The sequence below is a fragment of the Schistosoma mansoni genome, chromosome 6, assembly GCF_000237925.1.
Source record: "Schistosoma mansoni strain Puerto Rico chromosome 6, complete genome".
In the NCBI taxonomy this organism is placed as follows: Eukaryota; Metazoa; Platyhelminthes; class Trematoda; order Strigeidida; family Schistosomatidae; genus Schistosoma; species Schistosoma mansoni.
Window position 1 is genome coordinate 7,115,269 of NC_031500.1, and position 72,089 is coordinate 7,187,357.

Sequence of the window (72,089 nt, forward strand, 5' to 3'; positions counted from 1 at the left end):
GGCATGTAAGGGTTTTCGTGTATTGCTACACATTTTGCTAAAGCTTCTATACAATAAACCAGACATATTTCAAGAACAGATAATTATTACAATAAATTATATGAGTGGTAATTGTTAAGTTGTACTGTTAATTAATCATCAGTTCCATATTCGAAACAACTGTTCTCATAATATCGGTATACAGTAATGTGAATGGAATTTCAAAAACGGATCATAGGAAATATATAAATGTGACTGATTTGACAAGTGCAGATTTATGAACTTGACTTACAGTACCATATTTATGTGTCGACTAGTAAAAATCACTGGTTACCTGAACCGAATAAGGTGCAGTAAGTTTCAAATCTGGAACTTAACAGTTTTGAGTCGAATACTGCAATAGAACTCTCAAACTCCCATTTTATACTAGTAAGCTATCTTGACAGCCAAAAAAATCCGACTATTTACATGTCTTAATTGTATTGAAAAAATCTAATGAATAATATCAAACTCTAACGCAAATCACTAACTTAAAACAGATAATATGTAATACTGAATATCCGATACATTTGACGTCCGATTGATTGGACATACGACTATGTGAAATACTTTGTAGTCAATAATTTACTTCTTATTCGACTTCTACTTCTTTATTTCAATGACAATTTTTCATGACACAGACCACCATTTGAATCACCGGATACAATGCGTACATATGGAATTATATTAAAAGGAATAGATGCTGTTAATTTTCCAACAAGAATGTCAAAAAATGCTCAATCTTTAGTTAAAAAACTTTGTCGGTAAGCTCATTTATTCATTTTTAATAATTCCTCGGTATTATTAGTTCTTCATACGTGCAAATAAACAATGTAAAGACATTCAGTAAATTCTGAATTAAAGCGTTTTTTAGAAAGATACTTCTTATTGTTTAGTTTTGACATGGTATCGCCAATAAAATACCTACCACTTGAAGCTTATTACACAATCTGCTTTTTAACCATTAAACATCATTTTAATTTTTGATTACACACGCTTTCGAGTGCTGATGTTTAATTTATGGAAAACCTTTCATTGAACCTATGAGTAAACGTATGTTTTAAAAACGTTTCTGAGGAAATGTTTGGGAAATCTTAGGGAAAACATTTTCTTTCACCTAACTTGATTATGTACATATATATTGGTTTGTAGATTCAGTTACGGATTTCATAGGCTAATCATAGTGCATAACGATATCATACACGCTAATGAGATAATTATTTTACTGCTTATGTGATCCTTTCTACAAATGACACAAATTATTCAATCCTAATTGGATATGTTTGCTTACTTTCAGCTGTTAGGTATTCGACTCCTCTTCCTGTCGGTCGTCTCTAAAATCCAATAACTGATGTGCTGTTCTAATAAAAACATAATGTTTTGCTAACATGAGTTGTTACTGAATGGCTATTATGCGTTTGAACAACACGTAATCTCTCCAACAAGGTTTCTTTTTGATTTCTAGTTAGAATCATAGTAGCACAAAAAATTCTGTAAAAAGTATTAGTTCTAATAGTGAAAGGAATAGTATAGACAAAAATCACATTTTAGGCTGTTAGACAATTAGACATAATTTTTTTCTACGACAGATTTTGATTCATAGTATTGATACTGAGGTGTGCTTAGTGACTTCATTCATGTAACGTTTTTACACTCAACTTTACCTGGGTCAAAAAAAGTATGAAGGAATGAGTTTTGTTCTTAGGTCAAAGGTCCTAATTATGTGTGCTACTTCTATTCACAAGAATTTTTCTACTCAATTAGTAATTCATATAAGTTCATTTTTAATGTCATCATAAACAATATTATTCATCTCATTTGTTTGCCGTTCTCTTTAATTTTCATAGTGAAAATCCGACCGAACGATATGGTATAGGAAAAGAAGGACTACGTGAAATCGAAAGGCATGTATGGTTCGAAGGGTTCGATTGGGTTGGATTACGTAAACGAGTATTAAAAGCACCATATGAAAGACAAGTAATTCAATATACTTTTTCATTAGTAGAACCAGTTCTTAATATATTTAAATGCCAACTCAAACAATGCACATCTGAATTATGTTTCAAAATATATTTCAATTGGCACTTTGTTCACTATGAACAGCTGACGTGATTTGTAAAGACTTTAAAAACATTTATCTGCTCAATGTTATTGTTAAATCTCATTTCTAACAACTGAAAGCCGGAATATGAGTGTTGACTTGATCCTTTATCCAGTTGTAAGATAATATTTGTGTGTGTAACACTCTTGTACCACTAGCTCCAGAAACTTTGAGTGATCCCCTCCAATCCTCATTATGAGCGGATCTGAACAATAAATTTGGATATTTTGGTACCAAAGTTTTAGGGAAATAAATAACAAACAAATAACATGACGTTATTTGTTGTTCATTAACCAAGTGGCATGAAAACGACACTCCTACAGGATGTCAGACGCAGCCTTAAAAGATAATTATAAAGTTACCAAACGCAACATGAGCGAAGTGGGTTCAATTTACATGGGTAGTATTTTTTTTCTCTCTAAACTGCATACACATACCTTGTCCATGAGTTTTGAGCAGCACGAGACCAAGGTCTAGATTAAGATCTGTTCCAAAATTGAGGATATTATTTCAGTTTTAAACGGTATCGCCTGGAAACCTATCAAAAAACCAAATAGCATGGAAAATTTGGTTTGTTCTGGATTGAAGTTTGTCAGAAATATTCAAATACGTCCACATCTATGAATAAATCTAGAAACTTCAGTACACGCTTGGATTAGAGTACTTAATCGGAATCAATTAGTTAGAGTCTATAGCTGATTTGATCGAAAGATCGGCACCATCTAAACAATCTTGTTTAGACCTGTTTAACCTAACATTACGTTAAGACTTTGCCCATTACTCTACTTTTTTCTCTTCTATAAAAAAGGTAACATCACAAAGTGATCTCAGACACTTCGATGAATATCCAGAAGAAACAGAAGAGCCAGAAGATGAAATATCGGGATGGGACGAATCGTTTTAATAAAAGCATGGGGAATAAACAGTGGATGAATGAAATTGAAATGGATATTGTTGTTCTTGGTACTTATACCATCTATCTAACTAAACTCAATTTATGCAAGAAATACTTTGAAATATATCTGCTAACGTAATTTGGCAAAATGCGAGATGTCAAACTCCTTGAAAAATCAATAAAAAGTCAGTTATCATAACTAAGTAACTAATTGGTCATTCAAGGGAATAACAAAACAGAAAAATTCATTTTCTCTCCCTTCCCAGTTTTGGATTTATTGTATATGTGATGATGACGTTGTGTAGAACTCGACTATCGAGAGCAGGACAATAATTTACGAGTGAACCAGTTATGAAACTTTTAAAACTACTTAGAGTGTCTAGAAGCCCACTGCATATCTAATAACCGTATGGGTGAGGAAATTTCTGTTCATCCTACTACGTCAGTCGTACCAGATGGCAGTGGCTTGTAAGGGAATATTTTACCTCGTAGGAAGGCCAATATCCTCTCTTTTGATAAATGAAAACTATTGCTAAATGATCATTTTTATGTTTCATTCCTCCAAGAAAGTGGGAGTTCAAGGTTCAGCAACTCAATATATGCCACAAATCAGAAAATTTGTATTAGTTTCAATAGTTAGTACAACTGTGTAACTAGGAGTCTTTGATTGGAATCTGTATTAGGAAAAACTACTTCACATCACAATTCCTTTACTCTTCTCTCCAATATGATGATCTCAAACGGTCATGATATAATAGTGACTTCCAATGAGTTTCGCTGCCAACCAAGTTCCACCCACTTTATATAAACCTGTAATATTAGTTATATCGAAATGATCGACAAGATTTAGTGGTGTCAGTCGTTGATGATTCAAACGAATGAGAAACCACCTGGGAGACCTAGAGCATTACACCAGAGTTAATAAAGTATGTGTGAACCTTCATGTCGAAGCTCTGAGTCTCTCATTAAAGGATAATGTTTCTTCTTCCCTTGGCTTATCAATAAGCTTTCAGGAAATATGGTTAACCAGTAGTAATCTGTGTGAATGTGTGAAACTGTGCTAGAAATTTTCTGAGTGGATTCCACGCCATTAAAAATGGACTGAAGTGGCGAGACTATAATTTATGGGCGAACCAATCAGATTTAGAATAATAGGTCTTGAATTTAGGCGCGCAATTCACTCACCCCTTTGGCCAAACAGCGTTATGGCATATTAAATATTATGCTAAAATCCACGATATCACTGTTCTTTCTTAATATGAATTATGCAGCCTCCTCGTATTATTATTATTAACGGCTTTACTCAATGTTATATTTTGGTACAATATAGAATTCTCAGCACGAGGTAGTTTAACAAGTTTTCTACCAAAAAACAGAAAAAGAAATGAGGAAAGAAAGGTTAAAAAATTCTGAGGTTGTACAATTTATCAAGTTTGAGACTTGCTTAAGAATACAGGCTATTGACTAGGTTAATTCTAACAACCTGTTCGTCACAGAGCATATTTGCTAGGTAAGGTATTACAAAACTTACATAGATTCGCTTGCGTACATGGATATCAATGTATTTACGTCTCGTTCTACCAGAAGATATACAAAAACAAAGATATGAATGAAGTGGATGGTTAGTATCTGATAAGATAACACCTGACAGGAGTTTGCAAGACTTAAGATATTGTGGTGATCGATATTCGATATTATCCTTAAACTTCATTTTTTATCGGTCCTGATTACTGTTACTCGATAACACCCCAAATGGTGTATAAATCAGAGGGCGAATACGAACTGTTGATTGCGTTTATTATTGAACTACGCACAGGAACAGTAAGCAAGCATGAAAGTAGTAGTGCCGTAAAGCAAGCGAATCAACCAGTCAATGAACAGGATTAAGATGTACATATATATATACACATGGAAATGAATGAATCATCGAATCAATTAAGCAATTAATAGTCAGGCTAGCAAAGTGAATATATGCATAGGCAGTAAGCAACACTCAAGCGTGCATAATAAAGGTACAATAGTATACATAGGTTGTTATTGTACGAATGACTGTCCGTTAAATAAGTTAACAAAAGTGTCTAGCCAAATTAGATATGAACAAACACAATTGCACGTGATCTGCTATGATGTACATCCACAACCATAATAATAGTGACCTCAAAAGATTCACCACATACATTGCTAACTGCCTTCAGCACTCTCCGCAGTACAGAGAAGTCTTTTCTTAAAACCCGGAAAGTATAAGGAAGAGGGGTAAAGAACAATAAGAAATATGCAGGAATTGACAAATTGTCAGGGTAAATGGCTAGTAATCCCAGAGGCATGCAGCCCCTTTATGTAGTAATTCAAACGGTAGACAACAGGAAAACATGAGAACACCGAGCGATGTCAGAGGAACTAGTAACACCAAGATAATTGACCTTCGACACTGTGTGTATCAAGGAGTCTTCACTGGCACAAGCATTATGGGGTCCCAAAATAGTTTATTGGTGCTGTCCATGTCATAGACTAAAGTTAACAGCTTGATATTTAGATGGATTAATTAAGAGACTATTATCAACAGACAACCACTCAATACAAGACAAAACCTCGTTCATTTCTATGAGATGTAAGACGGCAGATCATGCAGAAGAAAAGAGAGTTTCCACATAGTTGGAGAGTTTTTGCAAGATAGGAGTTTCTGAGTAAACGTGGAATTGAGACGTCTAATCCTCAGGTTTATTTGACCATTTAGCTTACTAACTTCAATAGTGTTTTCCTCCTTGTATATTCTTTCTTTTACCCTCCGCAGTCGTTTTAGCTGCGAAGATGTAAGTCGATCAAAACTTTAAAAATGGTTTCAGTGGGACAACAAATATCGAAACAGAATTTAAGATAACAAGTAACAACATCACTGAAGTTTTCTAGTTAGTGATCTGTAAATAATTCCAAGTTAGTGGTACGAAACATGCTTTTCAGATTTCGTATATTTTCTTCTGACTAATTCCTATATATAACCTTTTTGGTCTAGTGTAAGGATGTATTCTTTCCATGTTTTCTACATACTTGAGGTAGAACACGAATTATGCAGTGATCCGAGATAAACAATTGAGCGCATTTACGAGTCACATATGTAGACACATCATTAATGAAAACGAAGTCTAGATGAGCATCCAAAGGAGTCGGAAAATCTACTACGTTTTGGTGACCTAGTGATGTAGGGAAGCTACAATCACATGAATTGAAATCACCACATACAATTGAAAGTGAACCGCTGGAGGCAGTAACAGCGAATTCAGTAAATTCCTTAGCGGAATTAGATAGTGCAGATGGTGTTGAAGATACCACAAGTATTGTTGTTTGACAACACTTTACCAGTAACACCTAGATTGGAAGATATATTTGATAGATTATCAATATATCAATAAGTGACCGATCTAATCTGGCTAGTGATCTCAGAAGGCTCTGAGCACGTCGTTCCAACTCGTGATCTGGTGAGGAAACATGATCGAGCACCTTCAGCTACGTGAGTCCATTAAAACTAATGTGGCCAGAATCCAACGTCGAAAACTTACAGAGTTACTGATTTTGGGCATCTATTTGCCTTTACACATCTTATGTTGACAGATATTAGAAGTATGTCGCATCAATCAGAAATCTAATTCACCACAGCTGAAGATTGTGAAGATCGAAGTGAAGAGAACAGAAATGGAAACAGAGAGTGATAACAACAGAACTGAAAGAATCATGCGGCACGTTATGGACAACTGAGGAAAGATGTTCAAAAAGTGCATTTAATGTATAGTTTTAACATTTTACGAAGGCACTCTTTATTTATGCATTAAATACTAAACTGGCGTTCCCCCACCTAGGTTCCTCGTTCACTACAGTAACCATGACTTGGCATTGAGAAACAGATGCAATGCCGAAGTCCAAAGCGGCAGTAGATGTATTCAGCCAACCTAACGACAAAAATGCGAGCTAAGCCCGAATATCAGTACAGATTCATAACCAAAATAAGACACGAAAATCAGGAGAACTGTACTCCTGGGAGAGCCAAATGGCAAAAATCTCACTAAATTAGAGATGGTAGAGGTCTTCACTGTCAACCTCACGGACCGACTAAACCAGGTGTCTAAAAGGACGGAACACTTTCAAACTTTCGTGTCAGTTGTGGGTATGGAAAATATCCAATTAACACTCGGTTTAACATTAATAAAACTAAAATCCTTGCTTCTACGAAAGTCACTACGATGTCACAACAGCCAACCTGTAATCCTGAAACAGTGTGCAGAAGCCATCACATCACCAGTGTGCTGCCTATTTAGGCACTAATTACAGTCGCAACAGCTGTCAAGAGAAGGAAGCATGCCACTCTCGCTCTAGTCTCCGAAACGGGAGATGCAAAAGGCCAAGTCTTTTACAGGTCAGTCGCATCACTCCCAATACTGTTGAAGGTGATTCAAGGACTAGTGAGCGAATAGATAAGGGAATTCGTGCAACATCCTACATGAAGCACAACACAGGTTTAGGAAAAATAGGTTCCGTGTAACAAATCTACCTAGAACACAGGACAACTGGAAGACCTTCTGACCATAAGATGGCGAACCATATAATCTCACTCAGCTACGCAACGCCTTCCACACAAAACTGCATGAACTTCTCACAGAGAACCTTGCAAAGATTGGCTTACTGACTGACTTCCATCTTGGCTTAGGAACTGCCTGAAGAATATAATGTTTCGTACCGAAGTTAACAGAGTGCACGTGACCTGGGTCTCAAAATCTGAGGTTTCATCATCCTTATTAATAACCTATAAGATCGACTTACCTCAACAACAGTGATCTACTCAGACGACAAAAATATATGGAGGTCCATAAAAGGAAAAAAATGATGAACTTGATTTTTAAAAAGAAATTACAAACATAGAAAAACGAGCAGTAGTCAACGGGTTAAAATTTATCCTGTTGAAATGCCATGTGATGAACATTCTGTCTCATAGACGGGCAATGAAGTGGGTGATAAGGCTAAAACATAAGTCTTTCGAGATCAGATTCTAAAACCTGAAACGCCTCCCGCTGAACCATAGAAAAATAAGAGACGATATGATGATGACATAGAAAATATTAGCTACACCAAGCCACACCAACACGAACATCCTCAGAACGCTCCTCCAAGAAACCTTCGAAATATTCCACATCGAAGTGCGAACACCCGGATACGCTCTGACACTTCCTACTATGAATTTTATCCTGTTTGTAACGCTCTCACAAACGAAGTCACCACAGCCCCTCTATGGATAGCTTTAACAGACTTGACAAACATGTACTCACATATGGATTACCATCTACTTCCCTGACCAGCTGTTTCTGATGCATGACTCATAATTTACGCATTGTTATCATTACCACACACCAGTGACCACTTCATACCTCTCTGACCATCATCTCCGCAACCCTCTTGTTCTCTCAATTGAGTTTTTTTACGCTGTTTGCATTACCAACTAGTTATTCTGTTTATTTATTTCTTGAAGCAATATCTCTATGATGGTTAGAGGTATTCGAATGTACGTGCTAAGAATAGTGCAACCGTCACAGTTTTACTCTTGTGATTTGTTGCATGCTTAACAATACTGGAAAATGTTGATTCACAGGAATCTGCGCCGTTTACCCTCATCCAAGTGGTTCGATTTGTTGAATCTTTAATATGACTATGAGCGCTACCACCATGTGCATACTCATGCGCAGCATATAGTTAGCAATCCTAAAGCGAAAAATTCAGTTAATGATCCATATATCACAACAATACTAAATGTTGGTTTAATTGCCCACATGGACGCTGGTAAAACAATTTCTACAGAACCCGTGCTTTATTATGCTCGACGTATACATCATCTCGGCGTGGTAGATCGTGGAGATACTGTGACTGACTACTTATCAGAAGAACGTGAACGTGGTATAAGCATTGTTACTGCATCGGTTTCTTTGTCTTGGCGAAGCCATGTTATTCACTTATTTGATACGACGGAACATGTAGACTTCACAGCTGAATTCAAGTCAGGTAGAACTAGATGAGCACAAATGAATGCATTACATTAGGATCTCGTGGCCAGAGGGCGATCATGTACAAGGGAATAATTAGTTCGTACAAGCACTACAACCTTCTAGCACACAAATTGTCACATTGCAACCAATCAACCTCCGGTCTGGTAATGTGATAGCTATTGGTACCTAGAAATCTTACTGATTTAAGACGAACACATTCACTGAACTACGATGTAGAAAAATTCACAATGATCTACCAAACAGACTAGAATAAGTGCATTCAAGTGGCGAGTCTACCACCCATCGGACATTCCCAAATACCTGGAACGGTACCGAAACAACAAGAAGCGAGTGCGAAGAAATCAATTGATTTACGCGGGCTCGTGACGAAGACGATGTATTTATAAGCTTCGCCCATTCTTTTGAAAACATTTGAACCATTCAGAAGCTATGGGACATAGTGTAGTTAAGTCAAGAAGTTGCGTTACAGTAGTCATTAAAATTGTTTGTAAACATCAGCTGAGAGCCCAACAAATCCCTTTTGGATCATTTTTATTGTCATATAATGTGTAAAAGATTTCCAAAACGTACATGTTATATAGATACTGTATCACATGACATAGCCAGTTGGTTCGAAGCTGTGCCATATATATATATATATATATATATTCGTTCAGATATACTGTGTTTTCTAAATATTTTCCAAAGGGGTATCGTGTCCACTTTCCATACCAGATCCAATCTCGACAATAGCTGTATTGAATTTTGATCGTGCTAAGTGTTTACGTAATGCAGCTTTTTAAGTTTATAGTTGTTACAAAGTGGACTTGTGGAGCGCCCGGTGCGGACTGTGACCTCGGGAAAGCGCGTACGTTGAGCTTGTTACAAATGTCAGAAGTTACCCTCAGAGCAAGATTCTAAAGAGAAAAATCTAATCAAAGTTTTCGAAAAACCATTTATAAAATCCATAAGACCACACAATATGGAAAATCCAAAACTTCTAAGGACAAATTATCCCTACTATTTTTAAAATAACATTAACGTTAACGGAATACAGTACTTAGTTATTTATTTTAACACATAAATATTGATGAGAACAGACACCAGGTACGTATGAACCACACAATAACAATGAGAATGTAAGGTGCGTATAAGAAAAAGGGTAACAATGATGAACAAAATTTAGTGTATGATAGTGAAATAATAATAGTGGGGGAAGCAGTTCAGTTAACAAAGGTACAACCAAGAGGAATTCTTTCAGTCAAAGAAGTTAAGTCTATTTTTCATGAAGAAAGTAAAGTTACGGCAGGATGGCCACTGGTTTCTATTCTGAGCCACGCCCCTAGCCACTGTGTTGTACTATCCCCAGGACCCCAGACAGGGAGTCGTGAAGGACCAACAGAAGCCAGCCCTTTACAGCTTTCTTTCACACCACGACACCATGTCATACACTGACCTCCTCTCCGCTTTTTCCAACCAGTCCCAGAGTCGGCAAATAATGCACGACGTGGAAGTCTCTGGGACGACATTCGTAGAACATGTCCAAGCCACCGAAATCAGTGTTCCAAGATGAAGACACCAATTGAATTATCGTCTCTGCTCCCGAACACACGATGCTGGACCTCTACATTACTAACATGGTGTTGCCCTGGATGTCAGTAATCCTTCGGAGACAACGATGATCAAACACAGAGAGTCGTCTAACATCCTCAACTCGGAGAGGCCAGATTTCACAAGCATAGAGCAAAACTGCTCTTATTGATGCGTTGTAGATCCGACCTTTTACAGTCAGACTAACATCACGAAGGCATCAAAGATGGTCCAGATTAGCATCAACTGTTCTGGCTTTTATTACACGTGGACTGATCTGATCTCTCACGCCACCACCAGAACTTGTGCGGCTATCTAAATAAACGAACTTCTCGACTACTTCTATCCGCTCACCACCCAGGGTGAGTACAGGATTAGAATCCTGACAGTCTTGTGGGAGTACTTTGCACTTCGGAGGTGCAAAGCATATACCATACCTACGGACACTGATTGCCAACTGATTAAGTGAGGGTTGCATGGCTTGGGTATCATCACACAAAAAGACAATATCATCCGCATACTCAAGGTTGAGAGGTCTTTCTTCAGCCAACAGATCCACACCGCCGTTACTTACATCCATCAGATCTGTTTCCAGAATGTCATCGATGGCAAAGCTCAAGAGGAATGGAGAGATTGAGCAATCTTGTCCAACCCAACTGCTTGAATGGAACAATGGAGAGAGGCGATCGTATACCCCCACGCTGTCTGAGGTGCTTGTATATAGAGCTTTTAGAATGTCATTAAACTTTTCAGGCACACCCTTCTTCAAAGGACAACCCCAGAGAATGGCCCTATCAAACGAATCGAAGGCAGCCTTGATATCAAGAAACACTACGATTGTTGGCTTATGCTAAGTCTGACGGTGTTCTAACATTTGGTGGAGGGTGAGGAGATAATCAGTACCTCCCTGACGAGAATGAAAACCAGCCTTCTCCTCACGAGTCAATTATTTCTCGGGTTTTGAACAATCCACGAAGGATGTCGAAAGCCGATAGTTTGGACGTGATCGGGAATAGACTTACCTCACGATAGTTGTGGCAGAAAAAATGTGAACCCTTTTTTAAAAAGAGGAACGATAATCGACCAATTCCATGATGTCAAAGCATCCTCCAACTACCAGGCCATTGTAAACAACTCAGTCAGTTTCTTAACCAGAGGGTCACCACCATTTATAAAAAACGTCCTACGTAAGTCTTCTGGGCCTGCTGATTTGTTTTACTTCAGGAGCTGGAGTTCCTTGAGCACTTGCACCTCGTTTGGTGGATCAGTAGTCACAGACTTACATTTTTTTACTATCATTCCATAAGGTAACTCTTACTCCATAAAATTAGTTAACTCCTATTCCCAAAATTTGGCCTAAATTGCTCCACGGTCTAGAATAATTTGCCAACAATTTTATGGACTTTGAGAAACAAGTTTGATGGGCAACTTCTGTGTCACACCAGCTCTCCCATATCGCTAGACGCTTTCTGAGACATGAGTATCCGTTCTTAAAACTGCCGTAGTTTGTAAATATACTCAGGTTATTGTCCAGATAACTGAAGCGTTCTTTATATAAAGGTTTTTGAACTTATAACAAGCCTACTATCTAGGCTAATGAGAAGATAATTTTCAAAGGAATCGAAAACCCCTTTATAGATAAAATTTTACTTTCCATGTTGTTCGATAACTTTCTGTGGGTCAGTGACTAAATTTATCACCTGCTTTGCATTGAGTAATATCATTGGACAATTAATATTATATTCCGCTCTATTTGATTATTGACCTTATGTTCGGTTTTTTACATAACTTGAGAAGACAAATCGGTAAGTTTTTGAGCGATGTTGGCTTTTTAATGTGTAAATCTTGGCAGAATAAATAAATACCTTCAGTTATGTTTGTGTCGTCCACCATTAACACTGATGAAGGAGCTTTTCTTATTCATTATAAAGATATCACAACTTTTCATAGTTCTTTGTCCATCATATAAAACACTTTGGGATCTGTGGATCCACGTACAACTCTTTTGATATGCTGTCAATATGCTAGGTTCAATATACCTATGATTGTGCTAATTAGATCTAGCATTATCGACATCCTGTAACTTGTGGTACAAGTGGGGTGTCCGTTTACCAACCATGGTATATGTTTGCAGCTCAGCAACCCGCTCTGTAATAGTATATCGCTACAGGACTTTAAGCACAGGTGTCTTCAAAGCATTGATCACTTATCATGGAGCAGCAGAGTAAGGAGTCTTGGGGTTAGATACAGGGTCAGTCAGTCAGTCACAACGCAGAACTTCGTACGTACGTACGTACATCAGTTCGAGTTGCCATACCACATTAGCACACAGATGAAGTTGTCGATTCAAATCCCATAGTGGTAGAAGTAGTAAGAGTATAAGCATTATGTCAAAGATTAGGGTTTGAAGAAGTTATTGAAGGAGAATAATACAGTGAATTTGGAAAGAGAAAAAGATAGAGACATGAAGAATTCAGATTAGAAGTTGGTAGAACACAAAGAGTGGATGCACCTTCGCCATTGCAAACGATTTTGAGCCATGTCATTCAAGGTCTCTAACCATCGATTGCTATCATCTCGCGGGGTACTAAGCAGACAAGGCGAACCAGTTGATGAGGCTGTGTCTTCACAAACTGGAGTAGTTGGGAGATATCATTCATAACCAACCACCACGGAACTCGACGGTCAATGTCGGTTGGAGTAGTGGTAAGTTGGAATAAAGCCAAGAGCTGTCGAATCAACTGTGGCACTTTTCCGCGAAGTCACTAACTGTTGGTTGACTCATATCGAAAGTGCAGACTAACCAGTTGGCATCCGCTCGATAATTGTGACTCGTAATTGCAGATGGGTCACGGCGCATAATGAGTTACAGTGCCTTCAGATGTATTCACTCTTTGTCTTACTCAAAAACTTCAGTATTTTCTTATACATATCTTCTGCAATCTTCTCGAACCTTACCAGAGTGGCTATCAACATAGTCCATAATATATTATTCTCCTTGAGCAAAGAAGAACTAGCTTCGTCACTAATTTGTTGCTAACTTGCCATTTTATGATTGTCAATCATATTAACTACCAAGAAGGTAATGTACCAAAGATCAAATGAGTTGCAGCAGTTATACTTAAGTAGAAACAAAAGATTTTGTACGTACAAAGATAATTTTTGTTCAGATGCACTCTGTATCATTCAAAGGGGCTATAGATTTCACGTAATTTTTTTAGGATTTTACTCTCTTATTCCATGAAACGGGCAAAGCAAGAAAGAGAACTAACAGATGAAGAGCGTAATGTCGTAATATCAGTACGTCATTGTGCACGAGAATTGGACGATATCTTACAGGGTGCACGTCGAAAAGCCCAGTCGAATCCCAAAGTATTTGCGGAGACAGGAATTAGTGTCATGTTTAGAGGTGTTGACTCTTATGCGGATATGTATGAAAAGTTGGGTGTAAAGTCAAGAGATGGATTAGAAAGATTATTTACTAAATTTTCCGACTGCGAAGAAATTCAAGATACTCAAGATGCAATTGAAGAAACTGAAGGAAACTGGAGAAATTTTCTAGTTAATCTTGATAAGGAGGTTACGCGTGATGAGCATGAAAGTAATGGAGTTAACTCAATATCTAGACCTGAGAACCTTTCTGATTTGGGATGTGATTACTTATTCTTACCATCATTACCACTTATTGACTGGCAAACCAATCGCGAGGTTAACTTACAAGATTATGTCCAAAAATACATGTGCCTTGTAGTCATCTGTCAACCTGCATACTGGCCAGATACTGCTGTTCGTTGGCGTTATTCAGAGGTATCAAAAGCCCAGGTAAATTTACCACTTCAAAATTAATGGTTTTACGAATAACAATATTTTTAGAGTAACGCCACAGAAAACGTTTCGCTGTCAGATTTACCATTAGTGTATTTCAGTAGCCACATACACTTACTACTACCTATGTACATATGTGCCAGGTCTTACATTTCGTATCACTGACTGATTGACTAGGAACTCCGTTTTTCTTATAACATTTGTATCCATAGTGATCTGGATCACATTGTCGATTTAATAGTGTATTAATAAAACGGACGTCAAGTTAGGCCATTAGGTTTTTATTACGTAGAGGCTACATGTTTTTGACATTACTTGATCTTACGATTGGTGGTTTATTATGTATCACCTATTACCTTAGTTAGCCATTTCTTGTTTTTGAACATTCGAGGGGTTTATCTGTGTTTCATAGAGTGCTAAAAACAACTAGTTTAGTGAGTAGTAAATCTTTTAAGTTCATTATGAATATGGTTGTCGATCAACATTCAAAATTCTGTCATATATATATATATATATATATAGTCTAAATAAAATAAAGTGATTTTGTTTGAACGTTGTATTAAGAATTGTACCAAACATACAACTGAACAAAGCGATTATTATTATCGTTAATACGACGCGTTGAGCTATTGTCCATAGTCACGAGAATTGGTTACGGCAAACTGACATCCTTTTGAGTAATAATATAATATTTAGTTTGACCATTGTCTTCATTTCTTACCGATATCAGACTTAGAACTACTGAAAATCAGACAGTCAATCGATTTGAGACGTAGTATTAACATACATAGACCCAAGTTACCACGATCCACATCAGTAACCGATTTTCACCTATTACCTGAATTTTTAACATTGGTTACGATCATCACACTGAATCCAAACAGGAAATATGAACGTGATTATATGACTACAACTAGCAATCAATAGCCCCAAATGCTCTGGTACGGCTGAGGGTGAGGAGAGTCCGCTTTCCCTCTCGAAATGCACTCACGTGGCCACACGTATACAACTACTGTCAGGAAAGTCCTACTCACTACCTTCTCGTGGCGGGGCTGATTTTTGCAAAATCGAGAGGACGATAAGCGAATGTCCGGCACATTAGTCGGGTTAGTGGATATGAAGGATCCACCTAGGGGAGTTGAAAAACCCTGATTTCAAACCAATTGTGCACATGGGCTCCAGGATCTTGAGGGAACAAATGGCATATGAATCAATCGTTGGTCACCGGTTACCATGAGACTTCATCTCCTCACGATGCTCCACTGTCTTGTGGATCAGGCCTCTATGTCAAAGGCTCCGGGTTTGGCCCCCTAAGAAAACCACCTGCTTCAGTTTGGACACCTGGGCAGTATCACAGCCCCCACACAAATCGAATGAAATTTGTGTGGCGCATATATATCTGTTTCCTCCTTGTACCAATATTTATGTGTTTAAATAAATAAAACTCCACGACAGTTTTGCTTTCAGTAGCGTTTATCCTCTACTATTGGTTTTAGTACTTCAGGGAATATGATTTCACAAAATATAAACCTCGCACTACGTAGTTTTCAAGAGTCTGTCTGTCAGGCAGATGTTCTACTGCTCATTACTTTTTCAGTGGAATTCGAAACGTTCTAATTAGAAATCCTGCTAACTTATATCAACTAATAAAAATACATACTTTCCACTAGTCTTCAATATTTGTATTCGATCTGAAAGGATGTTGATAGTACTAGCTGTCAAAATTTTCAAAGTATGGTAAAATAGTATGTGGTAGACTTGATTCTCAGTTGATCTTCATATGGTACTTCTTTCATTTCGTTGAGTGGTTTGCAGAAATTAGTTGAATTCAATGGTAGTTCAGACTAATATCAGCTGAAAAACCATCGAAAACTTAGGTGGACAGACGTTTTGTTCTAGCTAATGTGTGTACACAAACCCTTCAGAGACCAAACACTTGATGTTCAATCCTTGTAATTAACCTATCACCTTTAGACTACTGAGTTTTAGTCTAATGGTTCATATCTCCAAATTCAGTCGGCTTGCGAGTTTAGCAGTTAACGCTCAGTTATATTGGATGATAGTTGAGTTCTATCCAGATTTGGACCATTTCAAAACGCGAACGATTTCACTGGGACTTAGTGATTAAGTGTTACGGAGCTGATCAAGAGACGTGAGTCGCGGGTTCGATCTATTGTGGGCTCATGCCTGTAGAAAGCCTCCAGATAAAACGAAACGGTCACCCAGTATCTGTTTTCGATTGGTTTCCTAACAAATTTCGGTCCGTGATGAAAACTACTATCAAACTGGTAGAACTTTGTTTATAAGCTTTTCAAATTGGTCAGTCTTAACAAAGCTACCTTAACTGATATCCTATGTAATTAATCGTCTAGGTTAGTTGATTTTACCTCTGTTGAAACTTCGCTTTTCATTGTTTGGAATTCAACTTTCAAAATACATCTTTTTGGTTATACTAATATACTTCGTTCCAAGAAGTTGTGATCTAGTGGTATACTAACATCGACGTCGAAATGAAGGCATCTATGCCTCAGTCGTATCAGTTTAGACGTCATGGTAAGTCTTAACTCCATAATTTTCAGATGTAATGTACTATTTTTCTATTTATTTTAGATAGTTTGTTTAAATTAATTACATTTTGTACTATTTTTTGCTCTTTGTGTAATGAAATTGATTTTATGTGTATGTAAGTAATTTCAAACTTCTTTTTTAAAGTGTGACCTATCACAGTTCAACGTTGGATACGCAGTTGTTACATGGGGCCCAGCAGATGAAGTACGGAGTTGGTGTAAGCAAGTTAATCGAATCACAAAATGGCCAGTTTTATGGGATAAATCAGGCGATTTTCGAGCTAAAATTGGATTTAAATCAGGTTTACAACGCGTTAGTCTACAAAATTCCCTTTTCAGCTTACAATTTTCGTAAAATCAGTTTTCATTGTTGTATTTCAATACAATGTAATATGAAGTGCATTAACTGATTAGTATCATGGTCAAATCCATGTATTTTTCAAAAGCAATAGTTTCATGCTCTTAAAAGATATTATTGTCGATGCGAGTCAAGTTTACGCATTAGCGTGAGCAATCGTACCACATACTCGTAAAACTTGACATTTCTGAGCTGAGGGTGTTTACTGTCTTAATCTGTTCATCGTTGTCTCCCGACGATTGCTAACGTCCTATGATGGCACCATTTCTGTAATGCTGAGATCCGGCAATGTGATTTGGCAAAACCAAACCATGACTGTCACCTTGACGTGGTGCTCAAACTTGGATATTGTGATGACCCGATCGGACTGTATTGGTTGGAATACCCGTTTCCTTAGGTGTTGCCATGTCTGACAAGCTGTTCGAAGAGCAGTAAACTCATGATTCGAAGTTGTACTATCGGCTGTATGGGAGTAGGATGGCAGTAAGGTTCTTTCTTCAGAAACTTAACATCTACAGCGGTACTGCCTCCCCACAACGAAAGGAGGAAGTTAGATAAGGTCGACTTTGAAAACCGTTTACCTCACCTTGCTATATAGATTTCTGCCTTTAGCGACAAGTTCTTAAAAGTACGGAGCTAATTTACCTAAAACTATTCACACAAAAGTAATGTGTAGCCAGCCCTGTGCATTTGTCCTTTTGGTAGTGAGCTTACGCTTTCGGGCTGTCAAAAAGTACTTTTAACTCAGTCTCACTTTTAGGTACCCGATAAAGTATTCTTTCATAGTCTAAACAAAAGAGAAGTGATGGCCGACTTCACCTCTGTGACAGCTTTAGGATAATGAATAACAATTCTATAGGTACTACCATCCTAAAATACTAATATTAATGGCTTGGGTACGTTTTATGTTGTCCTAGCGGCTCCCATACCTCACATTATTTGTTGGTAGCCTCATTGTATAAAAAGCACGAGATAATAGACAATTTTTGACTTTCCAAAAATCCCTACATTGTGAATTAGAACAACATAGGTGAAGAATAATGTTTGTAATTCGAACCTTATCAGACCCTATTCTAATATACAAGAATATTTAATATGCATATATGGAATTATTAAACCAATCAAGGCATTTTATGAGTCACTGATCACAGTGGGATAGATTACATAAATAGACGATAAGTAAAAGGTAAAAATTGATGGTGTGGTGATTTTAAAGTCACATGGGGATCTGATTGCATTTAAGGTATTCAATGAGCTCTTAAAGTTTAATCCCCGTCTTTTAGAAGTGAAAGCTTCGTTGGAAGTTATTGATTATTGCGTACAAACGGGTAGATATTTCAAAGCGTATTAGAAATCTTAACGCCAGAACAAAGTCTATCCTAATTCTAGAACCGTTAATTGATCTGGAAAGAAACCTTTTACAAAGGAAATCTTACTGTCAATAATCTGCCACCGAAAATAAAATCACAATTTATAGATTATGTTGACATTGTAGTAAAAGTAGATCCCAGAAATTAGGGACAAAACTAGTGAAATCACTTGAACGTCAAATATAAGTTCTCTATAAACCCAAGGCGATACGTTCATAAATTTTCATTGTTACGTTGGATTTAGTGTAGTTAAGAGGCTTTATTGCTTGGCCTAAACCTCAAGAAGGTTATTGATAAGCTTGACTTTTGTTGCCGTTACATTAATTATACTTTTATTATCTTCGCGGTTAGGAAGGGGTTTGATTAAAACAATACACAGCCAAGTTTTATAACACTTGACGGATAGTGTTTATGTATTAGTAGGTAACAGATCATTAAAGTGATCTATGGTATGCCTACTAGTCTTCCTTATGCGGTTCGGTCTCGTCGCTTATATATTGCAGAAGCTATAGGGATTCCAGCTGACAATCCAAGTCTTTGTGTTCATAAGAAATTCGTGACACTCTTATTCCATCCTTGACCGAATTAGTTTTGGTAAACGATTCTGCTTATTATTTTTTCTTTACCTCTTTGCAAATATGCTCTTCACTGTCTAATTATCTGGACACTTCTTACGTAATTTTTGACGAATATTATTCCAAGTCGTTGACCCACTTTTTATGACGAAATATTGATTCAAGCCCTTATTATTATTGTCATAACGAATACATCTGTCATGACGCTATCGATTTTTGCTGTTTATTTATGTAATCTATTCCACTGTTATCACCGACTTCCTTGATTTATATGATAATTTCATATATGCGTATAAATATTATTATATATTAAAGCCTGATAAAGATTTAATTGGGAAAAGTGTTCTAATTTTTGACGCATCATTCTGACATAAAGAATAATTGAATTGAGTTTACATCCACTTTTCACTCATGTACCTTTATGTGATGTATGCCTGTTACCCCTCGTGGAGGAGCATAGGCCGCTTACCAGCATTCTCCATCCAACTCTGTCCTGGGCAATCCTTTCCAGTTGTTATTCATCCTTTTCATATTCGCTTCAATCTCCCGGCGTAATGTGTTCTTTGGCTTTCCTATTTTCCGCTTCCCTTTCGGATTCCAAGTTAGCGATTACCTCCTGATGATGCACCTTTAGATGGTGCACAAAAACATTGCCGGGAAAGACTTGAAATAAAAGTTAGCAGCAATGCTATTATGAATCTATATTGTTTTTCGTAAACCTTAAAATGGCCCTGGGTATTTTTACTCAGTGCTTTGTTTAATACATGTTTTTCGTATGGATTTTCTCTTTTCTCTCTAATCCTGGCATCTTGCTTCGTTTCGCACATTTCTTGGTATCTTATTTTATCAAGCCTTCTCCTTTATAGGTAGTATTTTTACATGAAGACTTCGTAGTTTGGTTGTATGCACTAAACAGACTCACCATTATGATGTACGCCCATACTAAATTTTAGCTTCTATTGTATATTTATTACAAGCTGTCAGGTTTTTGGAAACGTTTACAACCTAGACTATGCGTACATCTGAAGATATCTAAAGAAATTCTGTTCGCTTAACTCAATCATGTTTATACTACTGGGTTTTACAGGATGTTTGTGCATTAGATTTTCATCCCCTAATAACTCCTTGGAGTGTGAGGTAGAAAATTAAGATCGCTAAATTATACAGCAATAATATCACTCCTGTTTCAACAGTGACATTAGTGTTTTACGATGTAGTGTTCCTCAATTAGGAGTGAGGGTTATTTTCTCTTACTTGCCTTTTCTTTAAAATTTTTATACAAAGCACAAACTTGCTATATAGATTAGATATATCCCTGAAAATGATTACAAACGTATTAGTGATGTATCTTCACACAACCCACTCATAAAAATTATGTCGTAGAACAATACTTTTAAACAGATGGCACAGGGATAATTTATATCGAACTGTTCTCATAGGAAAATCTTAGCCTTGATGTTTTTTGCATATACTTTACTGTATTAATGAGACCAAAATGTATGTCACCAAATCATTTCACCTTATTACGTAAATTTACCAAAGCATTAATTAAATCTTATCGTTTCGTTACTTAATGGATATAGGTATGGGCCGCTGAAAATCTGGATTTTCTTGGTTGTCAACGTTCAATGCATCATCGTTCCATAAATCCACCGCCAACTAATCTCAACTGGTCAGAATGGAAGCAAATCGGTGGCGAATTAGTTTTAGCTCAGCCTGTCTTATGGAATCCACAAAAGACAATGAAATCTAACATATATGTAACAACGCAAACAGGTGTAAAACATAAGCACAATACTAATGAAAGTGATGAAGAAGATAGGTCCAATGAAGAAGACTTGCACTCAGAATCACTTAAAGTATCAATTAGAGAGGCCCTTCGTGATAAAGAAGCGATGAGTTCAAAACAGGTCAAAGTTTGTGCATTGCACCTGAGTAGTCGTATTTCGGATCTCATGCCTTCAGGTTCGATATATCAAGCTGCTTTAACTTGTTATGCTCGTACGCACAATACTACAGAAAGCGATGTCATGGATAAAATTAGGAGAGATCGCAGATTTTCTATACCACCTGAGTCAGCTCGATTACAGTACGAAGCAACTACTGGATTATATTATGACCCAGAAACTGCTTTATACTATGACCCACTAAGAGGTTATTTCTATGATTCAACGAATCAAATGTATTATTATTGGTCTCAATCTGAAGGACGATATATCTTGGCCAATGCATTAATCCAAGCTGAACTTGCTGCTGCGCATGTAGCTCAAGCAGTAGCAGCCCAAGCTGCCGCAGACAAAGCTATGGCTGAGCGAGAAGCCGCTAAAAAGGCGGCCATGTGTGTAGCCGCGCAATTGGCGGAGATACGTGCTGGTAAAGACGACTATGCTGCTTATGCGTACGCAACATGTGTATTACCTCAACAAGAACCAAGTGATCCAGATTACAAAGAAATTTCTATGGACAGTGGTAGATTTTGTACCGCTTATCAAAATACAACAGCTGCTGCAAATAATATAGAATCATCACTAAAAGCATGGAATACAAGCAATACTAACAGTGGTACTGAGATTTTGTCGTCTAAACCTCTTGTTCCTTATACAGATGACAATACAGAAACTGATCATTGTAGTTCAACACCACCACCGCCAGGGTTGTAAATAATAATACTGTAGAAATCACGACAAACTCCCATTCCATTGCTTCAGTCACATTTCTCCACTCACTACGTATTTGGCACTTTTGCGTATTATAAGCTGTATATTTGTGCGGTGTATTTAATTTGGTGTTTGTACAGCGATTTCCTGGGTTTAAATAACTTTTGTAATAGTTTACTATTTCTGTAAAGTATAGACTATTCTAGTACAAAAAAGGATGAAGTTGGTGAAACGACATTTGCATGTCATGGTAACTAAAGCGTCCTATGAATAACGGTAGACGATGCTGAATGATTTAATTAGAGTACAACCTATCGAATACCGCCAACGTAGTTATCTGACCAAATATTTTTCGTAAACATTACTGACATGCTATGAAAATGCCACGTCACCTTTTTTACCAACTGAGCTTGGTTCTTTCTTCGGACAGAATCAACTTAAAGCGGTTAGTTGCTCACGGACTTGCTGCTTTCTAGGGATTTTGAAACCAGTTGACGATTCAGGAAGCATTACAATGAAATAGTATTATGTAAGTAAACTTAATTTATAATCTAATAACGAGGAGAATGTGCACACTAGGAAGCATAAATACCTCGTACCACATGCGATAAAAATAAATAACCTATTGGTATGTATTTTTATTTTTCAACTCTTTCTTCGAGACATAAATTGTTGGCATTTCATGAATGACAAAACCAGGTATTGTTAGTATATCAATCAATCTTTTCGTTGAGAATACTTCCACATAATTATTCTGAAGAGTTATTGTTGTTTTGATATCTTTGTTTACTTGTTCAACACCATTTTCTTGGACATTTACATAGAAATAAAACTTGGTAGTAGAATCACAAGATGGACTTGTTTTGGAATGTAACCATGACGAAATTTTTCCAAAAGGAGGTGAACTAGGGGGATAATACGTAATCAGCGTATCTTGCTGTTCAGATGATACATTAAGTACGTGGTCGTTCCATATAGTACATAAACGTGTCAGTTGCTCTTGATCATGTACAACCAGACGTATTGACTTTGAATGGCTATTAATACAAGTTACAACCGAAGCTTCTGGAGACATAAGATTAAATTCTATGCTCCACAAAATGCTTTTAGGTTCATCTTTTTGTATATGGACACGGGTTTTGTTGACTTTTGTACGTGACAACATAAGTGTTGGTGCTAGTCGAAGTGTTACACCATATTCATTGGCTAACTTTACTAGTTGGTTCCTTTTACGTATCCTTCCAGTACTTCGATGAGATAGCTAAGGAAAAATAGTTAAAATAGCTGGGAATGATAGAACTCGTAGTACTGTGTCTATTACTTATAAGAAAACGGAGTACATAAAGGATTTCCGAAATACATCGTAACCACTGAAAATATGTGAAAAGTTTGTGACAAGAAAGATGTTAGCATCTCCAAAAGCCGTCTTTTAGTTTTAGCGATAAGTTAGCATGGCGACATTAGTAGTTCTAATAGTAAGGTTGGCAGTATTTGACGAGATTAACATTTAATTTGTCCTGCTAAGATCACGAATAATATACCAGTAATATATTTCGTAGTATGAGGTTTCGTCCTTAGCCTACTAACCTTGGTACACAACCTCACTCAAAGGATATAGACCACGTAATTTTGTAACGAACATTGTTCGTGAAGAATCTGGATCTATGATACTGATAACGCTTGTAAGTGACCAACAGTAAGAATGGAAATCAAACTAAGTATCTGCATATGTATGTTTAGTGTCACCGGCCAACGTAATAGCGAGTAATTGATAAACCGGATGCAAAAAACAAGAAAATTACGTATATGTTATTATAAGAATGAAATTAACGGACAGAACAATCGTTATGAATATAAAAAATAGAGAAACTCCGGTGTAACTTTAGAGTTTAGAAGACCGGGAGCGAAGTAATAGGCTTCATAAACTTATTTATACAGAAAGTGGGCTCGTTTATGAGTATTCCTATGGTTACCGCAGTACATCAGGAACGAAGTTCTGCAGCACAGTACAAGTCTAACGATATTTCACAGACACTCGACTGTAACTGCTACCTTGACGTGGCAGTCGGGCTTGTCTGTCGTGATGGCTCAACTGAACTGTATTGGCTGGAACACATGTTCCTTTAGGTCTTACTATCCCAGACAGGTCAGTTGGAGGACGGTACGACTGAAAGCAGCAAAGTCCGAACACGAAGTCGTACTGCTGACTGTGGAGGAGTGTGACGACGCTAAGGTGTTCAGCTCGGACATCCAGCATCTGCAGTGTTACTGTCTCACAACTGAAGGAAGGGGTAAAAAAGTCAAAACTAAAAATATCACGACTCACCCCACTGATTTGTCTCCGGTGGTAAGGCCTTTTGAAGTGCGGGGCTAACAAATCAGGACCTTCTTATAAAACGGAAGTGCGTGTCCGGCCTCAAGCTTTTGTTTCTTGGTTTCTGCGGACACGCTCCCAGGTCCCTAAGACCAACGTTAACCAAGCCTCTTGAGAAGTATCGTCCCAAAGTTTGGGCAGCAGGGAGATGACAACCGCTCTTATACCTCTAATAACAGCAACCGAGATCATCTTGTTCACGATCAAATCCCTCCCTCACTTAATAATTCTCATGTCCCAACGACTAACCTTTCTGGCATATCTTTATCACCACACACTAATAATGCTAATGATTTGAGTTCAAGAAATGTTATTCCTAGTCTCTCCAAATTACGTTCTAAACTTTTGTTGTTTGAACTTAGTGTCAGATAGGACAACAGCCTTCTTTAGTTGGGACTTTAGAATCTCGAGTCATCAAAGTATGCTACAGCTCCAAAATGCCCATACAGAAGCCAAGTATAGTCATTCATTTAACTTCACATTGTTAACAAAAAGAACTAGCACTGCCCCCAAATACCCTGGTACGGACGAGAGTGGGGAGAGTCTGCTCTTCCTCTCCAAATGCTCTCATATGGCCACGCGTATATAGCCTCTGCCAGGGAAGTCCTACTCACAGCCTTCTCGTGACATCACTGTTGTTTACGAAATTGAGAGGACGAAAAGTGAATGTCCGGCGCTTTAATCGGGTTGGTGGACACGGAAAGTTCACCTAGGGGAGTTGGAAAACCCTGATTTCAAACCAATTGTGCACATGGGCTCCAGTATCCTGAGGGAACAAATGGCGTATGAACCTATTGTTGGTCACCGGTTACCATGGGGCTGCATCTCCTTACGATGCTCCACTGTCTTGTGGATCAAGCCTCTATGTCAAAGGCTCCGGGTGTGCCCCCCTAAGAAAACCATCTGCTTCAGTTCGGGCACCTGGGAACCCCTTCGTATCAATATTTATGTGTTCAAACAAATAAGCACTGCCACTTGTCATGGTCTAACTGGCTTAGATATACCACCAAATTAAAAGCAGAACAGGCTCTGTCAGACTGGATTCCAACAGACAGTCGCTTGTACGCTGTCTGACTAAGCAGAATAGTCAACTCAGAAAGATAAGAATATATCAAGCTCTCTTCGCTATCTCTGCTCACGATTCCACTAATTGCAGTTCGGATGAAGTAAAAGACGAATTTTGCGGGAAGCTTCCCAAAGTCAGACGATCTGATTTGGTAATAGTGGCGGGTGATTTTATGCCTAAGTAGGTAAACTAGACCAAACCTAAAGGCACTTGGGGCGGATCTTATGATGTCGTGTCTCAGCAAACAGATGATGGCGACCGTATCCTGCCACTATGCAAGCAGCAACATTAAGTACAAGGAAAAGCATCGTCTAACGTGAAAACCCACGAAATCGACTTGAAAATGGACCCGAAAAGATCACATTGCCGTGAACTATCGCTGAGTGGGTTTGATAGAAAACTGTTGATCATTCTGGAGCACATATTTAGACTCAGATTACACTCTAGTTCCAGCGTATTTTTGTCCGCATTTAACTGGATATAGAAGAGCTGTGACAAGAAAACGGGTATTCGAAATTCGGTTGTTAGTGAAAATATCTCAAGAAAAGACATGGCTGTATTTCACTTTCAATCGAAAAGATTGGATCGATGGGTAGAACAATTTAGGGGACAGTTCAACAGGCCTTCAACCGCACTTCAGTTACCTGCCATTTCCAAGCAATTTGAATGGGAAATTGAGTTAAGTTCTCTAACTCTTAGTGAGGTTGAGAGGGTGAGGGGTAGCACCAGGGGCTGGTCGACTGACTCCTGTGGTTTTTGAAGATAGCGATCCAGTTTTAGCAACTAGATCAACCGAGATGTTAGAGAGAATTCAAGGACTTTGTCATAGACACGATTTCAGAGATAACACTTTCGCTATCTGGCTTTTTAGGGTTAATTTCTCTGCCGGGAGATTCACTCGTTGATGTAGAATGCAATGATATAGTTCTGTTTAGTAAAAACGCTGACAAACTAGTCTTTTAGTTACCTTAACTAACGATGAAAGCATGTTTAGGGGGCGGTTATTTCCCTCCAAATGCAAGATGATTATTCAGGATTGGCTTGCATCAACGTCTGAATTAATTATGGGGCGTGAATTAGTTGAACGCATCGACCCCTCCATTTATATTTGGAGTCTCATCAATCCTGATATTTTGGTATCTGATGGAATCTCGATCACAGGTGTCTTCGAAGCGTTGTCCTTGTGTTTTGGGACTACCGAGTGAGCAATGCCTGAGTTAGGAATAGGGTACTGTGTGAGGAAGGCAAATTGACTGAAGTAGCGTATTTTTATCAACTGAGACAGTTGGGACATCTATTACCTACGCCGAACCGCTGTCTACCTCTACGGGTATGTTATCTGGAGTAGGAGTGGATTGAAAGATACAAGTGACTAAACCAAGACAGCATCAGTTCGCTAAGTCATTGACAAATGGAACGAGCTAATGTTAATAGATGTAAACTAACTGGTTTTGGTCCGCATGATCATCATAACCAGTGGTTAGATAACTGGAATGATATGGCCCGAAATCGTCCGCAATGGTGCAGGTGCGTCCAGTCTTAGTTCCCCCCCATTCTAGGCTTCTGAATTCTCCATAACTTGTTTTGTTTTTATTTCACTAGTTTACATTTCCCTAATTTCTTCTATCAACACTCATACTGTCAATAGCTCTACTATTCAGGGACCTGTTTTGACAATTTCATCTTTCTATGCGAATGGGGTGTGGCAACTTCGACGGATACACATGAGTTCCAGATTCTGGGTTGCGACTGACTGAGTGATTCTATTGATAAATTTGACAGCTAGCTTTGCAACGAATCGATGACTGGCATAAATTAGCTTTGAGAGGATAGGACCTTGAAAATGCAATGCCTCCGCAAATAATCACATTAATATACACACCTGATAGATATGTTTTGAACGTATCGACAGAAGTTGCTAATGCTACATGTTGGACAAACCTGGTAATTCACTACTAAGATTGGTATTTTTGGTCCATTTTAATAACGGAATACGTCCAAGTGAACACAAAATAAAGTTAGCAACAGAACTCTGACACCAATCGGAAAAAGATGGGGGGATATGTAAGCTTAATTGAAAATATTAACTAGAAAACGATAAGACATAGAAGTGATTGCTTACCGATAAAAGTTGTTTTTCTCTATAAGCATTTCTTCTGTCTATTTCCTCTAGTAACCTATAGTCTTTCTGAAAAAGAAACGTTGAATAATTCTCTTTCCGACAATAGGTAATAGTATCACAGATGCCCGTACAATCGAACTGTGCTTTATGATCATTACAGCATGAAAGACTACAAGTTTTTACTTCACATTTCGGACACTTGTATTTGAACTCATTTTCTGAGCATATAGCACATAACCGATCGTCACTGACTAAAGCACATTCCACAAATTGTGAATTTTCTACATTCATTACCGTATTAGTTCAGAAAGGCGAAACCTAGATAGTGGTATGAAGAATAGTAATATACAGAGTCTTGAACAGATCAATGCAAAAATTTTAACCAAATCGATAAATGTTAGTAAAGCCCACCGCTCAGGCAAGAATTAAAAAATCACTGAGAAACAGATTCTTAAACAAAAGTATACTAGACTGACAACCATGAGAACTTATCAGTCAAAGTGATTTCGGGAATTAACGTTGGAGTTTTCATCAAGAACCAACAACAGCTATAACGCAAAAATGCTATCTAAGCGTATGTACCGTCCTTACAGAATGTATCGCTTGGAGTAGTTTATGAACTATACTAAATTATACACAATTGTGTGCACTCCTCTCGAAAGTACGTCGAATATGTCGTAAGCGGATTTTAGAACAATCTAGGTGACGTACAAAATACATCACAAACAGCAATTGTCACTTTAATACATAAATATACAATATACTGTATCTAAAATAAACATGTGACATTACGCACAAATTCAACGAACGCGGTCCATAAATATAACATCCATTATCTCCCAATATATTCTCAGAAATAAAAATACTTGTCGTGAATCAACACAAATCTATTGATTTCTTCGCACTCGCTTCTTGTTGTTTCGGTACCGTTCCAGGTATTTGGGAATGTTCGATGGGTAGTAGATTCGCCACTTGAATGCACTTATTCTAGTCTGTTTGGTAGATCATTGTGAATTTTTCTACATCGTAGTTCAGTGAATGTGTTCGTCTTAAATCAGTGAGATTTCTAGGTACCAATAGCTATCACATTACCAGACCGGAGGTTGATTGGTTGCAATGTGAAAATCATAGTGATAATTTGTATGCAAATATTTATTTTCTTCAAGAATAAATGCTGGCTTTACCGATTCGATAATATGTAAGAATACGGAATTGAAATAGTAACAGAGGAATCTCTCGGCCTCGGAAGTTTTCATCAGTTGGAAAGTCATTTATTGATTTGTTCCTCTTGTAAGTGAGTGAGTTTTTCTCGGCACAATAGTGTTTCCTAATTCAGAAGCCAAATATTATGAGACAGAAGATTATTAAGTTGCCATGTGGAGTACAGTAAGAGTAAGATATTAGATCTCAGGAGATCAGGTTTGAGACAATTGCCAAAAAAATAACAGGAAAATCTGTCGATATGTAGGGACAGGAAAATGTCACTGAGCCCTAGCCAAATCATCCGGGGGTTGGGTCACTGAATATCAAACAGATCATCTATCCCTGCAAAATTCAAGGACATTAAATACGCGTTAGTCTATCATACATCATGGACTGGCCCTCGCGGTGGTTGCCTCATTAACAACTTTGTACCTATTCTTACTAATATATTTACGCAATCACGCCCTTTGTGTCACACAGTCTTCAAAGCAGCCATAATACTTTAATACGTCAGAAAGTTAATCCATATTGGATACTGACTGCGAGATATGACTTTAAAGTTAGCTGGTTCGTCACACTGTTCCCGTCTAACTCGAGTAGTTCTCCAATCATTCGACATAGATCATCAACATTGATGATCTACAACTTCAGTATAAAAAAATGTGAACAGGCAAAACATTTAAAACAACGGATGAATGGGGATTGTATGAAACTATATTGCAGCACCGTACAGTCAAATACTTTGTTTTGTTCTAATGTGTCATCACACCGCAATACAGTTTAATGGCACCTACTTCAAATTCGATTTGTTCATTGTATCTTGTCACGTGATATGTAGTAGGGAAAAAGGTTAACTGTATGTGATAATGGTAATGGTAGATAGTTTACAGAACACATTATGTACGAATAATCCGGTTGTCTATGGTAATCCATGGATGAGTGTGTGAATTAAATAGGTCCCCTCTTGAAGCTAACCACTGAAATTTTGTGTTAACCTCAGCTGGAACGTCATTCCAGCTAGGGGTAACGCTTGATGATCAGTCTACTTCAGTCACACTTTTCGAACCCATCAAACATTAAATTAAAAAAAGGAAACTGATATTCAAGCTTACTTTTCAGTCGCTTTAGACATTTAGACTGAATTATTACTTCGTGGCGATAAAAAGTCCGTATGTATGATTTATCATGAGAATGAGTGCTATCGTCTATTGGCCATTTACTAAGTATAGACCAAAGTGAATTTGGAGTGAAACATCATTACAAGTTAAATACACCCCTCAATGACGACTTCAAGCGGCACCAATAACTGTAAAGATCCTCATGTCTTCTAAGATATCAACGATTATGATCGATTTCCTTTTCAAAACCTTGCGAATATATGCTGTTCAAAGACAACCAGGCGATGAGATAAATCATCAGGTGACTTTAGAGCGGTGTATGGAAACTACGTGGTTAGATTAGGAGAGATCAGGAATATTGACTTTGAGTTGAATCTTAAAATCATAGTTCTAACTGAAATGTGGCTTGCCCCTGACATCGCGAACTACGACGTAAACATCCTAGGCATGATACTTTTTTGATGTCGTAAAACGTACAACACAGAAAGAATGGAGATACATCTAACACCCACTTCAGAGATACAGTCCCGAACCAACCGAGGCGGTATATTCGTACTGATGCAGCTCCGACACAAATGGTACTAGATACTTGGTTGGAAGAATATACCCGCCCCACATGTGCTTACCTTTATAAAGTTTAGACAACCCAGGTTATGTTACAACTACCATATCTGAGGTTTCATCTGATGCTACTAGCCGAAAACTTCAATACTCCGTCTCCCAGTCGCAGTATGCATGATATAAACCTTACAGGATTGTTCTATAAGCAGTGTCTTGCAAATATCTGAAGTTTAAAACTAAAAGAACATTTGAGTGACTCTAGGAGATAGGATGAGGAGAGGAAATCCTGAAAACAAATAACTAGCCTCCATGCAGAGAGCGATGGTGGACAGTAGTGTCGTCCTGAACGCGCGTTTTGTTCTCTGCGATGAAGATATATCCAGCTTAGGACCCAGTGGCAGTATAAGGATAATTTACGTAAGATACACATATGCACAAAGAGACTTGACGTTTGCCAACCTTAACATCAGTAGAAAGATTCAAACAGTCAATATATATGACCTACTTGTAGTTCAAGGATTCCATATGCAGAAACCAACAGGGATCATAGCACAATCACAGTTAACATGATCACAAACGAATTAGCCAGCAGAAGTGACTACAGCCTCTACAGGAGTAGCATCAATGGGAGGCTCGTTGTACTCACGCATACACTGTCACTTCCGGCTTGGACTAGATAAGCTGTGTGCATGTCTCATAACTTAACCACATTTATCATTATCATGTATCACAACTTACTCTTATCTCGCCTACAGTCATCTTTTTTTCTATTCTATTCGTGCACCTTCTAGTCTGCTGAATAATCAACTCACCTTGTGACTTGTTGAGTTTTCTCAAAAAACCGTTTCCTTCAGCATAAGACTGATTATTTTATTGTTATTCGAGTTGTCCCAAACCAACCAACCGATCCTGTGCTTGAAGATGTATCATCGGCTGGTTCCAGAGACTCCACTGTCCTAAAACAAACTAATTCACTCATATTACGGGATATTAACACATGCAAATGACTATCAAACTGACTAGAACTAGTGCAGTAAGTGGTTAGACTACTTACTATTGAACAGTGTGGGTAAATAAACCCCCAGGGGGAGTGGTTCTGCAAGTCTCCGATAATGATTATGATCGTAATAATTTTATTTGACACACCCTATCTGAAAGTGCTCGTTCACCCGTCTGCATCAAAATACGACTGAGTACACCACTCTGCGTATCCCTCACAACAACTAGCCAGCTTAGAACACATGCTTCTCGACACATCGACTGTCATCCAAATATATATTTGAAGTCCTTCATTATCGACTTCTAGTTTGATGGGGTTTAGGATCCTCCGTTATGAAGGTGTTAAGTGATTTAAGCGTTGTCAAGCCTCGGATATCCGTCACATGTTTAGGACATCGCAAGGATTGGGAACTTTGGTGAAATAACAAATAGAAAAAGTGCATGTAAAAGAAATGTTTCATACGTTCGCTCCTTCTCTGAGTCTAACGTGTCCTCGTTTATCTTGCACCAAGAACGGTAGATACCCACTTTTCCACCACTATACTGTAGTATTCGACTTACCCAGTAGGTGGTAGTGGGGATGAAGCCCACGAACACGATATGCAGGGGTTGCGTTGACCACCACGCAACATATGCATTCATATCACTAGGATAATTAGTGTGCCTAGGATAACTCTTCCGTCACACCTCATGATGGTTAGGTCTCCATATCTGAAGGCTGTGAACATTAGACAGGACTAAACTGAGACCCTGCTATAGCTATAAAAAATATCTCTTCAGTAACATCAAATATTGTGAAAGTCGATCGAGATCAGCAGGATAACAACAAAAAGCTTAAAAAACGCATCTCCTTGTTGGTCAGAACTGGTCAACACAATTTAAACAACAACCTGATTGAAAACCAGAAGACAGATGTTACCTTAGAAGTGTAGCAGATTGTGAAACAAACCATCAGGTGCTTTTGTGACAATGTAAGAGGATTAAGAGGTAAAACAGGGAAAACCAGAATTATGGGCATTCAGGTAAAGCTGATGAAAATACTTCTCACCATAACATGGTGATTGCCCGACATCACGGTTGTAGAAGTTAGCTTGCATGATATGATACTTCATGGTACGATAAGGCATACAAAAAGAGGCGATTTACATTCACAGTCATTTCAAAGCCGTAATACCACACAGTAGAGAATTATTCGAGGTGAAAAAAATCATGCTGGAATTGAGTAATTGCGAACGAAACAAATTGCTTGATTGAAGGAATATACTCACGAGAGTGGTGAAGGCTAACAGTGGACAACTGCAGAATGTTAATGAGGTCCATCATTCAGAACGCTATCCAACATAATGTACCTCACAGTAGGCATACACCCAGAAGGCGGAGATGCTGGTTTAATAGAGACACCGGACGCTTTCTACAGACCAAACGGTGACCCTGACCTACAAGAACGGTCTCCTCGAAGGAATCTGTTCGTAGTGGGGTGTACGCTACTCGTGTTGACAAATATAAGTAGTATGTAAAATCAAGCATGCTTGACAGCAGAAGAACGGTTGTGAGAATATCCAATATCTGATACCATAACATCAGAAATGTGACTAGGATCTCACTAATTCGAAATTAAGGCTAAATAAAACTAAGTAAACACTAACAAGCGTACTGCAGTTGGAATTCAAAATCAGGCAGACATCAAGTAAAAAGGAATCATTAGTTCACACAAACACCACAAGTGTTTACTGCTTATGTTGACAGATATTAGAAGTATGTCACATCAATCAGAAATCGAATTCACGACAGCTGAAGTTTGTGAAAATCGAATTAAAGAGAACAGAAATGGAAACAGAGCAGCGGGGGATGTATTTCAGCTAAGCTAATGGCCAAAATACGAGCTTGTTGTGATACTGTTGTGTAACCACATTCTCTTCGAAGATGAGCAAATAATTTACCAGTAGATGCATTTTCAATATGTCACGATAAAGGCAAGTGAACAATGGTGAACGCGAGAAGACTCATTCACTAAATGTGATGGCGTGACTCAGCCTTGCTGTCATGGTCACTTTTGCGTAATTTATCGCTTTTATTCATATCAAATATATTGATTTATCTCCAGCCTAAATGTGTCCTTTAGAAACTCCCAACATTAGATTGCCCACTGTAATGAGACAAGTCAGAGTAGATAATGATGTGACGTCCACGTAAGTTATCTTCGATTAGGTAGCTATATCGTGGCAAATCTGCAATTTTAAGATTAGCTTTATTGTTCAAATAGTACTAGACCATAACTCTTTGCGCTCTGACACTTCCTACTATGAATTTTATCCTGTTTGTAACGCTCTCACAAACGAAGTCACCACAGCCCCTCTATGGATAGCTTTAACAGACTTGACAAACATGTACTCACATATGGATTACCATCTACTTCCCTGACCAGCTGTTTCTGATGCATGACTCATAATTTACGCATTGTTATCATTACCACACACCAGTGACCACTTCATACCTCTCTGACCATCATCTCCGCAACCCTCTTGTTCTCTCAATTGAGTTTTTTTACGCTGTTTGCATTACCAACTAGTTATTCTGTTTATTTATTTCTTGAAGCAATATCTCTATGATGGTTAGAGGTATTCGAATGTACGTGCTAAGAATAGTGCAACCGTCACAGTTTTACTCTTGTGATTTGTTGCATGCTTAACAATACTGGAAAATGTTGATTCACAGGAATCTGCGCCGTTTACCCTCATCCAAGTGGTTCGATTTGTTGAATCTTTAATATGACTATGAGCGCTACCACCATGTGCATACTCATGCGCAGCATATAGTTAGCAATCTTAAAGCGAAAAATTCAGTTAATGATCCATATATCACAACAATACTAAATGTTGGTTTAATTGCCCACATGGACGCTGGTAAAACAATTTCTACAGAACCCGTGCTTTATTATGCTCGACGTATACATCATCTCGGCGTGGTAGATCGTGGAGATACTGTGACTGACTACTTATCAGAAGAACGTGAACGTGGTATAAGCATTGTTACTGCATCGGTTTCTTTGTCTTGGCGAAGCCATGTTATTCACTTATTTGATACGACGGAACATGTAGACTTCACAGCTGAATTCAAGTCAGGTAGAACTAGATGAGCACAAATGAATGCATTACATTAGGATCTCGTGGCCAGAGGGCGATCATGTACAAGGGAATAATTAGTTCGTACAAGCACTACAACCTTCTAGCACACAAATTGTCACATTGCAACCAATCAACCTCCGGTCTGGTAATGTGATAGCTATTGGTACCTAGAAATCTCACTGATTTAAGACGAACACATTCACTGAACTACGATGTAGAAAAATTCACAATGATCTACCAAACAGACTAGAATAAGTGCATTCAAGTGGCGAATCTACTACCCATCGGACATTCCCAAATACCTGGAACGGTACCGAAACAACAAGAAGCGAGTGCGAAGAAATCAATAGTTTTAATGCAAGGTAGAGACGGAATTATTGGACACTGGAGTGGTCTGAGTGAACTCAAAAATAATTTTCGTTAGTGTTTTTTATTATCTAATAATTCATAAGTTTTGATTTGTGATTTCGTTATTCCTGTAACTAAAACGAATATTGAGTGGTGAGTGAACGTGTTTTAATGTATAAATAACTTAGTGAATGTCGCGCATGTAGTTAAGTCGGTATGTTATACTTCATGTCCTTTTTTCAATTCTGTGTTGTTTTCATGTTGCATACTACTCGGTTTTCGGCTCGGATCTTAATGCTGTAATCATTCGGATCAAAATCTGCATGCAATAAGAGTTGATGCATAAAGATCGTGAAAGAGCTTGTGTCTTTGCTTGCAACCAAGGAAGTGTTATTATCACGATAATAAGACGTATCATGAAAAAGTTATCTTTTAGTGAGGTTGTCAGTTATAGATGATTATGAACGTAAAATCCATCTGGTAGTATTTTCTATTATACATCGCATAAATACTTAGATTTGAATAAATATGTGCTATTTACTAATATATACATATATTTCAAGTTTATTTATGTATGATAATCGGTATTGGTTTCACTGAATGTACAGTTTCAAAAATGATGCGACCATTTACAACATACACAATTATGACCTTTCCTTTTTTTCCAAAATTTATTTCATCAACTATTGTCTTAACTATTCACGCATTTAGAGCTGCTCCCTTTATTTTCAGACACTTAGTCAGTCAACAATTTCCATGAGTTGATGCATACACTCTTGCCTCTTTTAACATATTTAAATCCATGATCTTCAGAGAACGGTTAGTCTATAGACTACTGACCCGGAATCCAATAGAACATATGTTTAATTTCAATCAATTCGCTTTATTATGTGACCATCGTTTATTGCCTGCTGGTAACGGATGCGCTGTACTGAGGATTCCCGCATTAGAACGAAAAACTCGTCCTTTGCTTCTTGGTTTTAAAGGGTAATATAGCTGAGATTAATCCGTGGTCTAAGCTATGAAAATTTAACAATATCCGTCAAACCTTTATGCTAATCTAGTGTCCATATACAGTAAATAAATTCCACATCCATCTGTAAAATACATGAGTTGACCATTTTTAGATGAGACCTTTTCACAATTTTGGGGGAAAAATCTCTCAGACACGCAAAACGATCAAATAAGCAGCTATCTAAAGTATAAAGAAAGCCTTCATGTCGACTTTTATAGCGAACAACAGTCAAACAGCTAATGAAAACCAATAGATTGTAAATTTGTTTTATAGAAAATTACATTTATTTTACTGCTATTAATAATTATGTTTGGCAATCCAGAAGTTATCATGAATGACCTAAACAACGTTGACTACTTGTCAAGGATTCTAGATAACTGGTCTGTTTCGTCTGGAAATCTATGTCCGTCAAAAAATGACGGGAGTAACACTCTGCGAGAAATTTGTTATCCCGTCACTTTGGGTGATATGACAAACGTAAGTATGCTGATGTTCAATTAAACGTTGGTTAAAACAAAGTTTTAAATATTATTTATACCTAGAAATTACGGAATAGTACTCGAAAAACAAAAGTAATGGTCAAATAATGATCTTCTTCAGTATTGTTTGATATTTTATGAGTATATCATTTAGAGAGGTTAATTGTTCATAAACACACATAAGGTTCAAAAGTTTTGCTTTCTACGAGTTTTGAAGCCATAATACAAAAGTGTTTTAAAGTTTTTAGTTCTCAGTACTCTTTGAAATGATCCGAGTTCATAGGAATTGTCCATTTGACATATGTGCTTTCACATCAAAATTTTAATTGTTAAGTTTTTCTACCGAATATTTTGATGTTATAAAATTTAATAACATAATTTAAATGTTAATCGCTTTCTTAACGTAATTTCACTATTCACCTGGCGTGTTTGAACCTTAGAATGTTTTGATTGAACATCTTAAGATGTATTAGATCGAAGCTAAAGATTGATGTAGTTGAACTGTTGAAACAATAAGATGAAGAATATAAATGAGGGTTTGTTAGAATATCATGTGATTTTATTTGGACGCGAATTGAAACCCGGAGGAAGCATAAAAATTTACTCAAAGCAAACATGCACACTTTAAACTAGCCACCAAGTGTCCTGTAATCACCAAGTGACCACAATTTTAAATTTATCCGGTATTTCTAGATGTCACAAAAGTGTAGTGCAAACTTTTTTCACTTAACTGTGTACACAACTGAGTGGTGGTGATCATATTATTGGTATGAAACTTTATATCGAAAGCGGAAAGCGTGATATAAGACCTTGGGGAAAACAGTGACTCCATCAACATCAAAAGCTTTTTTCCAAAATGTATTGAAGAGCATGGACAATAGTTATAGAACTTATTACTGACCGTTATAAAATATTAAAAGTTGAATGACGTGTAACTTAGTTTACTGTGTTCCAGAATCCAATATATTTTTACAACTAAAAGTAAAAGTTTATTCGGCAAAACACCAGACTCTTTGCACCTTATTTTTTGTAAAGTTTGATAAGAAGGCAGCTTTTTCTCAGAACACTAGACTTTCAGCTGTCAGAGTAGTGTATTATCATCAACAGTCTTGGCATAATAAAGACCGGCTGAAATCTGAGCACTAAAATTTGTATCTGGTCACAGAATTGTGCTAACAAATCAATTATGAATGACAGTTCTAGCAATAAGCTTTTGAGTCGATTTCAGGTATTACTTATTTTTATTTCCAAGAATTTTCACCACTTTACAAATATACTTCGACTTCAATTTATTGAAGATGTTATTTAACAAACCGTAGGACAAATTATAGAAAACTGATAAAATGGTTTTATACGGGAATTATTAGTTCTGTCTAAAAAGTATTTTCTTGCTTTTAAATAAATTTGACGTACTCAGATTTCGTTGTTTCCTTCGTATTTTGGTTTGTACACAACATTTGAATACCATTAATTTTGGTGATTTATCAAGGTTGTAGTATGAGTCGGAATTCATTTGTTTCTCCATAAACTAGACGTCAACGATAATTATCAAATCCTTAGAACCAATTAGATGAAATACTTTTAGATGTGTATTCACAATGCTATAAGTCAAGTATGAAGTTATCCTAACTCTTCTATAACATATTCACCTTTCGCTAATATATTATTGTAGATGATTTTTAACGAAACAGTGTGTATCAAGCACGGTTATTTTTTTACAGTTCTTCTATAAATATTTTGAAGTTTGATATTAGAAAGAAAGAAACATAACGTAATAAAGCAAGTTATTGTTGACTTTAAATGCTCACTGCTCGGATCAAAATTTAGAATATTTGTTAGACATTTGAGTGGTTCGTTATAATCGGCAAGAAAATCTGAAACTAGGCTTACACGTAGTTTTTACTTTTTAACGAGATATGGATCCAATATTAGGTGTGACTGGTGGTTCTCATGAGATTCCGAATGACACAAGTAAGTTAATCAGTTTTACTCAACGCCCAACCTCACCCCATTATCACGGAAAAATGAGATCGTTAAGGTGAACCTCAGAGCAATAGCTGTAGTATCAGTATCCGTAACAGTAGTAGTGACAGTTAGTCATACAAAAAGGGTGTAAGAAGATTTTGAAACTCAGGATCTACGAGAAGACGAAACATGAATACATTTGTGCCATTGAGACCGATTCTGAAATAACACAAGTTAATAATATTGCAACTGTCAAAGAAAAACTTCAGACTCATGAATTGGAATCGGAATAAAAATTATCATTCATCCTTTATTAGATCACTTACGCTATAATACATGTACCAAAAAGGTATTTACTTCCTGTTTGTATATCAGCAATTCATTTACAACTAATTCTCTTATACGTTAAAACTGCTAGACCACAACATAAAATCACAAAATACAAATATATAATTAAGGTACCTAATTTTCTTTACATACTGATTTCAGTGGGAAAACTATTGAAAGCCAAAGGGCGCTGATTGTTAAGACTGTTTTCATCTTAAGCAACTTCCAAACATGTTACGTCCTACTAATATATGTGTGCTCACTAGTGAATAACTTTGAGAGGAACTTCTAATGTCCTAATGAAGAACGGTGACCATTTTAAAAGTAGAACAAATGTCACCGGTGAATTTAGGAAACGTTCTCTACATTTCAGATAAACCAGAATTGTGTGAGCCTCCGAAAACAAAATCAGTGATCTAGAAGCCCAAAAGGAATATTCAAAACAGAATCACTTAAATTTATGAATTTTACCAATTAGTTTGAAAGTTGCCTTGCTTGATTTTTGGTTTAGACATTTAGTTCTAACTAGGAATGGGTTAGAAATCTGTCACAACTGAGGCTCCTAGTTCTGGATAGGTAGGTATTCAACTAACAAGGAATATATTAAAATTTTACAAGCCATGTACCTATAGATCTTTAGGCAAGATACAACTGCGTGACATTTTGTAAAGGAGGATATACATAACCATCTTAAGATCTAGTTTTTGTTAATAAACATATAAAGATAATACTCAAATTCCCATACAAAATTTATAGCAATTCTGTATTGTTTTCAATTATCTGAATGAGGATACTATGAATGTGGTGAACATGTTGATCAGCAAACGATTTTATACATTTTCACCACCTGCTTTTGGTATTGTTAAACGACCTGGTGATGATTTTTATCCATGGCAATGTGTATTGGCTGAAGAAGCACCAGTAATGGCAACAACTGTTTATCGTCAAGCCGTTGATAAGGCTGATTTTGAATGTGTAATAGATGAAAGTGGTAAACTATATCAACCTCGAACGACAACTTCAATCAGGCGTTATCATCCAAAAGATAACCCACCAACAAGTTTAGGATATTTAAAAGCATCAGTCAAACAATTATTAGAGAATTTAAGTAAGTTAAATGTACCATTCAAATAAGACTACTCAGTAATTATGCAAGTAGTAAGAGTTTTATACAAAATTATCCCTGTTTATTTAAATCGAATTTGAGGAGATAACGTACCGATGACATTCGATGTGAATGGCATTATACTGCATACTGACTGAAGAACAAATTTAAACCGTTGAATTCTAACTCAGTAGTTTGTAAGTATGATCTCATCAAGTGACCTGAATACCCAGATTTCGACCTTGAGTGGATGTCATGTGATGACGAGCCATAGACTAGTATGAAATGTCCATGTCGTATACGTTGGTATTTAAAGCTTCTTTAACTGATATGACTTTAAGACAAAAAATAAGAACTTCATTTTTATCAGCATAAAATGTAAAAGTGAACATGATTAGTAGTTTTAAAAAAGCAATGACTTGAATTAGCAGAATTTTTCCAATAAATCAGAGTGATTCAAACAACAGACTGTCACTCTACACCTTTTATTTAACAACTAACATTGATGAGTTCATTAGAAATAGCCGACTGTAGCCCACTTAGTCCTATATTTTAACTATTAACAGTATTTTTTATGGGTGCGATCCCAACTACCTGGATGCAACTCGTCAAGTGTAGATATTTAGAACTTACAAAAAACTTACAAATACTTTAACACTTCTACCTCAAATTTATGCTGATAATGTTGTCCAGAAGAATAATGAAAACTCTGCGACCAAACCACCCAGCTCAGAGAAAAAATCTCCACCAAAAGCTTTAACACTGTAAAACATCTCCATAAATTCTATATTCTATTTTTCTCCTTCGCTCTTTCCCCCTCTGGTAATCCATCGATTTCACTAGCTAATATTTAAACTTTGTCTTATTACTACCTATTGCGTAGGATTCTGATAAATAACAAATTGTGGTTCAACTTTATAAAACTTCAATTATCATAGTTTTCACGACATTTTTTTCATAAATTGGGTATTGATAGACATGGATTTCAAGTATACGAGAATAAGACATCACGTTTGTAACATGAATGGATATTATAAAAAGTTGCATTATGTTTTCTCAGAGGGGTCTCCAATACGTAAATGCACCTATCCTCAAAATTTATGGCTCATCGACTGGTTTTATTTACATTTATTAAACCTATCTCATTATGTAACACACTCTTTGATAACATGACATTAGAATTCGGGCAAGAAGTTTTTTGGGAAGAGACATATTTTCTATGTAAACATGTTCGCCAGACAAACTACCAATAAAGGAAATGAGTGAATGCACAGTGAGATGTATGCGGATTCAACTCATCAGTCTAATCAATGTATAGATCTTTGTACGGATTTATATTATAGCTCAAAGATAATATGCTCACACAGATATAAACAGTCACATGTACATAAGAATATGATACAATGGAATAAGTTAAGAATTATTCATAAAATAATTACGTGGATTACAAATGACATGTTTTATGGTCAAATTTTCTTTGTTGTCAAACAAAAATAGATTTGTCTAACGTGTAAAAAGTCCTTCTGGAGCCAATCTAGGGTTACTACCAGTTCTGAGCCCATATAAAGAAGGAGTGTTAAGGATGAGATTACGAACCCCATCCCGTAGAAACACAAATTTGCTGAAAAAACGCTAACCTCAAAAAAGTCATTTGAACTGTTTAAACTCTGTTCTGGGAGTTGGAGGGTCTTCGTTTGGAAAAGTTATGACGCCCCATGTTGAAACCCTCGATTCTTCAACAATCACGAGAACAATGCTCTTATTGAATACCACAACAACAATTAACATAAATATGTTGAATGCTCGCACTATGTAGGAGACCGTTAGAACCAACAGAATATTCGCGAAAATGGATAAATACGAACTAGTAGTGCTCGTGATAAGTGAAACCCATTAGACGCCGGCGGGATAGAAAAGATAAGGTTCGGAAGAGTTGTTGTTTTACTCTGGTCGTGAAGAAGAAAACGCTTCTCACACACAGTGTGTTGCGCCGATCCTGTTCAATGAAGCAAGAGAAGCACTTATATGGTGGGGGTCTCATGGATCCAGAATCACCAAAGCATTCTTCAAGACAAATAAGTGGGGGATTGCAATGAATGTTGTCCAGTTCTATGCTCCAACCAATGATAGCAAAGCAGACTATGAAGATCCATCTTATGAGAGGCTGCGACCAATCGTACGGAGGCTCTTAGAAAAGGACCTGACCACCCTGATGAGAGACCTAGATGTTCAGGTCGGAATGAAAAATACCGGGTATGAAGATATTATGGGAAGATAAGGACTGGGAGAAAGGAACGAGAATGGTGAGAGATTTACAAATCTAAGTGCCCTTAAAAATGGTTGTAAGCGACACAATATCTCCCCCCACAAATGCATACACAAAGTTACATGCCTCTCTTCGGATCAGATTACAGAGAGCCAGATCGATCACAACTGCATCAATAACAAGTTCGGAATGTCAATGGAAGACATGAAGAAAAAAGAGGGGAGCTGGTATAGCTTTAGATCACGACTTGGTGGTGTCCAAGGTGACTAAGAAAGCATTTGATAGCGTGGTTAGGAGAACCTTATGGAAACTTCTTTGATACCAAAGTGCACCTGAGAAGACTGTCACCATTACACGGAAGTTGTTACGGTGGACTACATTGCAATGTCATCGATGGAGGGCAGCTCACAGATGTGGATTATGGAATAAAATCCAGTACAGGGTGTGTTGAATAACAACTACTCACAAGAGCGATCGATTTGCTCCTAATATCCATTTATTTAATGCAATTTTCTAAAAATAATAGCGTCAATTATCTAATGAAAGGATTGAACATACTTTATACCACCTTCATATAAAGAATAAGTCGAGGCTGGAAGTACCATAATGGTAGATTAGTGAAATGTAATAAACATGGGACAATTTTACCAATCAACCATAGGATCGTTTATTTATTTGGTAAGTATGTTAATATTCTATTTGGATGAACTGAAAAGGCCATGAATGCAAGATCTTTCAGGAAATGGAGAAGTTATTGTCATAATTTGCGTAGTTCCAAGTACTTAGAAGACCAACTGTCAAAGTAAAATGAACAGGAAGCTAGGAAAAAAGAAATCTTCTATTGCGTTGAAAAAATATGACATTTCGTAATAAAATCTTAAAAACTAAAGTCACCAAGGCAATACGAAATTGATAGGACTTTGGTTCATTTTAGTATTGTTTGTTTGAACATTTCCATTGATGTTTAGGGATCCGATTAACTAATCTCTTATTGGCATATGTGCATCCTGCACAGATTGCATCATTTCCATTAGGTAACAAGCATTATAAGCAGGGGTGGATGGTGTCTAGCAGTAGAATCCAACTCGCATGTTTAATCCTATTTGGGACTCATCAGTCGGATGTACCTGTATCCCAGAGTTGATGTTCACTCTGGAACTCAAACCCAGCAACGTTAGCTTCAAACGCCACCGCGTTATCCCTTTTACCCTATTACACAAGCTAGTGGCTATCTGGACTCAGTAGCTAAGTGAATAACTCAATGGCGTTTGGAGCATATGTTACAGAGTTCAAGTCCCGGAGTGAACATCAACTATGGGATGCAGGTACATTCGACTGACGAGTCCCAAATAGTGCTAGACGTGCGTCCTGGATTCCACTGCTAGCCACCATCCATCTTTGTTTATAATGATAGGACTTTAGTTTATAAACAGAAATCTGACTTAAATTTTCGTATGATTAAATAAAATAATATCAAAAACTAGAAATTAGCCATAAAAGTTATTTTGTTCATGCAAAACAATACATTTACAAAGTATTTAACAAATTTTAGTATATTTTATATGTGGCTAGGAGTAGAATTCAGGAAGCATATTTCGTTCAATTGAGTGAATCATGAGGAGGACGTCCCTGTATTTTATTATTTATGTTTTCACTTAGACTTGAACCCGGTACCCTTTCCTACTAACACCTGACAAGTATAAACAAGACCAAACAGCTTCCTGAATTCCACTGCCAGCGAGCAAACATAATAAAATCGTGTTACATAACTCCCTCTCAATGAAATTTTTTTCAGGACCTACATATGACCACAGAAACTGATCATTTGGAGTCCTGAATATCAACAATAAGAAATTAATGAAATTTAAAAAACAGTAAATATAATTCAAATCAATTCAAAACGTAGTTGATTACAGTCGACATGTTTTGTAGTTCATTCACCAGTCCTTAAAACACAGACACGATCGTTATGTTTGACTTTTATTCTTCATATCACTTTCGAGTCCAGTCACTTCTTCATTCTCTAATTGTGCACAAAATCTAATTATGGATTTCGAAAACTAAGTGAATAGTGATCACCAACCGTACCACTGAATAAGATAAAAAGTAGTATTTCTTCTTTGTTATTTTTTATAAATTCCTTTCTTTTGTCGAATTATCAGATCCCAATTCGAAATCTTTGTCGAATCATCATAGTTTATTCATTTCTCCAGTACATCAAAATCTAATGGAAGCACGCTTAAAACGTCTGAAGTTAGAAGAAAAAATGCTAATGCAAGCAGAGAAATTAGATATGTTGGAAAGAATAAGAAAACCACTACCTAAATGGTATGTATCTTAAATAAGGGAAATTATTAAATTGCCAATTAATCTTCATTAATAAACTGGCTGACTAGATCCATATAGTAAGCTAGAGTGTCTTGTGAGTCACTATAAAACCAACCTGAGACTTTCATTTACCCACCCTAAATGAAACTAATGTTACAAATCAAGGCAGATACAATGAAAACATCAACCGTCAATTCGTTTTCTTGACTTAGTCACGCAATCAATCAGTTATTTGGTTAACCAAAGTGCTACAAGGTTCTGTAAATCTTAACACGTGTAAGCATGGAATATTCTGAAAAATAAAAAGACAGATCATATGAATTAAGAAAGTCGGTGTTATTAAACTGTTATCTTTTCAATAATGCTTAATTAAATAGGCTATTACCGACAAATAAGATATTGATTAAGTAAGTGGTTTATATTCATTAAAATGCCCCCAAATGCCCTGGTACGGCCGAGAGTGGGGAGAGTCCACTCTCCCTCTCGAAATGCTCTCATATGGCCAGCGAATATATAGCCTCTGCCAGGGAAGTCCTACTCACTGCCTTCTCGTGGCATTTCTGTTGTTTACGAAATTGAGAGGACGAAAAGCGAATGTCCGGCGCTTTAACCGGGTTGGTGGACAAGGCGAGTCCACCTAGGGGAGTTGGAAAACCCTGATTCCAAACCAATGGTGCACATGGGCTCCAGTATCCTGAGGGAACAAATGGCGTATGAATCAATCGTTGATCACCGGCTACCATGGTACTGCATCTCCTCACGATGCTTCACTGCCTTGTGGATCAGATCTTTCGGTCAAAGGCTCGGAGTGTGGGCCCCTAAGTAAACCACCTGCTTCAGTTCGGGCACCTGGGCAGTATCACAGCCCTCAAGCAAATCGAATGAGACTTGTATGGCGCATATGTGTCTGGTGCTTCCTTGTACCAATATTTATGTGTTTAAATTTAAAAAAATTCATTAAAATAGGTCTACAAAATGGAGATAATATCAACCATAAATTAGGTAATTCATTATAGGTCCTTTCATCTATTTTTAAATTCAACACTCAATCATAGACAACGTAGGATCTAATGCGTATGTAGATTGGTCCAGATTGCTGACAAAAAGTTTAACACCTGACTTGATTGATACTGATTTTATCTCCAAGTCCTAAGCCACAGTTGTGTTAATGTAGGTAGAACCATGATGGTGAACTTACATTACTTGAACCTAAATTAATTGTTGCTCTAGTTGTCAAAAAAGGCATCAGCCTCGTGACTTCCGAGGGAACTCGGCTTTCATCATGAGGCGTCATAACTCTTCTAAATGAGGACCTCCTGACTCCCAGAGCAGAGTTTAAATGGTTTGAATTACTTTTCTGGTTAGAGTTTTTTTAGCGAGTTAGTTTTCTACGGGATGGAGTCGCTAACCCCATGCCCAACCGTCCTCCTTTATTCGGACTTGGGACCAGCGGTAGCTTCAAGCAGAGTGGGTCAACTAATTGGGAATAAAGATTCCTCTGCTCAAATACAGACATTTTAATGTTGAAATATTAATATATAATTGATATTTTAACTTGATGCCCTTTTTATAAACATTTGTGTCATTTTTTTCAAGGTACACAATTAAAACTCCACAATTTTTCTATGAAGCTCGTAAACATAACGAATTATTGAAAAGTCGTCAGTACTCAGATTATTTATATTAAAAATTAATCGGAATTTGTATTGTAGTACCATGTTTCATGTTTTTGTACCTGCTAAATGTATTCGATTTGTGTGAAATAATTGGTAACCGTTTAAAAATGATTATTTGCTATTTTATTGCAAACAGTTTATTTTCAAGCTGGAACGATACCAGACCTTCGTAGAGTTTTACTAGGAAGCCAAGGCTTTTATAATGGGATGCAAAAGTTAGTGCCAACCAGTTGCAGTAGTATGAGGAACCAATGGAGGAATATGTTATGTTTAGGAACTCACTGGAGTTAAATATTCTGATCAATAAATTTGAAAGAAACATGAAGGCTGCTAACTGGTTGGTTGTAGAGTTTGAAAGAAGAAAGGCCATAATGAGTTGATTCACATAGAAACTGCAGAGGGATAACGCTGGAAATTCATGGAGCATAATGAGAATAAATGTTTGTTACTCTTTATTTCAAAACTTTGAAATCAACATGTGACAATGAGCAAAGAAACCTTAAAATATATATTCACTGTACAAAACATTTGAAAGCAGAAATGTACAAGCGTGGTTGACATTACAGTCTGCTGATACAGTTGAGCTGAAACATATATTCATAATTCTAGTATTAATTTGATTCAATTACGTAATTCGTAGAGATGATAATTACTTTAAGGTATTCTCATATATCTAGAGATGATAACTTTTCAAATTATTCTCATATATCTGGATAATCATTAAGGAGAAGAGATAACTGAAGATTTGTGTCGTCGTGGTTTCAAGCGACTCACAAGTAACTAAATCTCTGGTTAAAAAGGAAGGAAATAATTATGACTGAGGTTTCATCTCAAACACAACAGTTGAAATTTTTAGGTTATCTTTGGTTTGGCAAACAGCCGGACTATCACCTGATGGTTTCATTGAGGACCTTTACTTAATTCCAATTTAAATTGTTCAGGAATTTCGCATATCTCTTTTGAGGATTGGATTAATGGAATTATTCCTCATTAGCTCAATGGCTTCTTGTAATTATCATACAGGAAAATTCTGGTTTTAAATACACATACGATCAGAGTTACGTAACATGTCCTGACAACTAGTCATAGGCATATTTCAAAATGAGACTGCTTTATATGAAACTGTAGTGAACAAGATCACGAGCAGGAACAATCGAATGTATTGGAGCACAAAAATACTGAATATCTCACTAAAATTTGACAACCATACAGTAAACAGTTAATTTGCAAACTATCAATCAATTGTCTCAATCTTGACCGTTCCTTCTGCAAATATCAGTCCATCGTTTCCGATTATTATTGTTCATGCATTTTTATACCAATTGCGTTTCGTTCCCGTTCTTTCGTTGTCGATCTACTGAAATACATTCAGTCCCCGCCCATCATTATATACTACTTATGTGGATATAAGTAACCCACACCACAAAACCTTATAAAGAACGAACTTGTAACAATATGATGTGAGGATACCTGTTGAAAATGTCTGCATATGTTCTTAAGTAGCCCAGTGTAATAATCTTCCCTGATTAGTATGTTTTAGCACTACGCTTCGCTTGACACAAATAAGCTGAAAAAAACGAATACACCTTCTGTAGAATTTAGATTAGAGACTTCCGGATCCGTTGTCTAGATTTGATTGGTTTAAAATGAACCAAAGAGATTAGGGCTTGCACTGAGCACATCTGGATTTTATCTTGCTAACAACAGGGCAGCAGGAACATAACACAATATCTATGATTAAGTCATTTGGCAGATTTTCAGCCAAACCTAGAAGCGAAACTATTAATATCTTTCTCTAATGTAACTGTTTCAAACACCTAGATTACAACTAATTAGGCATTTTTCTTACAGACTTTTAAAATAACGGTGTTATTGATAACCAAATACGTGTTTCATGAGTTTTGTAACCAAAATAACCAAGCAATCGAGGTCTCTTTTGTCTTTCCTCTCAAGATTTCCGTCTGGGGTCCAAAAATTGCATATTAGCGACGGTCTGCAAACTGGTTAAAAACTCGCTATTGTAATACATCGGTGTATCTGATTTAGTTCGAAATAATTAATGTTTCTGATAAGGATACTTTGAAAATTAAAAAAATAACGAGCAATACGAAGAATGAATTTCAACTATCAGTGAAAATTGGTCGATTCATTTAAATCAAATTTATAAACTTCAGAAGATAATATTTCAGATGAAAAATGAATAAGTCGCATGATGCTATACTGTTTAAGCTCGACAATTCTCATCCCCCTTTCACATTGCTCTGAACACTAAATATATTTAATAAGTGAAATTCGGTTTTCATAGAAAACTGACATCAGCTATAGATCTACTGAAAACGATGGAACATTGAATTATTTTGGACTAATCATTAATTAGCATCCACGACACCTTGGCTGGGTTGAACCAAGGAATTTGAGGTTTGGCAGTGAGAAGAGTCATCTTGGGTTCTGATTCAATGGCTTGCCGCTTGTAGCAAGGCCCAAAACTCAGGCGTTAAATCCAGTGTGATGGAGTGAGTAAACACTTGAAGTTTTCCAAACGTGGAAGAAATAGTTGTCTAATATCTAACAGTTCCCAATAAATATTACACCTCCCCTCAATATCAATCAGTAATATAAAATCTAGAACCTGACACATTTGCATCGGTTCAAATTGGCACACCATATTAGCACTTACTTACTTACGCCTGTTACTCCTCGTAGAAGCATAGGCTGCCGACCGAAATTCTCTAACCTAACACAGAAAGATAGAATTGTCAAGACGAATTCCATAGCACTTAAAGTAGTAACGGTATCGTTAGTAGCAGGAAAGATTAGATGTAGATAAAAAAGAAACCTAAAGTATGGGGAAAGACAAGCAACGAACTCATCTCCGCTATTCTCCATGATTTTAAGCAATTTTTGGAAACTTCAAATATGTGGATTATTCTCAGTTATGTTACCTAAATTTGAGTTACAACTTGATTATATGTTCTATTCCGAAAAAAACAGCTAAAATAAAAAAAGAATTTGAGATAAACCATTCCAAATTTATCTGAAACTCCAAACTGCATAAAACTTGAAGATTAGCTTCGAATACAGTCAAGTTGACGAATGTAAAACATTTCCATTTTAAGAAAATACCGCCAAAATTTCATGAAATTAAAAAAAAATATTGATAGTAATATTTTTTTGTTTATCAAATTTTATAAACATGTGGTGGCGTCGAGTCGAGGATGGACTATGATCACCACTACAATTCGAATACGCTCCCAGAAACGACTTGGTCCCTTCGATAACTCGCAAACCAGAAGGCTTTAATTAGTCCAGATAAAGTGTATTTATTGGCGATCTCGTGGTGTAGAAAGAATACCGAGACGTGCCAACGAATACAGGCAAAATGGGCAGAGCGTACGAAAGTTCGAACCAAACAAGCGGATGGCGGAACAAGAAGTGAGTTTGATACAGTTAAACAAGTACAGTAAAACAATCGCTGGTACAATTGGTTACTATAATAATAATTGTTTCTATTATTCGTGTTCTAGTCGAGACAAGCCGGTCACTACAAACATATCAATAACTAGGCTTACTGTAAGAAAACAAACAACAATTGAAATCGATATGTGCTATTTTCACTATTCAATAATAATCAATCAAAATAAGTAATTAAATCGTGGGTGGCTTTTGATAAATAAGTTTCATCATTATTGTTTACCTAACCAAGTGTACGCCTATATTATGATATTGATCTATGTAAATATATAACATAATCAAAATGAATCATTTGATTGACCTATAGTTTGAAATACTAATGATTTAATTATTACTCACCAAATTGACTTATACACATACTTTTCTGAGTATATATATGAATATTATAAACTGTGGTGTGTTCTAGTGATGTCAATAGATATAAGTTGTATGTATCATCAATCGAAAATGAAATACCTGGCAGTGAAAGGTTAAGATCGAAGAAAAGAGAATGGTTGCTATGGAAATGAAGGAACGGTGAAGTCTGAGACGATTGATTGGTATTTTGCAAACGAAGTATTCACTGTACGTTTCTCAGATTTTACTAAGAGATTCTGTAATTTTGTGTTCAATTACATTCGATGGTCCTCACTTGTGTTCTCGTTCACTACAAAACGGATATTTATACAATGTAATTTTTAATAACAACCGTAAAGCTATTTTGCACTATGTTCTAATAAATACTGTGATTACTTTGATAGTCACAGAATATAAAATGTTTACCAGCAGTATTATATAACTCTTGCAAATATTACTGCTTACCAATAGATTCTAGACTGTTTTTGTCAATCCATGGTAGCCACAGACATTCGTGTTCAGTTACTTAAACCAGTAAAACAAGTCTTTTACAACTATATTAAATATTCATCACAGTTATGCTTAGAATTTATATGCTTATAAAACTTTCCACAACATAGTTACATATATCTTCACACTGGTTAAAGTATGCTTAATTTATCAATTGTGTTGATAGATTATTTCGAATTGATAAGTAGATGCTAATTCTTTTGAAGGGTCCTTTAGTAGTATCTTACGATGCGTTATTTCTCAGATAATCCATAGATGATACAGTTTGCTAGCAAATGATGTTGAACGATTACTATAACTATTCTTAAAATCCCAAAAAGATGAAAAAGGACCATGAATTCCTTTAAACCAGTCAGCTTTTTTTTAAAAGATCCCTAGAAATCAAGATACTGATATACTTATGTCTCTCTCTATGTTGATTGGTGGAATATCCAAGTTTCTGATCATTTTTCAACTTTTCAAAAAAGTTATAGAATCACATACACACTACTTGATTTATGCAGTAAAATAGGTTTTAGGGATTAACCCGTCCTTCTTTAAACACAGAGTGTTGTGACTTTAAAAGCCGCAAGTTGAAGAACACAGCGGTCACCCCCATACGGTAAAGAAATATCAAAAGAAATTAAGAGGATTCTAAACAAACATAATATAAGTGTATTTTCGGGCCAGTGAAACCATAAGATCCCCGAAAAGTTAAGGATAGGTTTCCAAAGTAAGAACAGCAGAATGTTCTTTATGAGATCAACTGTCAAGATTGCAATGCAGCTTACGTGGGAGAAACATCTAAACAATTGAATGTGAGGATCAGGGAACACAAACAGTGTTTGAGACATGTTCCCAAATCCTCAGTGTATCTAAATAAACATGAGAAAAGGTCGGTGATAGCGTTACATGAGTTACGAACAGGACACAAGATCAACTTCGAAGGGACCAAAATACCTCAGAAAGGGTTTAGCATGCATAAAGAAAGACTGATAGCAGATGCGTTTTATATATGGGCTAAGAATATCCTAAATAGAAAAGGTAGTATTCAAACACCCAACTCTTGAAATATGACGATTAACGAGTAATTAGATCCTATTTCTATCCAACCAGTTTATTCCACATGCATCGTTGTTCTGACGGAAATAAATTTGAATATTTTATCACAACTATGTACGTAATGAATTCATTCAGTATTGTTTGTTTGAATCACCCCATCGCACAAGGAAGTGGCTATCAGGACTCAGTGGCCGAGTGGATAACGCGATGGCGTTTGAAGCGAGGGTACTGGGTTCGAGTCCCAGAGTGAACATCAACTCTGAGATGCAGGTACATCCAGCTGACGAGTCCCAAATAGGACGAAACGCGCGTCCTGGATTCCACTGCTAGCCACTATCCATCTCTGCTTACTATGTACGTAATGGTTCTCGTTTTGCATACACATCGACGTTTCAAAAGATATTTTCAATTTGCATTTTTATTCTTACTTCTAATAAAAACAAATTAATACTTAGAATCAACTATTAATAACTGAAACTTACACATATACGCACACACTGTCACTCAATCATCTATATTTATTTGTTTTCACGGTGTGAACTATTCGTGGATTGGTCGAAGTAAGACATTAACACTGTTGGATACGGGATCAGTGGTCTAGAGGTTAAGCGTTCGCGCTCAAGACCGAGGGTCCTGAGTTCGGACCCCTGGAGAGGGGTCGTGGATGTGCACTGCTGGGGTGTCCAACACTAGGGCGAAACGATCGTCCAGGTTTTCCATGGTAGTCTTGTTCTAACCAACTCATGAATCCAACTATTAAACAAATTAACACCTAAAATCAACTAGTTATAGCATAAACTTACACATACACATGCATATATTTACACATTTGTCTATTTTCGCATGATTCACATGTATATGACTTATGTTGTCCTACTTAGTAAAATTAACATCTGAATATGATTAGAATAGATTTGCCCCCTAATGAAGTTCAGATAAGTTTGCTGGACAAAATGTTGGGATTATTCTAAATCTAATGGTTAAGATTAGTTCATATACAATTTCACCAAACAATGTTTTCTCTATACTCAGCGCCCAATTCCTGTTAACATATTTGTTCATATATTGACGAATATTCGTATAAACACAAAGATGATTCTGATAAGCATCAATAGGTTGTTTTAGCAACATAATTGAAATTTTAGTGTGATTCAGGAGGTAAGCGTTACCAATTCATCTATTTATAAATAATCTTGCAAAACCAATAAAAGGTTGATGCAAATTATGTCCAACACTTGAACTAAACGCTTTATTTTGAGCATATTTTTTATATAATTCTCGACAATGGTTATGGATTTATCTAGTGTCAATGAAATTCCTCTAATAGACAAATTATATGCAAACTCTCAATACTTAAATGAATATTCCAAGCAAGCGAATTCAACGTATTTCCTAAAATACGAAGTGACTTTATTCACAATAATAACTTCGATTCAAAATCCAAAAATATAGAAAGAAGCGGGAAAACATAGTTCTATCTGACAGGGAAATTCTTCATGATTTTGAATGAGATTTAACTCAACTTTTTAAAACTCTTTGCTGATACTGGTTTTTCTTAACTTTAACTGATTCGTAATCTATCACACGTAACTGTCTGAAATGCTTTAAGATATATCTTAATATTACATTTTGTGAAATGTATTCTAATTTACACAAAATCAGTTATTATTGTGTTTCTTAGGCCATACTCAACGGAAAAGCTTTTCACCTTTGTTACTGAAAGCAATACGTAACTGAAATCCAGACATTTTTGAAACCACAGAAGGTCAGTTTAGTAGTAGAAATTACTTTTTCACTGTTTTGATTTCATAACTTATATGATTACACAAGTAAAATACTAGATAAAAACGTACAGCAATGTATCAATTTCAATGACCATATTACCAGGATATTTTAGTTACAAAGTGAAATCTATAGTTGACTGACTGTTATTTCTGACCAGTAAAAAGATCAGAACAACAATGAGTCGAAAGATAGCTTATAACTACAACCATATTAAGATACCATAAAACTGTTCTCTCATAAATATTCAGTTAAGATATAAAAATTAATTACCTAGAGAATAACTACCAAAGAAATACATCAATATTAGAGTTACTAGTTGTGAAATCGGACGACCATGATTAACATTCTACGACCACCATCAATCCTCTCCAGATTACAGTTTTGCCTTGATATTAAATCTCAACAAGCATGAAACCTAGATTCATGACATTACGTTAACTGATTTCAACTGTCTAACACAAAGTATTTATTGACGCTTATACAAATTCTGAGCACAAACTATTTATGTTAGATTTACGCAACACGGCCAACATTTCAGGAATGATTGAATAAATTAGCCCCATTGTTTCGTTTTCATATTTAAATCTACAGTGGACATTCACGACCCCATTGAAAACCAGATGTCCTGCATTTGCAATACTAGTATGTTCAGTGAATTGTATGACGAGCACTCAAACCCTTTGGTAATATCTGTCATACACGAGATAGTTGGACACTTCCATTCATGGATCTTCTCCTAAACTTTAGGAATTGTCAGAGATAGTCACCGATGAGCATATGCATATCATTAGTACGAATGATAAAAATACCACTACGAATTGAGAAATCTCTACAAATCAAATATTTGCATGTTTACTTGTTTGTTTATTATTAGTGGTAGTGAATAAGTATTTATCAAAACTATTCATTTGCTTATCAGTTAACTAATACGTCACCGCATGTAGCTCTTCCTTCTAGAGTTACTGCCAGTTCCAAGCCCGAGTAAAGGAGGAAATTAGGCATAGGGTCGGCAACCCCATCCCATAGAAAATAACCTTGCTAAAAAACGCCAACCAGAATAAACAAATTAAATCATTTAAACTCTGCCCTCCGAGTTGAAGGGAGAATTACAACACCTCATGATGAAAGCCGAGATTCTTCGGAAGTCACGAGGCCGATGCTCCTTCTAACAACCAGAGCAACAATTTTTATAGGTACATGAAATGTTCGGACAATGTAGGAGACCGGGAGGATCAATCAAATGGCTGAGGAAATGAGGAGATACAACTTGATGGTTTACGGAACCAGTGAAAACCATTGAAACGAAGCTGGACAGAAGAGATTAGATTCGAGAGAGGTTCTACTGTACTCTGGACACGAAGAGGAAAATGCTTCACACACTCAGGGAGTTACTCTGGTGCTGTCTAGAGAAGTATATTAAGCACTCATACTATAGAAACCTCATAGATTCAGAATCATTAAAGCATCATTCAAAACAAAGTAGGAAGGAGTTGCAATGAATTGTATCAAGTGTTATACACCCACCAATGATAGAAATGAGGAGGATAACGGTCAGTTTTGCGAGAGGCTGCAATCGATCATAGAGAGGTGCTCAGGAAAACACCTGACCATCCCGATAGGAGGTCTAAACACTAAAGTTGGAATGAAAAACAACGGTCATGAAGATGTCATAGAACGACATGAACAGAGAGAAAGGAACGAGAATGGTTGTGGCCAAGATGAAACTGGAGCTAAAGAAACACTAGACAACTAGAGAAACAGAAGCACAAAGGTTCAATACAGCCTTCCTTCAAGATACTGATAAACTCAACGAATTTAAGATAACTCTCAACAACAGGTTCCAAGCCTTACAGGATCTACAGAAAGAAGAAACTACGATGGAGGACAACTGGAAAGGGATCACAGAATTCGTCAATATACATCAACTTCATTGACTATGAGAAGGCGTTTGACAGTGTGGACAGGAGAACATTATGGAAACTTCTTCGACACTATGGAGTTCCTCGAAAGATTGTCAACATTATCCGGAACTCATACGACGGACTTCAGTGTAAAGTTGTGCATAGAGGACAGCTCACAGATGCATTCCCAGTAAAGACTGGAGTCAGGCAAGGTCGTCTACTCTCACCTTCCTCTTTCTTCTGGTGATTGACTGGATTATGAAAACCTCGACATCTGACGGGAAGCATGGAATACAATGGACTTCTCAGAATCAATTGGACGATTCGGACTTCGCAGATGACCTAGCCCTCCTATCTCATACACACGAACAAATACAGACGAAGACAGCAAATGTAGCAGCAGCCTCTGCATCAGTAGACCTCAATATACACAAAGGAAAAACCAAGATTCTCAAATACAACTCGGAGAACTCCAAGTCAATCACACTTGATGGAGAAACTCTGAGGGAGGTGGAAACATTCACGTACCTGGAAAGCATCATTGATGAAAAAGGAGGATCTGATGCAGACGTAAAGGCGAAGATTGGAAAAGCAAAGACAACATTCCTACAGTTGAAGAACATATGAATTAGTCAATCATGTGAATTAGTTAGAAACCAGTAAATGGTTGTACTTCGAAATACTTCATTCACAATTTATGATTAGTTGACTAGATAAGTAGCGAATAAATGTATGGTAATAATGAAAATTTTATCAAAAAAACTTATTATCCTAGTAACTCTTGGTCAGATTTTTTATGAGTTCATGCTGATTTGTAATGGATATATTCCATCAGTGTCAGAAAGCGTATTTATAAAAACTCAGCTACAGTCGTATAATGAAGGGGTTTCGAAGTAAATACTATTACAGTTCTAAAGTACACATGATGGTTGAATTTTCGTCCCATTGAAATAGCACTGTTAATGACCATTTCTTGAACGTACACTAAGTTACTCAATATAAACTTATGGATTACTCATTTGAGTTAGTGGCAGCAAGAAATATATCACGTTGCATTCTTAATTTTCTTTTGTGTTAAGGGGTAGGCGATAATCCAGGTAGTATAAACTCGATATGTTTTTCAATATACTTATTAGGATGTTCGGTTGGATTATGTAAGAGTTCAAAAGTACATAACAGTTATGATGACCAGAGGTCTTTACTCAATCAGAAGACGAATTGTTGAAGGTTGAGTAAATTGTACATAATGTTCAGTTATTTGAACAGGTGATTAAACCATACCTAATATGCAATAGATAAAGATCGACTTATGATAAATACCATATAAAATGATTCTAGCTAACATTTTATTATTCAGGTTATTCGACAAAACGGTTTTTTAGTTTTACTCCTTCAATATCACCTTGCACCGTTTCTGGCTATTACGTATTGACATGATTTAACAATGCTACATAGCTGAACCAAAAAAGATACAAACGGTGACCTTTAGTAATGATGAATGACAACAATTTGAATAAATAAGTAGAGAATATCTAAGTAGAGGGGTTGGGAAGCTTAGGATTTATAAGAATTTGTTTTCTGTTATGATGGAGTAGGAGTGACAATACAAATCCAAAACACGTGGAATGCTCAACCGTTCTGATGCAAATTAATGATAAAGGAGAGTCTTGAATAAATCATATTATATATCATATTAGCATTCTTGCAGTGTTAAACTAGTCAGATATCCTTCAGATAGTTGTCCCAGTTTTTGAGTGATTTTGCAAATATGTCGAAGTCAGTATGTGGTCGTCTGGAAAACTACTTACGGCTTTATAAAGAATTATTAAAGAAACTAACCTAGACTCAAGTGTTGAAAATCTTGATTTTAAGGCTGGAAAGCTGATCGTAAACATTGGCGAATTTATTAGCAATTTACAAATACATTCTTTATTACTTCTTTTTTAAGAGGAATTTTCTGAACTATACCTTTAAATTAACTCATTGACCAGTAGGCGGCACAAATATTTTAAGGTCATTTTAAGATCGCTGGAAGTTGACGTAGTGTTGTTTCATCAGCATTGCAAACAAATAAACTTATTAACACTTGCTCGTACAAATTATCATTCAAGTATTAATATATTGATTTAAGGGAACATTAAATTTTTCGGTTTTTAGTAAAGTCACATTAGTAGATCAAGTATTAATCGACAACTTACAAACACTACATAAAACTATACAGTGTACTCAGATTTTCATAATTATATGATTCGGTTCTGAGATCAGTTGGTATATATTAGGATGGTTTTGAAATGGTGACGGATAATGTATGAAATTTATTTCATGAATACATTCTATACATCAATATGTGAAAGACTGCTGATAGACAGAGGACAGGTCATTATGAAAGCACCAGAACCATATTATCACTTTTTATTTAGTGAAATATACAACACTGAAATAGTTTTAATAGAAAATCTATACGATTAAAAAGAATTCGATGGTTGAAACTGAATAGATCTGGTTCACAAAAAGACTCAAACAGACAGTCACATTTATTCAAAATTTATATAATGTGTGTTGAAGACATTATCACTAAGATTAACAGGTGTTCCCGGTCGATCAATCCTTCTCTGGCTTATATAGTCAGGTTAGTAGATGGTCAACGTGTAACCCTCATGCAAACTGTATCTTTAGAATAAAACTTCAAATATGATAGTGAACCTATTGCTTTCATTAATCCGTCATATGAAAATTCGCCAATAAAAAAGAGCTATTCACCTCAAATAGCATACAATCGGAAACATATTGATCATAAATAAGATGAAAGAATAAAATGATCAAATTTGACCCAATAATATATTTATCACACTCATGTACAAAGTAATTTAAAGGAATATAAAAGAATTCTAAACAACAATTAAGTAAGGGATGTTTGTGAACAGTGAGAAAAAGAAGTGTGGTGCATACATGTAAAAGAAAATAAACAAATTGTTCATGTATATACGAAAAAAATACCTAATGCAACAAGTAATATATGTGCAATGATGGTGTCAACGGATTTAAAACTCCTCTGTATTTAAATGACGATATGCCACTTTACTATTCATATCAATTCTACTGATACGAGAACGTGAACAACACCCACCGTATATATTGTACAATATATGCTAAAACATGTAAAATATACAGTTCAAGGATAAACAAATAAACAATATTATTTATTCAATTGGCAGGGTAATTATTACAATAAAAAAGAAACAAGAATTATTTTTATAAATATTAGATCTAATAATAAGTCAGGCGCATTACGAAGGACATCATTTAAAGAACACTCAGCGAAGGTTAGACAGTTATTTTTGCCTAGGTTGATTAACAGCCTCATGTCGTGCTCATTAACCACTCCACACGAAATCTAACTCACGAGCATCAGATTTAGCTGCAAATACAGTCACTTCAGGTTACTGAGTTGATATTCAGCGGTCTATCTATCCAAATTTAGCCAAATTGTTATATAGCGCGAAAAATATTCGGTGCTATTAGTGGATAACTACTTCATTAGCGAAGTGGTTTAAGTTACAGAGATGGATTGGAACTCAGTGATAACGCTTCTTTGAGTAAGACCTGAAACTTTTTGACCCGACTCCTCGAGGAGTGATGAGTGTATGGTGCTGCTCACTGGGACTAAAAACAGACTGAAACCAAACGAATGTATCAATGCTCTCTCCACTACTTAACTATTTATCTTTAATACTTAATTATGTCAAATTTAGCTTGCAGTAGTTGGTGTAATTTGAACGGTATGCCAACGTCATTCACAATAGAGTTTGGTGACTGTTTGAGCTTACCGCTTCCAATGTTAGCAATTTGATACAGGTTGAACAAAAGGCATTTTTGCTTAAAACTCTGAAAAGTAACTCTGTTGATGCACGCTATATCTCAATAGTCGATATTCCAAATATCAGTGAAGTATTGAGTAATTTTTCCGTAACTTGATCTATGAAGTTAGCTTTGAGTGTGGTCATCTCGGAGGTGGATATGGGGGCAATTGTTTAATGACTAAAGCACTCGAATATCAAGCAGCTAATTGAACGTCTAGATCCCATTCCATAAACTTCGGTCCTAGTAACCTGGCAGTATCTCTAATTCTTATAATAAGATTAAATACTAAGTAAATAAACTGGTATCTGCCAAACCAGTTATAAGTTATACATACTACGTACTTAGTTTTAAATTGCATTCCACACTTTTTTGCAAATATCTGTGAATGAAATTACAGAATAAGGATGGAAAATACATAACCAATGTAAAATATTGTACAAGAGGAATGCAACATTTCAACTCGGAGTCGTTTCACCTCAAAAGCACTGTTTAAGTGATTATTCACATTAATTTTGAATAACAATATACTTGAAACAATATTACATTATTACGCGTAATATAAGTTTAGCCTTTATTGATCAGAACACAGCAGTCAGTGCACAAATTCGCTATGGAGAATTATTATACGTCAAAATGATTTATAAATTATTAACTGGGATAAATTAAAAAAGTGCTACAAACGGAAAAGCATTCACTATACAACTTGCATATTATCGTCCATATTGGAAAATAAACTAAGAATTATGATTCAATCAAATAAGTGGTAAAATCAACATCTTCATGTTTACTAAAATGGAAATAACCTATTTTCATGGTATTACGACATGTTATGGTTAACTCTAAAGATACTCAAAGAAAAAAGTGTTTTGTGGTTACAAGGGAGGACCTATTGGCTGTGAATTTTTTTTTTAAAGAAAAACATTGCTTTTGTCCGCAAAAATAATATTCTCATGATTTCAACTTTGTGGTCTAGAGTTATCATTATACATGGAGAAGGTAACTCTCTTTGAATTTACTGGTGTTACCTTACTACTACTTATTTTCAGTTTATTAACCGACTGAACAATGATTTTTACATATGCCTATCAAACGCTCACCTGAACTTGAGAATGGTTAGTCTGGTTTTCTGACGAATAAATAATGAACTAGTAATAGTGTAATCCATCCACTAGACATAAGTTTACACACTCAGCTTTGAGTTTTGTGGTAAGCTAGTAATATTATAAGTCGACTGTTTAAATCGAAACTAGGTGCTTAGGAAAACAGTATTCTAGAAGCAACAGTAGTAGTGTTCTTTGGAGAAAACATTACCATATCTGTCTACGGAATGCTTCAACCCTTCAGTTCAAGGCTGACGATCAAAGGTTTTCATCAACAAAGGAAAATTCATATGGTTCAGATACAGTGATTGATCAAATACAGTAGATGTTTACTTTAGCTAAAAAGTGAGGATTCAAAAGGCTACCTTTGAATGTTACTGTGCATACAAATACATGTGGAATAATATTACGTTTTCAGTTGTGTAATACGTCGAACGAACTTAATTCAAAAACCATTCAGAGGAATTGAAAATCATACTAAAGGAACTAACGGATGATGATTAAACAGTATTACTGTCATTTATCCGTAAAAGATTAAGACAAACTAATTATAAAGCAAAATAAAACGGGAAAAGGAAGATAGAGCTTTATTAGGATCAAAAACTAAAATGCACATGTATATACACATTCTAATTACACTCAATGATAAGGGTGAGAATGAAATCCGAATTAAGCACGGTAATTACAGTATGTGCACATACAAAATTAAGTTACTGAATGTGGTTAGCATATTCAGTACAATAAATTAGGAGAATATCCTACTTCATGAAGTGTATTTTTAAGGATTCTTGAGAAACAAGTAAATTAGACAGAGAAATTAACCGATAAGAAACAATAGACATGTTCCAGCCTAATTCCAGATAGATTATTAACAGAGTTCCACTGAAGATGTCTAATACAGATTGATTCAATTATTGGAACTAAAACTGTCTTGAGATACACAAGAACAAAGTTTCTTTGTACGAATCTTTTCATAAAACAACACAAGTGAAAATACTTAAAGAAGTGAAGAATTCTAGATATATTCCCTAGACTTTTATATAATGAGGTATTTAACTACGGGTTAACGCTTTAGTTTAGATATTTTTATTGAATAACTATAAAAGAATAGTTTCATGGTGTCGTAATATGTTATAATTAGAAGTTGTCTTTTGATACATTAATCATTGTTCTGATCTTTTAACTGGTCAGAAATGACAGTCGGTCAACCGTAGATTTCACTTAATTTTGTAACTAAAATAATCTAGATAATATGGTTGCTGAAACGTATACGCTGCTCTACGTTTTGATCTAGTATTTTACTTATGTAATCATGTGAATTTAAATTGCAGTAGCACTGATTTGTAACAATTTGTCTAAGTATTTCTTTTTCTAATTGATGTTTTGAAAAAATTGGAGCTGGTGTAACCTATCGACTACATGAGACAAATAGAATAAGTTAACGAACTTATTGTTAATAGAGTGGAAGAACATAATACTGTTGACATATAACCAATATAAAAAGCTAAATAAATGCAATTAAGGACTTACACAAAGAGGTTTCCAAATGCATAGAATAAGCACAACTAGAATGCAGCATAGTACGAGGACGTAACTCACGGATATATCGGGAGTATCTAGATTGAAAAATAACAAGTTGGAAAAAAAGCATATTCTTGATTTATTTGACTGTACACATGCTGAATCGAAATAGAAAACACTGATTGGAATATAAGGTAGATCTTTTAAACGATTTTACTTTAGAATCTGTATAACCACAAACACACACATTTCCACAATAATAAGCTACAGAAAATAGTAATAAATGAATATAGAAGAGCGATAGCGTCACATTATTTGCATCGTTAAACCAAAAACTGAAGTCATAGCTAGTGGACTTTAAGTAGGATTGGAGATATTTTTCTACCGATGATATCGAATGACTGTAAATCCATAGTTCGAGCTGACTAAAACCACAATTGTGGATCGTCGGATTACAGCTCAGTGGTTTCAAGGTAATGGGATTTCCTGAGTAACTGGAAGATCTGTTCGATTCCCTACTGAGCCTCAAGCTAGGACAGAAAAGAGGTATATTGCTCCTTGTTTCTTCTTAGTCCCCCAGCTGCGCCAGACCATGAGAACGTAAATGAGTCTGTTTTCAGCTATCCTGGATCTCGATTAATTCCGTATGCTTCTTAGACTCATCCTACTGCATAACAAAGTTCTCTCGACAACGTGATACTAAAAGCTTAGTACAAAACGTTTAGGGAATTCACGTACTTCGGACACACTAGAACCAGAATACAAAAAGTATAAGGTTCAAAAGGTATGAGAGGTGTGGTGCATTATGTAGTGTACGAATTGATATATCAATCAACCGTGTGGTGAGTAGATTGATGCAGAGACCAATTGTTGCGTGAATTGTTGAGTGTATTTATATAGTTCAGATAGTTAAGCGGCAAACATATAATCATACATATAGAAAAACTGTTGTTATGAATAAAAATTTTGTGATAAACAAACTTAAGATTATTAAAATGAATGGAAAGAATACTGATCAATCGTTGATAAGCAGTGATTTAATGTGGCAGTCTAAGAGACCGAATGATTGACATAATCTGTAGTATCGTTTGAAACCAAAGACAGGACCGCTAGCCAGAAGAATAGACATTTTATGCACTAAAACGACATATTTATGCATACAATATCATCATAAACTAAACAAACGATTGGAAAAATCGGTTATTAGGTCATTTACTCTACAATCGATTAAAATCTTATTGTCAAGCCTAATTCTTGAACAGAGTACAGGGATGAAACCCCACAATTGATCACGTGGATAAGTACGAAATAATTCATAAGATTAAAATACATAACGTATATGATTGCCAGATGAATTTCCTGTCATATACCTGTTTAAATTACCACAGGCTCGCACAAGTGTATGGTTCAAGTGAATAATATGAGACTGCTACATCGTAAACTGTCTTCAAATCTTCCGTTGAATTTTCAAAACGGCATTAGTCAAGATTCTAATAGGGACTATCCATAGATTAATAGTTACGGAAATGGATTGCATGAAATGGTAAGGTAAACCTGAAATAAAATCACCGAAAGCATTGAAACATGAATAAACTGGTTTGAAGTAAGAGATAATTAGAGGGAATATTGTAAGAGAAAATATCCTATTGTTTTACTAACGGTTATGCAGTGTTAACTAAAATTGTTTGTAAAGTTTGAAGTAATTTATTATCTCATACATCCTGATCCCTTGGTAAATTTAAGCAAAGCAAGGAGAACAATATTCACAGAATAAAATAAATTCATTGTATTTCATGGCTTCTCACCAGCTGCAAATGACCGCAGTCAACGATGTTCAGTTCAAAACCAATTAAGAAACAAGAAAAAACAGCATATTTAACATAATCGTTAAGACTGATTGATATTTATATGTTGAAGATGAAATCATAAAAAGGGGAGGAAGTAAATTTGCAGATGATAATAAAGAAACAATGAATAAAAACAAATTGTTAATGAATGAGTGATAATAGTTTGTTACGGCTCAGGAAATATTCGCTTCATGGTCCAATTATCTGAACATTTCTTATTAAGTATGTTATTTCAGTGTCTATATTTTTCTAATCATTGACCTATTTCCCATTATGTAATATTGATTCAAGCCTTCATTATTCTTATCACAACTAATACACCTGTCATCATACTACGAATTTGTACTTTTCACTCATTATTATTTTTAGTCATGTAATCTATTCCACTGTTATCACTGACTTATAATATGGCTTGATTGATTTAATAATTTCGTATATGCCTATAAATATTACTGTATATTAGAATAAAACCTGATGAGGATCTAATCGAAAACAATATTGTTCGCTTATATATGTTGTTCTAAATCAGGAAATAAAGTTAAATTTACTGTTCGTGCATCAAAAGGCTGTTCAATTAAAAAGACGCAAAAGTTCCTGACTGACACCTTTCACTGCTCTAATACCTGTGAAAAATGTACTACCTAAACAATCTTGAACTAGAACACTTTAAATAATCTAATATCTGACATGTCCAGTTTATTTAATGTTACTATCTATATCAAACTGATCGTGTCGGTAAACAGGCATGACTCCGTAAATATTTTCGGGATATACCATATTATTGGTATTATTTATAGTCGAGGCACCTAACTAACATAAAATCAAAGCTACCGTCTTGAGTGAGTGTCACTGAGTTTTTTACTTTAAGTTACAAACCATATTAAGGAGATATGTAACTCACAAGCGTTAAAATAATATAACTATCTTATCACGGCACTTTCTGTTTTTGACAACAGCGAAACGAGAAATGCGAAAAAACAAGCTAGAGTCTTCAGTAAGAGATAAGTTAGCTGAAAATTTCAAAAGCATAACATACACAATGTTAAGTATTGGAAGAGGTTGCTAAGATCTCATAACTTTTTGAATATTACTCACGACAAAAAAACTGCAACCTCAGTTGCTCAATACAAACCAGTGAAAGCACATCATTTATAGAATGCATTTGCCAAATATTTGTGGTACTTACGAAGTTACGTCACGAAGCAATAACTGACTAACGGTGAGCCACATTCACTATCATTCTTACCGATTACATCATAATATACCTGATATAAATGTTGACGGTTTCAAAACCAAATAATAACACATTTCACGTTCCATACATTATTACTTCATTTTATACACAAAAACATGGACTTACATAATTTATCGTGAACTACGGTACCAGAGTCGCTTTGATATATAAACCCGTTGGATTTTTTAGACTCAGATTCGGCGAAATGCTTTCTGTTGAAAATATAATTTTCAGGATCTATTTGTGGTCCAACACCCTCGGAATCTTTTTTTCGTGGCTCTTGTATTAGATCAACATGTGAATCACTTGAATGGATAGAGCTTTCGCCTAGTTCGCTTTTTCCAAACTCATCGATTTCAGCAGCCTCCTCTTGGATAGTATTTGTTCCAGTTGTTATATGTCTAACCTCTGTAGTTTTTTCTGATAACAATTTATCCAACTGCTTAGTGGAATTCGAAAGTTTGGTAGTCAACACACCTTCGAAAATAACGGTGACGTTTGATGTTGTAAGCTTTGACTGACAAATTAAATTTATATTAACCTTTCCATAACTTACTTTTGGTGTTACATTAACAGATGTGAAAACATAATCCAATGTAGAGAAATTGGATTTAAGGATTGAAAACTAGTAATTTTGTTGTTTAATACTTCAAGATTGATGTTACTTACATTGCCATGGCTGTTAGTAGTTTTTCCGATACCAACTAAAGAACCGTTAAGTACATTGTTAGATTCGTCTTTTAGAGCATATACATGATGGAATAGTACCCAAGTTAGTTTGAGTGCCAAACAATAATTCACTATTAGGGAAAACAAAATATTACTTCGTCAAACTCCTATTTATTTTATGGCACGAAAAGACGGGAATCAGTCAGGGATAAAACCAAATAAATGGATATTAGGATTAAACTACTCTGAGTCTGATTCTCCTCTAATATACTATGCATAATAAAACATAACAAGTAGTTTTTCGGAAACACTTTAATAATACTAAGCGTCAAATAACGAATAGAAAGGTTGGTTAACAATGGTATAGGATGCATGGGTTATGTTAACGTGATGTTTTCTACATACTTGTTTACGTATTCTGCACTAATTTATACCCCAGTGCGAAGGCTGATACCTCTTGACTGCTGAAAGCAAGGTATGTAGAATGGGGTTCGCGCCCCCCAGCCAACCAATTGAAGACTAAGTACTGTAATCGTTAAACCAACTAAACCCCTACATCCATTACCTTCAGATAAGCATACAAGGAACAAACTTCTTGGGTTAAGTGATGGAAATTACCCAATACCCTTTAAACAGGGAGTGAAGTATGTGAGTTTGTTAACTACTACACTTATTCCGAAGTTTTATTAGCCCCGATGGGTCGGTATCTGAAAAAATTCCGGGAAAGATTCACAAATTCCAGTTGGTTTTCATCAGCTAAAGGAGGATCATAAAAGGCAAGTGTTATCTGGTCTACTTCGTGTCTGCACAATATGTTCTTCAGAAATATGGGATATTTGTAGGTCACTAGTAGTCGACCACAGATGTCTTCGAAACATTGTCCGTGCATTCAGAGACCACCGAGTGAAAAATACTGAGTTGGGACACAAAGTCATGGTAGAAAATTGATTGGTGAAGTTGAGGAATTTTATATATTGTTTGGGACATGGATTACGTACCACTGCCTACTTCGAAGTGCGGTGATGGCTAATACAGGAATGAGTAAGAAGATAGGGGAGGCAAAACTAGAACATCGCACTACCCTATATAGTCACTGACTGCTGAACTGGGTTGTGTAGGTAGATGCAGAATACTTGGTCGGGACTTGAGAGATTGCTGTAATGGATGGTGAGGCTTGGGTGAGATAGTTCAGTCGTTCCCGATAGAGCAGGTGTATCCGCTCCTTGTCTTTCCTCAGATACTGAATTTCTTAATTATTTCAAAAATTTTGTTCTCATTCCTCTAACCTATATTTTCTTTTCTATTCATATTTTCTATTAAGAATTTTTTTTAATACCACTAATACTGTTACAACCCAAACTACCTTGGCATCTCACCGTGATAATATGGTGTGGCAACATGGACCAAAAAGCATGTATCAGGCTCTACTTTTCATATGATTGGCCGACTGGATGAGACTATACTGCAAACGTTGAGAGTGATAAGTTTTAACGGAGTGAAAGGTGTAAGAACAACTACGTCAAACGTTTCATGGAGAATAACGGTCTGGTAATAAACCAGTTTTAACTGAGTTTTTAAGTACTAACAGTGACGAACTAATGGCAGAAGCCAGGATTACAGTGGAAACAAGGGACAAGTAAAATAAGAACACGAGTTTATATAAGACTAAAGTCAGTAGCACAGAAGGATAGATACCACTGAATAATATCGACGATGTGTCCGTCTATTGGAGATCAAGAAGCTCTTAGTATCAATCCCGGATACTTGTAATTTAGAATTCATATGTTACATTCATTTGACATTGCAAAATTATTGGCTGGTCCCACTTTTTATAAGAACGGTTGGTTGTATTTCTTTTAAAAGTTCTGAACTCTATCAACAACACTACAAACAACTGATAGGTTTATTAACATAATAACTTAGCGACTAATTAACGCGAACTAACTGATTCCGTGCTTGTTCGTTGGTGTTAGGAAACCTTTTCAGACCACTGGTGACATATAGTGTGGTTAGTTCAGCAATCCTGACTGCAATATACACAGCGGATTCAAAACGTATTAAGGACGGTACTCAATGATTCTGTAAATTATAACCCAGTTTTCTTTCAACTTTCCCCACGAAGGCTGCTTGCGTCATGTCGGTAGCGAAGGGTTTACATGCACCATATACACTAATGGAAAAATCTGGGGTTGGAGTTGTGCCCGATTCTCGCTGAGCGATCTTCCGTTCGTTGAACCACAGGTCACTATAAGGACAATCACCTTGATCTAATCGATTAAGATGGTCTGAATTACTCGGTATAATCAGAAACGTGATTAAACTTCTTTTAAGGAGACACATCACCTAGCTGCTTTCGAACCATAGACTAGGTGGATCATTTCGAGTTTTCGATAGTATAGATGTCTTGTGCTAGCACGAATACTGTGTCACACTGTCAAATTACCAGAAGCGGAGTCTGTAGATGTGAGCAATCCGTTGATTTTCACGAGTTAGGGAAAAAGCGGCGAGACTAAAGAACATGGACGAGCCAATCAAAAGCTTTCGCGGGCTTTCAAGGTCACGGCGCTAAGTTCGGTACCTGACGCTTACGTACGGTCGGTTTACAACAGGTTTTAGAGAAAACATGATAATTAAGCGTCTACAAGAGAAGTGATCATAAGATTTTGGCGCAAAATTCAATTATACATTTCTATAAATAGAGTTTTGGCATTATAGTTGATGTCAGTTCGTGATGAAAACCCTAAGTATAATTCCTAACCTTAACCAAGAATGTAATTCATAATTTGAATTCTTCACACAGGTTTATAACCCTCATTTAGTCTTAGTTATTATGTGGACACTCTGAGATTCACTCTAGCGTCGCTCAAAAGGCGTCCATATTTTATAGTCTCATCCTTAACCCTAAACCTTAACCCTAATCCTAAACCCTAAACCATATCAACATACCGACAACACTGAAACTATGTGGTCGATGCTGAAAGAATTTTTGAGACTTTTTCATGGTTCCAGAGGTCAACTAATATGGAGCCACATGGATGAGTTCCTGTGCCGGATGCACTATGATTTTAGAACTTCTGAACCTATATCTGACCTTGGTAAGTATTTGAGTCATGTAAAAGAACAGTATCCCCTTTAATTTTTGAGTTTTGTATAATATATTTTTACTGTATATTAACTGTCTTCTGATTGGCTAGTATTTCTCAAGGTCACTTAAGATTCGTTCAAAGGTCGTCCATGTTCTTTAGTCCCGCCGAAAAAGCTTGGGGTTTTCGTACGTCGAATCACCGACAGTTATTACTCACCTATACTGCTAACAGCACCAGAGCCCTTGGAAGCTGCCATGAGACTCTATTATGTCATGCCGTGTGATAAGGATTTCTGTGAATATCATTGAGATTAAAGAGTGTCAAATAGATTGTTGGGACAACCTAGATATGGGCGATCTTCAACTCATTAGAAAAATTACATTTACTGAAAAGCTCGGGAATCGGACATCTCTCCACGAGCGAAACATGTGAGTGGTGGAACTCACTAGCGTTATCCGGGAATAATTGCGGAAACTACTTAAGAAATATCCGCTTACAACTCCAGGAGTGAGACGATATGTGGCAATATCATCTTTACGGGCTTGGGAAATAGTGTGTGATCAGGCGTATTCTGGCTCTAAAAATGTGCTTGGTTGTATCACACTGACAAAACGCTTGTTTCGCAAAACCTGAATACTTGAGAAATAACTTATATCATGCACAACACTTACTCTCAATAGTGACGCACAATTTATACCTTGCGCTTTAAAAGTTTTTTAACTTTTATAACAACCTCGTCTTAAGAATTTAACCTCTTCTCTTCGTATAAGTGAGCTCACCTAGATATTCGATAACCCTTTCTCTGGGTATCCCGGTCATCTTAATGCAATAACGAACACGAATTTAATGATTGTTTGCACATGGTTTAAGTGGTTCTGCCCGGAATAGAGGTTTTCTCTTAACGGGCTGTCATATCTAGTAACAGTGGATCACCGATGCTGCCAAATAGTAGCCTAGGTATAGCCAACGATAAAATAGAAAAAATATCTACAAATTATATTGAGATACTATCCTTAGGCCCCCAAATACTATGGTACGGCTGAGAGTAGGGAGAGTTCGATCTCCTCGAAATGCTCTCACGTGTCAACGCGTATACAACAACTGTAAGGGAAGTGTTGATCACCATCTTCTTGTGGCGAAGGCATTGGTTACGTATATGAGAGGATGAAAAGCGAATGTTCAGTGCTTTAACCGGTTTGGTGGATGTTGAGGATCCATCAAGGGGAGTTGGAAAACCCTTATTCAAAACCAATCACGCACATGGGCTGCAGTATCCTGAGGAGATAAATGGCGAGTACACCAATTGTTGGTCACCGGCCACCATGGGACTGCATCTACTAACGTTGCTCCACTGTCTTGTGGGATAGAACTGTATGTCAAAGGCTCGGGGAGTGACCCTCTAAGAAAAACATCTGCTTCAGTTTTGGCACCCGAGCGATATCCCAGTCCTCACATTAATCAAATCACGAAATGTAGCACAAATGTATTCGGTGCCCTCTCATACCAATAGTTATGCTCAAATAAACTAGGTTTCCTTCTTAAGAACTCCTGAGAAGTCGCATGGACTGACTCAATAGGCAGCAAATTCCAGCATTCGACTACTCCCAATGAGCAGATGTGCCTAAAGTCCGTTCCACTATATTTGGTGTGCAGTTTCTGGGTGCTGCCCCCAAGGTTTATGTTGGAACTGAGCTTAAATGTTTATTAAAGTGGATGTCCAGAAGTGTTTAAGATGCTGTAAGTCATCAGTAGATCACCTCTAATGGGTAAAGGTGCTATGACTTGAGGCACTAATTATAAGGCTTGAATTTGAGTCCTCGGAGTGATTTTGTGGCTCATCGATGGATACGTTCCAACGTATCCTTATCCTTTTGAAGTGAGGGTGGAAATACCAAGTTTCCTTACCGTGAATGGGGCCAAATAAAAATGTTAAGGCTGAAATTGAAATTTTTACTGCCAAACTTGCCGAAAATGCACTTCGACGTTACCATCACCAAATTTTCTCAGAAGGCATTTTTGTCGCAGTGTAAGACTTCAGATTATAGGGTACCAACACTTCTAGATCTTTTTTTAACTTGGAATCTGTCTAGAGAGGGATTAACTTATTTGTATGCGTAGTCTGCAACATGTATCAGATGAACTGCTTAATACTTAGAAGTGTTAAAGGTAAATCTGTTATTGTTCTCTCAACCTAGAAGCGGAGTCATATCCTCCTGAAGTGCCAGCTTATCATCATGGTTGATGATGATGTTGCAGTGGTGAAACCTTGATTAATCCCGAAATTTAATAGCTTTTTAAGTCTTAAAAATTCGTGCTGGCTTCATTAGCTTTCCTGGGACACCCTCGAGCCGAAGGCAGTAGGTTGAGCATCTGCTCCAATACACATTTGGGTGTTCTGTGCCGCACATTTCATATGTCAACTAGTCGACAAGACTACCTTTTTGACTAGGTTATGTATCCAACACACTAATACTAGCGAGAGGGAAGTTAGTAGAGTACAAGGTACTATATACAGTTTTGTAAATGAAGACATGGTTCAATTTTATATGCCAGACGCTAAGAGGTTCTACTACGAGTTTTCCACATGTTTCCACCATAAGAAGTCTTGAAATAACTCTGACGAAGTCTTTATAGCTGTCTTCATATTTGACCAAGTCTTTGTGTCTAAAGTTGTTACGAACTAACTAACAAAGTTCTATTACATGTAGGGCTGATTCTTCACATAGCAATTTTGTCTGAATGTCAGAGAAGTTGATCATCACAAGCCCAGTAGGCTCCCCTACTTACCTTGACTGAACTTCTGTCAGAAATGAAGATGGCTGCAACATATGATTCTCAGCTAATGATAAACACTTAAAAACTTCATAAAAATCGTAAACTATGAGGTTTAAGAAATTTGCTCACTGTCAGTTTTTTTGACACTGTACAAACAGACGTAATACAGACAATAATTACAAATTCAGTATCAAGACTACAGGAGAACATAGAGTATTCAAGCCCGTGGGACCGTGGCACGCAGTCATAATAATGTTCTTACATTGTCTCCTGTTGAATTCCACTATTTTTGTGTCGACCATTCAACGTAAAAAAGTAAGCATTTTACATTGAGTTATTTGGCGTTATTTCTTTGTCATTACAGACCGACCAAAATATCTTGTATAATCCAAACTGATGCACAGTATTGCTTATAGTAACATGGTCCACAGTGACTATCCACAGCCTGATACATCCGAGTAATGCATCAACACCAGTACAGACAAACTCTGAATAGCAGTCCGTGTACGAATTGGAATTTCTTGTGTTCGCCCATGACTACAGAGCAACCCATGGTCCATGGATAGAAGCGTGAGTGATCAGAAGAGTAGACCGTGCCATGTAGAGGTAGGGAGCGATAGATGGTCAAGCCATCGCAATGAGATACTTGACAGCTATCCCCAGACCGCCCATCAACAGGAGTAAATCTTCCTTACGACGTCTTGCTTGATACCTTCAACTTAACAGTAGCCCCACGGCGAGTAAAACATCAACAACAAGCTGATCTCTGTTCCAGAAGGTGACCTCTCCGACAGCAGCGAAGTTGTGTTGATGACGTTAGACCTTCAGAAGTCACCTGGAAGATGTCCCAATTTTGTAACTTTATTCTGAAAATTTGAATTTTATGTTTTCGCACC

General features: G+C 36.4%; 5 protein-coding genes and 1 non-coding gene across 6 annotated transcripts in view; 4 read left to right on the top strand and 2 right to left on the bottom strand.

Moving 5' to 3' along the window:
- The window catches only part of Smp_080860 (serine/threonine kinase), a gene marked incomplete at its 5' end in the record, with an annotated part of 8,348 nt that extends 4,775 nt beyond the window's left edge, over positions 1-3,573 (top strand). The window contains 3 exons of the mRNA XM_018798123.1: positions 660-782; positions 1,866-1,995; positions 2,928-3,573. Coding sequence (XP_018653096.1) covers positions 660-782; positions 1,866-1,995; positions 2,928-3,023 — 349 coding nt within the window. The 3' untranslated portion in view covers positions 3,024-3,573. The remainder of the gene's footprint in view (positions 1-659; positions 783-1,865; positions 1,996-2,927) is intronic.
- An 8,817-nt stretch (positions 3,574-12,390) lies between these two features.
- Smp_080850 (hypothetical protein) lies at positions 12,391-22,314 on the top strand. The gene is made up of 4 exons (XM_018798124.1): positions 12,391-12,432; positions 13,849-14,449; positions 17,165-17,332; positions 20,906-22,314. Exons 2-4 carry the CDS (start codon positions 13,868-13,870, stop codon positions 21,980-21,982), a joined length of 1,827 nt encoding a protein of 608 aa, XP_018653097.1. The 5' UTR covers positions 12,391-12,432; positions 13,849-13,867; the 3' UTR covers positions 21,983-22,314.
- A 287-nt stretch (positions 22,315-22,601) lies between these two features.
- On the bottom strand, positions 22,602-27,832 carry Smp_080840 (hypothetical protein; the record flags this gene model as incomplete). The annotated part of the gene is made up of 2 exons (XM_018798125.1): positions 22,602-23,240; positions 27,542-27,832. The coding sequence occupies 2 exons, from the start codon at positions 27,830-27,832 to the stop codon at positions 22,602-22,604; spliced, it is 930 nt and encodes a 309-aa protein (XP_018653098.1).
- Positions 27,833-34,315: 6,483 nt separating this feature from the next.
- Smp_165720 (putative translation elongation factor G) lies at positions 34,316-44,393 on the top strand (the record flags this gene model as incomplete). The annotated part of the gene is made up of 3 exons (XM_018798126.1): positions 34,316-34,516; positions 39,471-39,789; positions 44,215-44,393. 3 exons carry the CDS (start codon positions 34,316-34,318, stop codon positions 44,391-44,393), a joined length of 699 nt encoding a protein of 232 aa, XP_018653099.1.
- A 7,205-nt stretch (positions 44,394-51,598) lies between these two features.
- Smp_tRNA_01903_Gln_TTG.1.1 lies at positions 51,599-51,664 on the top strand. Its single transcript has one exon. It is a non-coding gene (tRNA).
- Positions 51,665-64,760: 13,096 nt separating this feature from the next.
- Positions 64,761-69,014, bottom strand: Smp_165710 (hypothetical protein; the record flags this gene model as incomplete). The annotated part of the gene is made up of 4 exons (XM_018798127.1): positions 68,865-69,014; positions 65,333-65,463; positions 65,220-65,288; positions 64,761-65,180 (listed from the first exon to the last, which is right to left on the bottom strand). Coding segments are annotated over exons 1-4 (621 nt in total). The 5' UTR covers positions 68,866-69,014.
- Between the last annotated feature and the right edge of the window lie 3,075 nt (positions 69,015-72,089).

What these genes read in the sequence shown, in the direction of transcription:
- Smp_080850 (XM_018798124.1), top strand. Translation starts at nt 13,868, where the DNA reads ATGAAACGGGCAAAGCAAGAAAGAGAACTAACAGATGAAGAGCGTAAT. An exon ending in CAGAGGTATCAAAAGCCCAG is followed by an intron (nt 14,450 to 17,164) that starts GTAAATTTACCA and finishes TCTTTTTTAAAG; the next exon opens with TGTGACCTATCACAGTTCAA. An exon ending in TTAAATCAGGTTTACAACGC is followed by an intron (nt 17,333 to 20,905) that starts GTTAGTCTACAA and finishes TAATGGATATAG; the next exon opens with GTATGGGCCGCTGAAAATCT.